General features: G+C 41.2%; 1 protein-coding gene across 5 annotated transcripts; it reads left to right on the top strand.

Moving 5' to 3' along the window:
- Positions 1–32279: 32279 nt before the first annotated feature.
- NDRG2 (NDRG family member 2) lies at positions 32280–58866 on the top strand. 5 transcript variants are annotated; one of them, XM_075829245.1, is made up of 17 exons: positions 32283–32412; positions 43784–43854; positions 43942–43983; positions 46668–46773; positions 48047–48167; positions 48462–48524; positions 48621–48681; positions 50162–50248; positions 50364–50420; positions 50508–50611; positions 52549–52593; positions 52680–52731; positions 52816–52863; positions 53949–53984; positions 55079–55130; positions 57982–58015; positions 58606–58866. In XM_075829245.1, exons 1-17 carry the CDS (start codon positions 32409–32411, stop codon positions 58775–58777), a joined length of 1155 nt encoding a protein of 384 aa, XP_075685360.1. In that variant the 5' UTR covers positions 32283–32408; the 3' UTR covers positions 58778–58866. The 5 variants fall into 5 exon arrangements, with proteins under 5 accessions (XP_075685351.1, XP_075685380.1, XP_075685360.1 ...); XM_075829255.1 differs by lacking the exon at positions 57982–58015 and having other exon boundaries at positions 32290–32412; XM_075829236.1 differs by lacking the exon at positions 57982–58015 and having other exon boundaries at positions 32280–32412; positions 52680–52863.
- Positions 58867–72089: the final 13223 nt, after the last annotated feature.

Here is a 72089-nt window from a genome sequence, read left to right on the forward strand (position 1 = left end):
ACATACATCATTACACGTCATGGTTTATTTCAATACTACATAAAATGCAGACTTTCAATGTTACTAAAACTGCAAGACATAACACTTGTTTAAAATTACAGTTAGATTGTCTGGATTTTTACCAAACATCTTATACTGTACTGTTGTAGCTTTACTGAATATATTTAAAAAAATTATGCTATGCCCAATAAAATGGAATTTTATTCATTGTACATATAGTCATATGTTTTCTTTTCACATTAAATTGATCAAATTATGGCGTATCCACAGGATATGACATAAGGATCTGATAGGATCAGACTTGCATACCGCAAAAAGTCCATTAAACGTAGTCCAATGGACTTGGTCGTGTAGTGGCCTTGTGGTTTAGTGGCCTGCCAGGCAGCAGCTGGGGTAACGTCTTAATAGAAATGAGGGACCCAAAGGGAGTCCCAGTAGTGTGGGAGATAACAATCATTTCAGCAATGTATAAAAATCTGTTAAACATATGATATATAAGAGGAAGGAAGGAATGGAAGAAGGGTAGTGTAAGATAGAGTTGTAGAGTGGGGGTGAGGGAGGGTATTGTATCAACATCGGGTATTGGAGGGGTGAAAAAAGTATAATCCGAGTTTAAACCCTTTGGTGCATCATATTTAGGCAGCGCAGTTTTTGCTTACGTTTTCTGTCTGCTGATAATCCCAAACAGCCTTGATGAACAGTGCTCCTTGCTCTTCAGTGGTATGGCAAAAGATTTGTCATTAAATTATTCACATGGCAGTTTTACGACACTGTACAACCTCTGAGTTGTAGTGAGCCATAATAGGGCACCCATGGACTTCTATGGGGCCCTAAAGTTCCTATATATGTCTCTGATTTTTTATTTTTTATTTTTTTGTATAAATCCGACAGACAAAAAAATTGTGGCATGCTCCATCAGATCTCGTATTACGGTAGTAATTTTCCCTAGAAGCATTGTTTCAAATTCTCAGGGAAAGTTCTAGAGGTGAAGTGTGCAATTTAGTTGGCTTCTTTCTCTGGGCAGAAGAGATAGACTTGATGTTTGAGCAGTTATAACGGAAGTTGCCCATGTGTAATACAGAGGAACCACTTTATGTATTTAAAGAAAGCTACTGTTTTGCTTGATAATTTTAATAGGAACTACTCTACTTTCAGCAATAAAATATCTATTTATTGCATATGACTGTAGGCACACATATATACAGCTGGAAAAGAATCTGCACATGACTGCATAGCAGCCTCAAGAATAAGTTACTTTAACCACTTTCACTAACCACTGGGCTTTGTACAGCGCAAACTTAAATTTACGTCCATTGTTTTGCTGGCAATTGGTTGCTACGAACAGCCTATGGTCCTAGTGGCATAATGGGTACTTGCTGGTCCAGGTCTCAATCACATGATTACCATGACAACCAATCATGGCATCCTCAGGAAAAGTTTATTGTAGCAACAAATTTTTCTATGGTTTGTGTTGTACAAAATCTTCTCTATTCTTCCGTCTCCTATCAGATGCTGTTTAACAGTACAGACATACAAAAAAGATTAGATTAGATACTAACCCTTTCCAACCCGCCCCGCGTAATGGTGCAGTCCCTGCCGTTTTACATGCTCTGAAGACAAACTTTCTTCAACAAACTAGACTTCTGTAACGTTTATGGCCGCGGCCCGTCGTTCTGACTTACCCTCTGATGGCCGCGGCCATGGACATGTGCGTTCCGGTGGCATCTCCCTCCTTGGAGACGCCGACACTCACTTCCTGCTTCAGAGACTATCTCCCGCAGGGCACGCGCGCCCGCGCATGCACGGCCTTAAAGGGTCAGTGCGCGCACCATTGCAGGTAATCTGCAATCAGTCCAGAATGCTGCTGGACTATAAAAAGGGCTCTGCCCTCTTGATCATTGCCTGAGCATTGTTGTATACTTAAATTTTGTCTTGCAAATGGTCTCCTAGTGTTTTCCAGTTCCCCGGTGTTACCCGTTCCTGCTGCCTGTACTCTGTCTGCCCGCTGCCGGAGCCTTATCTTAAGCCTGAATCACCGCTACTGTCTACATTGCCAAAGGTACCCTTTCTGGACTATAGACATTGTATTGTATCTGGTTGGCCAGCTGCCTATCCGCTACGCCCCAGTGGGTCCACACCCCGCACTGTGACAACTTCACTCATTTACTACAGTAATCCACACTTAAAATATAGGATAAAAAAAAGTCAGATACGAACGGGAGCTCAAATCCAGTGCAGATGATTTGCACCTAAATGGAAGGGGGTCCGCTGTGCTGGGGGAGAGAATTCTAGCTGGGGTGGCGGAGTATTTAAACTAGGGCTAAGGAGGGAGGTCAATGTAGAAAAAAAAGGGGAAGCCAGGTTAGAGAGGGGTCAGACTATATTGGTGGGGGGAGAAACAGAATGTGGGGAGAGGACTAGACAACAGGATAAGGAGATCCTTTTGTTACAGAACAGCAGTGTAAATAAAAATGCCCAAATAATGTCAAATCACATTTCTGATAATAAAAAGTGAAAAACTGAAAGGCAAGTTGAAGTGTATGTTCACAAATGCCAGAAGTCTAGCAAGCAAAATGGGGGAGCTGGAGGCCTTGGTACTGGAAGAAAATATAGATATAGTTGGTGTTGCTGAAACATGGCTGGACTCTTCACATGACTGGGCTGTAAATCTACAGGGTTTTACACTGTTTCGGAAAGACAGGACAAATAGGAAAGGTGGTGGTGTATGTCTGTATGTGAGAAGTGATATGAAGGCAAGTGTGAAAGAGATAATAGTGGGTTAAGATTGTGAGGAGGCTGAAACCTTGTGGGTGGAATTACAAAGGGAGGTAAACACTGAAAAAGTTACTTTTGGTGTAATCTATAGACCCCCCAATATAACTGAGGAGATGGAAGGTCAGCTATACAAACAGATGGAGCGGGCTGCACAGGCGGGTACTGTAGTGATAATGGGAGATTTTAATTTCCGGGATATTAATTGGTGTCATGGTTCGGCTTCAACTGCAAAGGGGAGACATTTCCTCAACCTGTTGCAGGAAAATTTTATGGGCCAGTTTGTGGAAGACCCAACTAGAGGTGAAGCTCTGTTGGATCTGGTCATTTCTAATAATGCAGAGCTTGTTGGGAACGTCAATGTTCGTGAAAACCTCGGTAACAGTGATCACAATATAGTTACATTTTACCTATACTGTAAAAAACAAAAACAGGCTGGGAGGGCAAAAACATTTAATTTTAAGAAAGCCAATTTCCCCAGGATGAAGGCTGCAATTCAGGATATAGACTGGGAAGAACTAATGTCAAATAATGGGACAAATGATAAATGGGAGATTTTCAAATCTACTTTGGGTTATTATAGTGCAAAATTTATTCCTATAGGTAACAAGTATAAACGACTAAAATTAAATCCCACATGGCTTACACCTTCTGTGAAAGGGGCAATACATGACAAAAAAAGGGCATTTAAAAATACAAATCTGAGGGTACATCTGCAGCCTTTGTAAAATATAAAGAGCTTAATAAAATCTGTAAAAATGTAATAAAATTAGCAAAAATACAAAATGAAAGGCAGGTGGCCAAGGATAGTAAAACAAATCCCAAAAAAATCTTCAAGTATATAAATGCTAAAAAGCCAAGGTCTGAACATGTAGGACCCCTAGATAGTGGTAATGGGGAGTTGGTCACAGGGGATCAAGAGAAGGCAGAGTTATTAAATGGGTTCTTTAGCTCTGTGTACACAACAGAAGAAAGAGCAGCTGATGTAGCCGGTGCCAGTGCTGTTAATATATCAGTTGATATAATGAATTGGATAAATGTAGATATGGTCCAAGCTAAATTAAATAAAATAAATGTGCACAAGGCCCCGGGACCAGATGGGTTACACCCTAGAGTTCTTAAAGAGCTTAGTTCAGTTATTTCTGTCCCCCTTTTCATAATATTTAGAGATTCTCTAGTGACTGGTATAGTGCCAAGAGACTGGCGCAGGGCAAATGTGGTGCCTATTTTCAAAAAGGGCTCTAGGTCTTCCCCGGGTAATTATAGACCAGTAAGCTTAACATCCATCGTGGGGAAAATGTTTGAGGGGCTATTGAGGGACTATATACAGGATTATGTGACAATAAATAGCATTATAAGTGACAGCCAGCACGGTTTTACTAAGGACAGAAGTTGTCAAACTAACCTAATCTGTTTTTATGAAGAGGTGAGCAGAAGCCTAGACAGAGGGGCCGCTGTGGATTTAGTGTTTTTGGACTTTGCAAAGGCATTTGACACTGTCCCTCATAGACGTCTAATGGGTAAATTAAGGACTATAGGTTTAGAAAATATAGTTTGTAATTGGATTGAGAATTGGCTCAAGGACCGTATCCAGAGAGTTGTGGTCAATGATTCCTACTCTGAATGGTCCCCGGTTATAAGTGGTGTATCCCAGGGTTCAGTGCTGGGACCACTATTATTCAACTTATTTATCAATGATATAGAGGATGGGATTAATAGCACTATTTCTATTTTTGCAGATGACACCAAGCTATGTAATATAGTTTAGTCTATGGAAGATGTTCATGAATTGCAAACAGATTTAAACAAACTAAGTGTTTGGGCATCCACTTGGCAGATGAAGTTTAATGTAGATAAATGTAAAGTTATGCACCTGGGTACGAACAACCTGCATGCATCATATGTCCTAGGGGGAGCTACACTGGGGGAGTCACTTGTTGAGAAGGATCTGGGTGTACTTGTAAATCATAAACTAAATAACAGCATGCAATGTCAAGCAGCTGCTTCAAAGGGCAGCAAGATATTGTCGTGTATTAAAAGAGGCATGGACTCGCGGGACAGGGATGTAATATTGCCACTTTACAAAGCATTAGTGAGGCCTCATCTAGAATATGCAGTTCAGTTCTGGGCTCCAGTTCATAGAAAGGATGCCCTGGAGTTGGAAAAAATACAAAGAAGAGCAACAAAGCTAATAAGGGGAATGGAGAATTTAAGTTATGAGGAAAGATTAAAATAATTAAACCTATTTAGCCTTGAAAAAAGACGACTAAGGGGGGACATGATTAATTTATATAAATATATTAATGGCACATACAAAAAATATGGTGAAATCCTGTTCCATGTAAAACCCCCTCAAAAAACAAGGGGGCACTCCCTCCGTCTGGAGAAAAAAAGGTTCAACCTGCAGAGGCGACAAGCCTTCTTTACTGTGAGAACTGTGAATCTATGGAATAGCCTACCGCAGGAGCTGGTCACAGCAGGGACAGTAGATGGCTTTAAAAAAGGGTTAGATAATTTCCTAGAACAAAAAAGTATTAGCTCCTATGTGTAGTAATTTTTTACTTCCCTTTTCCTGTCCCACTTCCCCTTTCCCATCCCTTGGTTGAACTTGATGGACATGTGTCTTTTTTCAGCCATACTAACTATGTAACTATGTAACTGCTAACATGTCCCTAGATATAGCTCACCCTATAAAGCACAAGTGAAGAAACTGGCCTTACAAGGGCACCCTCGGACTGAAGCCTAGCCCTAAACCAAAATCTCTAAAGCACGACTACATCATTTTTTACAGGGTGCCATTTTCACAAAAATGTGCCATACCATACATACTGGCACACTCAAATATCAGCCATTGAGGTTGAGGATCATGCAAAGCTTTGAAATAAACATTTCAGCAAAAGACAGGAGTATTTGTACATTTTGTCTCTAGTGCAAAATACGCCTAAGTATATTTAGTTTAGTGCATAATAATAGAAATTTAGCAACTGTCACAAAATATCACGTTTTCCACCCTTTAGAAAAACACTTCTACAATGTACCCCTGGTGTTGGTTGACGGACAGATGATAGAAGTAGAACACCTTGCTTTAGAAATGTAGTGCATGTGATAAATTAAACCCCAAATGACAACTGTCAGCGACAATGAGAACTTGCAAAAACATGCTAATATATAAGTGCACCATTTTTTATTTATTTCCTCATAATATTCTTTTAAAACATTAGAATCCAATGGGATATTGCTGTTAAGAAGAACCTTAGAGCCTAGCGGAATTAGAAGTCTTGTCAGGCACATGGCAGCTCACTGCAAGCCTATGTTCATTCACCAAGGTCAGCGTAGACGTATCGATAATAACAATGTCACTTGCAATTCCAGCAATGGGACATCATAAAGACATGTATGCCACAGATTCATTGCAAGAAAGCAAGTGACATTCTGTTTACATTGTGACCCTGGATTCATCTGTTTAGAAAATAAAGTGCAGAGGCTCTACTGCTATCAATATATATATATATATGTATATCCCAGCTCTGTGTATTTAGGTACTAAATGTCCTTAGAGTCACCTCTATTACGAGAGACAGCCTAAAGGTTTTTCCCAGTCGCCAGGATTAACCATTTCCTGTCTAGGAGTATTAAATATAAATTAGGCTTCGTTCACATCTGCGTCAGGGCTCTGTTCCGATGTCCCGTCGGAATGAAGCCCTGACTGACACAAACGGAAACCATAGATTTCAATGGTGACGGATCCGGTGCCAATGGTTTCCATTTGTCTCAGTTGTGCAAGGCTTCCGTCATTTTGACGGAATGAATACTGTAGTCGACTACGGTATTGATTGTTAAGGGCTGATATTACGGTATTGATTGTCAGTCAGGGCTCCGTTCCCACGGAAAGCTCAGACGGAACAACGGAACAGAGCCCTGACGCAGATGTGAACATAGACTTATATGTTTATAACTTATGTTTTCATAACATAACCATTTATGCGTCACACTATTTTTTACTGTTTTTTATTGTTTGCTTTATTTTACCATGATAAAAGTTTCTACTTTTATGTATCATTGCACTTGCAGGAACAAAAGTACATATAGAAAAGCAAGATTACAAACACACGGAAAAATGCACAATATGTAATGACCGGTGTTGTATATTCTGAAAACTCCAACTCCTTCATATCGGCTTCCTGAGTAGCAATTTTAATTCTAAAGGATTTATTCCCAAAAATAAATATGAGTTCATTATAACATTATTTGCACAGATCAACCACAAATGAACATTTCGGAGCTGAGCTTGTCATTTTACACAACTCAGATGTGATGTCTGCGGGTTTACACAGAACTGCAGGCAAACTTACTGATTTCTATTAAGTCAGAGCATATCAGGATGCATAAACGGTACAGCTCCAAAGAGTTAAATTTGATAACTTCGGCTCTGCTACATCTGCAGCGTTTGCACAGTGGCTTGCATAGACACCCAGGCACACATTCCAGGACTCAATAACACACAGTACCAAGGCTATGCACAGTAGCGCACATCCAGACACACCGATGTGCTTGAACACACTGTTCTGCGGGGGGTGAGGATGTTGTTTGTCTCTCTGCAGTAGTTCTCTCTTCTCTCCCCATCTGCCCCTCCCTTTTCACCCCTCCCTCTTGTCTCCCTCCCCTTCCCTTTTATGCCCTCACCTAACTGACCCCCCTCACACCCTCCTCTTCTGTCCTAGATTTAAGAGTTCTGGCTCTATTCCCTGTATTACTTGTTGTGAAAGTCAAGAGAGAGACCATGGAGAGAGGCAGGAATTGTGAGAGACTGTAAGAGGCCCATAGACTGCAACAAATAACTGCAAGAGACAGACACCGTGGAAATAAAATGTAATAGACCACCATAAACAGACGGGTACAATGCCAGTCTTCGAACTATATTCTCAGCCAAAATGGTTCAATATTGAGTGATTGTAAGTCTTCTAGACTGCAGGATAGTCATGTGAAGGAGACTTTAATACGTCAGATGATTTTTTTAAATCAGACATTTTATTAACCCATCCTAGAGTAAGGCCTTGTTCACACAGTGCAGTTTTCATGCAGCTGTTGCTTTATTTTTTTCAAGCAAAACAAGAATCAGATACAAAAAAAAGGATCAGTATAAGGGTAAGGCCACACAGAGCGGCCCTGACACGGCCCATAGAAATGAATGAGTTCACAATTCATCCGCATTTTTGCGGATGAATTGCGGACGCAAAAACATGGTTGTGTGCATGAGGCCTTAGATAGATCTTTCAAGAACTGTGACACTTTTAACATTTTGTTCCAAATTTTGCTGAAACTAGGGTGTCTTCACCCTATGTATGGGAGATCCGCTCTACGGTACGTTTCTCATCAAAAGTGGGAATAGATCCTAGTACAAAGAAGAGAAAGGAAATGTTTGGGAATGTTTCCGTTCTTCTTTGTACTAGAGTCCATTCGTATTTTTGAGATAAATCATACAGGACAGTGGATCTCCTGAATGAAGTTTAAAGGCAGTCTGAACTAAAGTTGTCGATCCAATGTATATGGGGGTACCCTGAGAGTTCCCAGATGTTTGTAGTTTAGAAGGATCAGGCATGTTTGATTTCAACATGCTCGATCATAAGTGCTGCCAGAGGGGTTTGGCAGTGGCTTAGTACCCTCTCCCTAATGAAATAAACATGCATGTTCGGCTGATCTGAGCATGCATGTTTATGGGGAAGTGGGGAGAGAGTTGGGACAAATAACTGTTGACTGTGTAAGTTCACAGGTTGCAAATTTGTTGCAGATTTTAATGCAGATTTTAGCCTTTGTAATGCAAAAGGGTGAGATGCGTGACAAATCTGCATGTAAACTTAGGCTTAGTGTTCGACCAACAGCTATCACCATGTGTATGGCTGGATGTAGTCACTGGGCTCCTTAAAGGTACAAAGAAAACCAATTGCCTGCTGTACTGACTTCCCTCCTGCTCGAGTCATTGCAAATATGTGTTCACAAAATTATAAAACTATGTCACAGATATCTCCACTTTCAGCAGAATCGAAAAAAATGACGAATTATGGTTTTGTCTTCTTCAGTCAATCCTGGTCACCAATAATCTGCTGTCTCTGAATCAGCAACTGCTAGTTGGTCTCTCTCTGTACGTCACTCTATGTCCCTGACACAAATCAGGGTCCTATTGGAAATCCATAACCAGAATCCCCTGTGGCAACAACAGCCCCATTTACTCATAGAACTGTGCTGTTCCCTATGTCCGCTATGCCCCACTCTTTGTTACCTCATATCACTAGAAGATGTTCATGAGAGTGATTCTAATACTCCGTCCACGATTCTTAGTATTTGTTTTCTGGAAAATGGACACTGGAAACATTGACATTGAGTTTGCAGTGATGATGTGAAGTTCTCTAAGTGAAAAATACACCTAAATTTAATGCAAGACAGTAAAAGTTGAAGAAAAGAAGAATCTGATCGCAGGTAAAAGAATAACTATAAGTAGATACATCTGGAACCAACTTCCAGGTGGACAAGCTGAGAGAAGACCATTGCAGACCTGTTCTACAAGGTGAGACATTCTAGAAAATGTTCCTGTCTCTCTCTGTAACCCTTTCTCTTTGTGTCTCTTCCCCTTCCTTCCAAACTGTCTATTTCATGATGAAAGCCAAGATCTCACAGTTGGAAAATAACAAGATGGAAACCAGCCAAAAATGAGAAAGGGAGAAATAGAGAACCTGTTTATACTGAGGAGGGTGCTCACAATGAATATGAAATCTTTTGGGGGTAATTATGGGGGTAACTATGGGTTAACATTAAGGCCTCCTGCACACGGCCGTAACGGTGTTCACCGTCCGTGATTACGGCACGGACGGGACGCGGAGTGTCATTCCGCAATTGCGGGTAGTATACGCCCGCAAAGCTACGGTCGTGTGCATGACGCCTAGCACCTTGGAACATAGCTGAGGGTACCAAACCAAAAAACCGATGTGTCAATGATCCAAACGATAGCTTTAGAGTATATTGGCATGAAGAGATACCTAGTATGTGATGAGCATGGTTACTACATTTAGTACATAACCAATGTATTCCCAGGATTTCAAGTGTGTGTGGGGGGGGGGAGGTGGGATTGTCTATCTGTCTAAAAACATGTATCTTTTACGAAGGCTGCTATATAGTGAAGAAATAGTGAAGGTGCATTGTTCTGTGAGAACTCTCCGTGACACTTGTTCATGTGACACACCCGCAAACCCACGGAGGCAAACTACAGGTGCGGTCTCGTTGAGACGGGCTGTAACCACTATCATCTCTCATTCCCCAGTTGATAGCCCTAGGGAAGGAGCACAAGCCAAATTAAACAAGAAGAGGAAGAAATGCAGCATTACCACACACCACCTAACACAGATCAACTACTCATATACTGACTGACAAAAGTTTACCTAAGTTATTACCTCCACTTTTCCATGATCATAACAAATGTGGGGGGAGCATTACATGTACACCGGTCACACAGCTATATTTCTTTAATGGAGTATTTCTCTGACTTTTTATGAATGGGTGCTTACCTTTTCTGACCATTGACTTCTATTATGACTATATTATTTATTTTTCTATGTACTGCAAATAAAATCTATTGCAGAAAAAGCTATAGTCATTATAACCAGGTCCTGTTAGACATTTCCTAACATTGTTGTTTAGGAAATGAATTCCTTCATGAATGCGAGAGATCGAATAATAGAGAAGAGAATCCCTACTGAATTCAGATTAGTCAGAACATCTACTACTGTTCACATTTGCTTGTATTCTGCTGACAGACCTGCAAGGCAACAAAGAGGATCTGTAGTTTTCCTTCTTTATTATCAGATCACTTCTGATCACAAAAGAGACAATTTCAATAACTCAACTAAATTATCTGACCTCACAAATGCTCTTTGGGATGAATGGGCAAAAATTCCCACAGACACACACCAAAATATTGTAGAAAGCCTTCCCAAAAGAGTGGAAGGTGTTTCAGCTGCAAAAGTGGGACCAACTCCATATAGATGCCTATGGATTCAGAATGAGATGTCATAAAAGCTCCTGTTGGTGTCCCAATACATTTGTCCATATAGTGTATGTCCTGGAATGAGGAAAATTTAATGTGAAGGTTCACCGTTAGACATCTGTAGCCCGAATTTTCCCATTCACTTCAATTGGACTGTATGACTGCAAGACCCCCGAAGGGGCATTGCATTCAGAGGAGAGCTGATACTCCTTTCTTTCAAGCAATTCATGCACAGACCCCACACCAATGACATTTTGAGATATGTCAGAAAAACATTTAAATGGTGAACCTTCACTTAAAGAGGCTCTGTCACCAGATTTTGCAGCCCCTATCTGCTATCGCAGCAGATCGGCGCTGCAATGTAGATTACAGTAACGTTTTTATTTTTAAAAAACGAGCATTTTTGGCCAAGTTATGACCATTTTCGTATTTATGCAAATGAGGCTTGCAAAAGTACAACTGGGCGTGTTGAAAAGTAAAAGTACAACTGGGCGTGTATTATGTGCGTACATCAGGGCGTGTTTACTACTTTTACTAGCTGGGCGTTCTGATGAGAAGTATCATCCACTTCTCTTCACAACGCCCAGCTTCTGGCAGTGCAGATCTGTGACGTCACTCACAGGTCCTGCATCGTGTCGGCCACATCGGCACCAGAGGCTACAGTTGATTCTGCAGCAGCATCGGCGTTTGCAGGTAAGTAGCTACATCGATTTACCTGCAAACGCCGATGCTGCTGCAGAATCATCTGTAGCCTCTGGTGCCGACACGACGCAGGACCTGTGAGTGACGTCACAGCGTGAGCTCTGGAGAACACGGCTGTGTCTGCACTGCCAGAAGCTGGGCGTTGTGAAGAGAAGTGGATGACACTTCTATACACAACGCCCAGCTAGTAAAAGTAGTAAACACGCCCCGATGTACGCACATAATACACGCCCAGTTGTACTTTTACTTTTCAACACGCCCAGTTGTACTTTTGCAAGCCTCATTTGCATAAATACGAAAATGGTCATAACTTGGCCAAAAATGCTCGTTTTTTAAAAATAAAAACGTTACTGTAATCTACATTGCAGCGCCTATCTGCTGCGATAGCAGATAGGGGCTGCAAAATCTGGTGACAGAGCCTCTTTAAATGGAAGGTGTCATGAATTATTTTTTTCTATCATATTGCTTTTAATATATTAACATACATTTTATTTATTTGTGTTCTCATGTTCTACTTTTTACTGTGTTCTTACATTTACGTCTCTATGGGGGCTGCCATTTTTTTTTTAAATCTCTGTATGTGTCGATAAACGACACATACAGAGATGGAACACGGCACATACAACCCCGTAGAGAATGCGAACGGGAGCCGTTCCATTCTCAGAAGCGTACGCCGTCTCCCACACAGACCAAAACGAAGCTCGTTCACAGAACGAAATCCAGCGCCATTTTCATGTGGACCGGAAGCCACTGTCAGATGACGACTTCCGGCTGCGCTTCCGGCCATATGTTCAGGCGCAAGGAATAGGAGCGTAGACCAGCGGAGGCGGCAGGTAATTTATGTTCGTGTATGTGATGTGTGTATTATGTTCGTGTGAAACTGTCTGCTGAGCCCTGTATCTAATCCTCCTAGCACTGTGCAGTCGCTCAGAAAACGGCGGCACACAGTGTAGAAGGTTTGAAGACTCAAACCCTTCCTTCTCCTGGCACTAGCCAGAAGAAGGGAGGGGGGATTGTGTGAGGACACTAGAGAGAGTGTGTCCACCCCAAATTTGCAGCATACGTCAATGAGGTTGCTTTACCCCATTGACCATGCTGCAATTTTGGGAACTGCTCCCTCTAGTGCCCAGCACATGGAAATGTTATAAATTAGAATCTAATTTTTATTATTTCCTGACTTGTGAAAAAATTAAAAAAATTAAAACAATGTGTAATCACTTAAATAATAATTGTTTAACTGAAAAAAATAATAATTCTAGCGACACATTCCCTTTAAAGGGTTATTTTAAGGTACAACCATGGAATGCAAAACTGTGGGACTCAATGCATTCTTCTAAATCATGACAGTCCAAATGAGCCTAAAGGCGGCCAAGCTTGCATGTTTATTTTGATAGGAAGTGGGGTATAAGCCCGCCGCAAGAAACCTCTGAAATCACACATGCCTGATGCTTCCCCCCCCCCCCACATCTGCCATCGGAGGAGAGTCTGGAGACCCTTGTACACTTTAGATCATCAGCTAATTCCAACGTAATTCGAGGGTTAGGCCAAGCACTGTCCAATGCGTATGAGCACCTTAAAAGTAGAAGTTGTAAGAAGGCAGTCTAGAGTGAGTGTGCTCCTATCAGTAGACCTTTATGGAATGCTCAATACGTCAGTACTTCTGTGTGAAACTTTCCCATCGTGATCAGAGATAAAGACCCCTAGACTGACCTGTTCTCAGAAGCAGGCACACCTGCTATTGAGATATACAAGCTTAGTAAGTAAGAGACCTGAGAAACAACACACTCTCATTGAGTATGCTAATGGCATGCTCTGTATTAAGAAAAAGACATGAGGTAAGGTGGAGACCTCCAGGAGACGGCTCCACACAGACATATCTTTGTCCCAGCTCACTCTGTCACTTTCACAGATTCCTTGGCAGAAAGATCACTGTGTTCTGCCAATGTATCCACTAATAAACATACAGTGCTGGTCTTTCCCGGCACTCTGCAATTCCATGTAACTGACAAGCTCGCTGTTCTTTAATGTAATGTCAAAATGCAGAAAATTCTGACCCTATTCCTATAATAAAATGCATTTCATAACTGCCTGGACTCCCGGTTGTTTGGAATTATTTTCTTGTGTCCCATTTTGAACATTGGGAAACATAATGCAGACATAAGACTGTGGTAAATGTGTATATGGCTGCCCCTATTCTTCTTCTCCTCCACTAAGGGTATGTTCACACTTACGATAGGGCTTTCTGATGTTTTTATTATTTACCTACTACCAGTGCTTTCCACAAAACTGTACAAAGAATGTCTCGCTCTCACCAGTCCCTGCCTCCAGAGGGACTCCCAATATCATTTCTATATCACACACACCAGGGACAATGTCATAGGATGGCAATTAACATTAAGCAGGAGGTTTACCCAGGACTTATGGCATGCATAGTTTATTATCCGAGTTGATCCCCCCACTTCCTCCTGCTGACCGAAAACTTTCATTTTTTATGTTTGGAGCCTAGGGCTGGAATCACACATGCAGATTTTGTGACAGTTTTTTTTTTAGCCAAAGCCAGGAGTAAATCCAAAAACAAGAAACTAAATAAATTAGAAAAGAGACACGGCGCCACAAATGAGGGTCTGATAAATTATCAGAAAATTGGTGGATGCGATGATTGCGCTCACCTCGGGTGGTGGACACCTTAGGGTGTCAGTCGGGCTTGAAAAAGCTGCAGCCAGGTCCACATCACAGTCAAAACAAGTTTGCTGTCAAATTGTATTGCGATTGGATTTGGGGGAAAAAAGGGGAACCAACGGCGCTGCTTGAATAGAGATCATCCACGACCATTCCAGTGGGTAAAGTATTAAAAGGATTTATTGTCAACAGGCTACGCGTTTCGACGCCGCACTGGCCTGAGGAAGACGCCGGTGCGGCGTCGAAACGCGTAGCCTGTTGACAATAAATCCTTTTAATACTTTACCCACTGGAATGGTCGTGGATGATCTCTATTCAAGCAGCGCCGTTGGTTCCCCTTTTTTTCCCCAAATCCAATCGCAAAAACAAGAAACGACAGATATGTCTTCTCCCTTTTGTATTCAATTTATGTTTGGCTCAAAAAACTGCCACCAAAACGGCAAGTGTGAATCCAGCCTTAGGAATACAACAGATTGAATTTGGGACACCTTAGTTTTGGACTAAAGGACTTTTATTGTACTAGTTTCAATGACTCATTGGCAAGTAGGGTGACCAGAAAACGACTTTCATTTGTGTAAAGCTGGCTATAATTAATCCCTTTGAATTTGGCAGTTTTAATAATCTAATGTTTATGGGAGCTATCAAACAATGCCCTGTCATTGAGGGAAACAAGGAACCTACAAGTTGGATTTTTCCCTTTCTATAAACCACTTGTATTCTTCTGTATTGAGGTAACATGAACATTCAGTAAACAGTAAGGGTCCTCTTACACGGTCCAACATGGGCCACGTAAACGAGCGCCGATCAACGAGACGGCTCATTGATCGGCGCTCGTTTGCACCTTTCACAAGGAGCGATGTTTGGGGATGAGCGCTCGTTACTAGGATCGCTTGTCCCCATACATTACCATCATGTCAGCAGCACATCTCCCTGTTTACACGGGGAGACGTGCTTCCGACAACGATAATATTTTCTGCTGCATAAACGATACAATCAGCTGAAGAACAAGCGTTTTCTCATTTATAGGCTGATCGTTGCCATTATTACACAGGGAAATAATAAGGAATGAGTGTTTACATGAATGCTTGTTTGCCCAAAAATTGGCCTGTGTAAAAGGGCCTTAAGGCAGGGCTGATGCCAAGTGTGTATGATCTGTCAGCCAACAACTATCTAAAGGCCCATTTACAGGGGACAATAATTGGCCGAATGTGCATTCTTTCAAACCCTCCTTGCTGATTATTGGATAAACCTACAAATCCAGAGAGGAAATCTTCCCTAATAATACAAAATATAAATTCAGATGCCCACACTAGAATATATATACCAATAGGGGGTATCAACAAATTGCCGAAACAGTATTTTAATCAAAATACAAAAAAAATCTTTATTATAAATAGATGCGGCTGTAATGCCCACAATAAAAAGACAGATACACATGACATGGATAAAATATAACCCAAAGAGGTGGGTAGGACATAGTATACAACCTTTGTAATCACTTGATAGAATTCACAAAAAGTACTGGACTGTATATCCTGTACACACAGACATAGCTGTTTAAAACGGTTATTTTTCCACCAACATATAAGGGCAGAAGGAGTTCGTACTCAAAAATACAATATTAACCCTTTCAGGACCAAGGTCATTTTGGCCCTTGAGGACCAGCCCCATTTTTTCAAATCTGACATGTGTCACTTTATGTGGTAATAATTCTGGAATGCTTTTACCTATCCAAGCGATTCAGAGACTGTTTTCTCGTGACATATTGTACTTTATGTCAGTGGAAAAATGTAGTCAAAAAATTCATAGCTCATTTGTGAAAAACACCAAAATGTAAAGAAAATTTGCAAAAATTATACATTTTTCTAATTTTTAATGTATCTACTTGTAAAACAGATAGTAATATCACACCAAATTGTTGCTAATTAACATCCCCCATATGTCTACTTTATATTTGCATTGTTTTTTGAACATTATTTTATTTTTCTAGGACGTTACAAGGCTTAGAACTTTAGCAGCAATTTCTCACATTTTCAAGAAAATTTCAAAAGGCTATTTTTTAAGGACCAGTTCCGTTCTGAAGTGGCTTTGAGGGCCTTATGTGCTAGATAGACCCCATAAATCACCCCATTTTAAAAACTGCACCCCTCAAAGTATTCAAAACAGCATTCAGAAAGTTTATTAACCCTTTAGGCGTTTCACAGGAATTAAAGCAGAGTAGAGGTGAAACTTACAAATTTCATTTTTTTTGCCGAAATTCATTTGTAATAAAAAAAAAAATTCTGTAACACAGAAGGTTTCCCCCAAGAAATGCAACTTAATATTTATTGCCCAGATTCTGCAGTTTTAGAAATATCCCACATGTGGCTCTAGTGTGGTAATGGACTGAATCACCGGCCTCAGAAGCAAAGGAGCACCTAGAGGATTTTGGGGTCTCCTTTTTTTAGAATATATTTTAGGCACCATGTCAGGTTTGAAGAGGTCTTGTGGTGCCAAAACAGTGGAAACTCCCCAAAAGTGGTTTTGGAAACTACACACCTCAAGGAATTTATCTAGGGGTATAGTTAGCATCTTGACCCGACAGGTCTTTTGCTATATTTATTGGAGTTTGTCTGTGAATATGAAAATCTACTTTTTTTCTAAAAAAATATTTTTTTTTTGCAAGGAATAAAGAATAAAAAGCACCCCAAAACTTGTAAAGCTATTTCTCCTGATTACAGAAATACCCCATATGTGGTAATAAACTGCTGTTTGGACCGACAACAGAGCTCAGAAGGGAAGGAGCGCCATTTGGCTTTTGGAGCGCAGATTTTGCTTGGTAATAGTTCTGTTTAGGGTTTTGCTGGTATTTCAGTTTATAATGTGGGGGTATATGTAAGCTGGGCAGAGTACATCAGAGGTATAATAAGAGGGTATAATAATGGGGTAAATAAATAATAATTCATAGATATGTAGCCGGTGTCGCACTGATAAATGGTGCCCAATCTTATCCGCTTTTGGAACGCTCTGCACAATTTCTGTCGCTTTATTCTGAGCGCCAGAACTTTTTTATTTTTTCTAGTGTTCATCGTGCGCTATAAATGAAATTTTACTTTATTCTGCAGGTCGGTACGATTACGGCGATACCATATGTATATAGTTTTTTTATGTTTTGTCGCATTTGCGCAATAAAATCACTTTTCGATAAAATTATTTATTTTTTGTGTCTCCATATTCTTACATAGTTACATAGTTACATAGTTACATAGTTAGTACGGCTGAAAAAAGACACATGTCCATCAAGTTCAACCAAGGGAAGGGAAAAGGGAAGGAAAAATTTCTACACATAGGAGCTAATATTTTTTTGTTCTAGGAAATTATCTAACCCTTTTTTAAAGCCATCTACTGTCCCTGCTGTGACCAGCTCCTGCGGTAGGCTATTCCATAAATTCACAGTTCTCACTGTAAAGAAGCCTTGTCGCCTCTGCAGCTTGAACCTTTTTTTCTCCAGACGGAGGGAGTGCCCCCTTGTTTTTTGAGGGGGTTTTACAAGGAACAGGATTTCACCATATTTTTTGTATGTGCCATTAATATATTTATATAAGTTAATCATGTCCCCCCTTAGTCTTCTTTTTTCAAGGCTAAATAGGTTTAATTCTTTCAATCTTTCCTCATAACTTAAATTCTCCATGCCCCTTATTAGCTTCGTTGCTCTTCTTTGTATTTTTTCCAACTCCAGGGCATCCTTTCTATGAACTGGAGCCCAGAACTGAACTGCATATTCTAGATGAGGCCTCACTAATGCTTTGTAAAGTGGCATTATTACATCCCTGTCCCGCGAGTCCATGCCTCTTTTAATACACGACAATATCCTGCTGGCCTTTGAAGCAGCTGATTGACACTGCATGCTGTTATTGAGTTTATGATTTACAAGTACACCCAGATCCTTCTCAACAAGTGAATCCGCCAGTGTAGCGCCCCCTAGGACATATGATGCATGCAGGTTGTTGGTACCAAGATGCATAACTTTACATTTATCTACATTAAACTTCATTTGCCAAGTGGACGCCCAAACACTTAGTTTGTTTAAATCTGCCTGTAATTCATGAACATCTTCCATAGTCTGAACTATATTACATAGCTTGGTGTCATCTGCAAAAATAGAAATAGTGCTATTAATCCCTTCCTCTATATCATTAATAAATAAGTTGAATAATAGTGGTCCCAGCACTGAACCCTGGGGTACACCACTTATAACCGGGGACCATTCAGAGAAGGAATCATTGACCACAACCCTCTGGATACGGTCCTTGAGCCAATTCTCAATCCAATTACAAACTATATTTTCTAAACCTATAGTCCTTAATTTACCCATTAGGCGTCTATGGGGGACAGTGTCAAATGCCTTTGCAAAGTCCAAAAACACTAAATCCACAGCGGCCCCTCTGTCTAGACTTCTGCTCACCTCTTCATAAAAACAGATTAGGTTAGTTTGACAACTTCTGTCCTTAGTAAAACCGTGCTGGCTGTCACTTATAATGCTATTTATTGTCACATAATCCTGTATATAGTCCCTCAATAGCCCCTCAAACATTTTCCCCACGATGGATGTTAAGCTTACTGGTCTATAATTACCCGGGGAAGACCTAGAGCCCTTTTTGAAAATAGGCACCACATTTGCCCTGCGCCAGTCCCTTGGCACTATACCAGTCACTAGAGATTCTCTGAATATTATGAAAAGGGGGACAGAAATAACTGAACTAAGCTCTTTAAGAATTCTAGGGTGTAACCCATCTGGTCCCGGAGCCTTGTGCACATTTATTTTATTGAATTTAGCTTGGACCATCTCTACATTCATCCAATTCAGTATATCAACTGATATATTAACAGCACTGGCACCGGCTACATCAGCTGCTCTTTCTTCTGTTGTATATACAGAGCTAAAGAACTCATTTAGTAACTCTGCCTTCTCTTGATCCCCTGTGATCAACTCCCCATTACCATTATCTAGGGGTCCTACATGTTCAGACCTTGGCTTTTTTGCATTTATATGCTTGAAGAATTTTTTAGGATTTGTTTTACTATCCTTGGCCACCTGCCTTTCATTTTGTATTTTTGCTAATTTTATTACATTTTTACAGATTTTATTAAGCTCTTTATATTTTACAAAGGCTACAGCTGTACCCTCAGATTTGTATTTTTTAAATGCCCTTTTTTTGTCATGTATTGCCCCTTTCACAGAAGGTGTAAGCCATGTGGGGTTTAATTTGAGTCGTTTATACTTATTACCTGTAGGAATAAATTTTGCACTATAATAACTCAAAGTAGATTTGAAAATCTCCCATTTATCATTTGTTCCATTATTTGACATTAGTTCTTCCCAGTCTATATCCTGAATTGCAGCCCTCATCCTGGGGAAATTGGCTTTCTTAAAATTAAATGTTTTTGCCCTCCCAGCCTGCGTTTGTTTTTTACAGTATAGGTAAAATGTAACTATATTATGATCACTGTTACCGAGGTTTTCACGAACATTGACATTCCCAACAAGATCTGCATTATTAGAAATGACCAGATCCAACAGAGCTTCACCTCTAGTCGGGTCTTCCACAAACTGGCCCATAAAATTTTCCTGCAACAGGTTGAGGAAATGTCTCCCCTTTGCAGTTGAAGCCGAACCATGACACCAATTAATATCCCGGAAATTAAAATCTCCCATTATCACTACAGTACCCGCCTGTGCAGCCCGCTCCATCTGTTTATATAGCTGACCTTCCATCTCCTCAGTTATATTGGGGGGTCTATAGATTACACCAAAAGTAATTTTTTCAGTGTTTACCTCCCTTTCTAGTTCCACCCACAAGGTTTCAACCTCCTCACAGTCTTCACCCACTATTGTCTCTTTCACACTCGCCTTCATATCACTTCTCACATACAGACATACACCACCACCTTTCCTATTTGTCCTGTCTTTACGAAAAAGTGTAAAACCCTGTAGATTTACAGCCCAGTCATGTGAAGAGTCCAGCCATGTTTCAGCAACACCAACTATATCTATATTTTCTTCCAGTATCAAGGCCTCCAGCTCCCCCATTTTGCTTGCTAGACTTCTGGCATTTGTGAACATACACTTTAACTTGCCTGTCAGTTTTTCACTTTTATTATCAGAAATGTGATTTGACATTAATCGGTCCTTTTTATTTACACTGATGTTTTGTAACGAAAGGATCTCCTTATCTTGTTGTCTAGTCCTCTCCCCACATTCTGTTTCTCCCCCCACCAATATAGTCTGACCCCTCTCTAACCTGGCTACCCCTTTTTTTTCTACATTGACCTCCCTCCTCAGCCCTAGTTTAAATACTCCGCCACCCCAGCTAGAATTCTCTCCCCCAGCACAGCGGACCCCCTTCCATTTAGGTGCAAATCATCTGCAGAATACAGTTTGTACCCCAATGAAAAGTCAGCCCAGTGCTCTAGGAACCCAAATCCTTCTCCTCTACACCAAGACTTCAGCCATGCATTTAACTCCCTAAGCTCCCGCTGTCTTTCCTGTGATGCGCATGGCACAGGCAGTATTCCTGAGAATACAACCTTGGAGGTCCTTCCCTTCAGCTTGTAGCCTAGTTCTTTAAAATTATTCTTAAGGCTCCTCCACCTACCATTTATTCTGTCGTTGGTACCGACATGGACCACGACAGCTGGATCATCACCAGCCCCTCCCAGCAATTTGTCCACCCGTTCCACCACATGCCGAACCCTGGCACCAGGGAGACAGCAAACCATTCGGTTGAGGCGGTCTTGGCGACAAATTATTCTATCCGTCTTCCTGATTATAGAATCCCCTACAACTATCAATTGTCTTGGCTTACCTGCATTACCATCCCGCCGACTACTAGCTGGGCTGTTCTCCCGGCTGTTAGGGAGATCAGTATCCACTAGGGCTGCCTTTTCTGAGACTGACACCCTCGCATCATCACCCAACCTGGCAATTTTGCTTGGAATGCCAGAAACCGGATCGGCCTTCCTTGTCTTTGACCCCTTTCTACTGCCCCTAACTACATTAACCCAGCTACTTACCTGATCCTGCTCACCCATGTCTTCACCCTCCAGTTCTAACCCACTAACTGCATGCTCTGTGAGCAGCAAGCTCCGCTCAAAATTGTCTATCCTCCTCAGTGTTGCATTTTGCGCCTCCAGATCTCTAATGCGAGCTTCCAGGTGAACAACATGCTCACATCTGCCACAGAGATATTCACCCTGGAACTCCGGCTCCAGTCGTGTATACATATGACAAACTGTGCACTGAAGAAAACCTCCAATCTTGCTATCCATTATCCAAGTTACACCAAAACAGCGAACAATTGTCAAAGAAAAAGAAGAGTACTTACTGGGGCTTCAACTCCTCTTTTCAACTCCGGTTTTAGAACTCCACTTAGTTCTGACAGCCATTATTTTTTTATTTTTCAGTCAAAAAAGCTGTGTAAGGGCTTGTTTTTTGTGGTACGGGTTGTAGTTTTTATTGGTATTATTTTGGGGTACATGCAAATTTTTGATCACTTTTTATTCTATATTTTGGGAGGGCATTGTATTTTAATTATTTTTTGCGGTGTTCACCGTGCGGGAAAAATAATATTAATGTTTTATAGCTTGGGTCGTTACGAACGCGGTGATACCAAATGTGTGTACTTTTTGTTAATGTTTTCATTTTTGTCCTATAATAAAAGACTTCTTATAGGAAAAAAGCATTTTTTGTTTTTGTAACTTATAACTTGTTTTTACAGTTTATAAAACATTTTTATGACTTTTTTATTTTGACTTTTTTTACTTGAAGACCTGCAGCACTGATGGCTGCTATAATATATTACACTACCTAGGTAGTGTAACGTATTATAAACGGTCAGTGTGACGTTGACAGTCACACTGACAGGAAGCCTATGAGGATCAGCTGGTCCTCATAGGCTTCCGTGAATGGCAGACCCGGAGGCCATTGTATGGCCTCCGGTTTTGCCATGCAACCGATGGCAGCACCCCGCAAACGGTCCTCGGGAAAGTTTGTTGTAGCAACAAACTCTCCAGTTTGTTGCTACAACAAACTTTCCCTGCAATCACATGATCGGGACCTGAGCCAATCAGGTCCCGATCATGTCTCCGGGACCAGAGGCAGGGGTTGACAGCACGATCCCGGTGTCACCGCTACTCTGAGACACCCGGATCGTGCTTTTAACACCCACTGTGAATTCACGTCGGCGCTGCACAGAGCCCAGCAGGTGCCGACGTGAATTTACTGTGGGAAGTCAGGAAGCGGTTAATAACGGTGATCATATTCTCTGTAGCCGAACCAATCGGTTCGGCTATCAGAGAACAGGTTGCTAGGGAGCCGGGGACACTGACACCGCCGGCGTCAGAGCGATCTCCCCAGCGCTATGCCAGCAGAAGAGGTCTGGAGAATCACGTCCTCGCTGCACGGGGAATATGCGGATAGGACGTGAATCTACAGATTGTCGGCGTGAAAGGGTTAAATGACAAGATGTAGTAGAACCACTTACTGACCCATGGCATGTATAGTTGTTCTGTGTAGGTGAAGTCCTCCCACCTCACCCTCCAATGCAAGTTTCGCGTTAGCTTCTTTCAGGAGTGGTGAATGGTGGGATAACGGAAGGGACTTTAAAAACTGGAACTAGACCAATCAAATGTGAGATTAGTATGTAGTCATAGATAGGCGCCATACCTATCGGGCGTGTGTGTCCCGCCACATCCACATACCCACACCGCTGGAACCCATCCAACACGTCAATGAAGTGCACTCACCATATTTTATCCATGTCTTGCGTATCTGTCTTTTTATTGTGGGCATTACAGCCGCATCTATTTATAATAAAGATTTTTTTGTATTTTATATCAAATACTGTTTTTGCAATTTGTTGATACCCCCCTATTGGTATATGTACTTCCTGATTATTGGCCTGAGTAAACAGGGCAGCGGTCAACCGAAAAATGAGCAAACGTTGATCACATAGTTTGTACAGCCTATTTATTCATTTTTGTCGGCAGCACATCTCCCCGTGTGTACAGGGCATGTGCTGCCGGAAACTATGCAAGCGATTAATTATCATTTGTCCCCATGCAGTAAAGCATCGACCCGTGTAAAAGGGTCTGTAAATGAGCGCCAATTGACTTGCTGATTTGTTATATCGTTGATAGTTGCTTGCTATGAGCAGAAACCTGCCCATGTAAACCAGCCTGAAAGGGGTTGTCCCAGATTTAACGACTTTGTGTTAATGCTTGTAATTTATAAATGTAAATACATTTGTAATATACTTACATTTTCCAAAGTGGACCCATTTCGAGATCCTGCCGTGGGGAACTTGACAGGTGACGTCACTCTCTGCACTGGCTCTGCCGCTTTGTTGATCTTGAATTCTTTGCCGGGTATACGACACGTCACTTGTGACGTGCCGTGTATGGGCTGTTCTGCTTCACAGCCCGTAACGTGCATGCGCTGTCACTGCTGTTCTCGCGGTCCCTGCTGTTCTCGAGAACTGTATGCAAAAAACCTGATGCCTAGAGGATTCAGTGAACCCTGTTGTAACATTCATGCTGCGAAATCCCAACTAAGCACAAGAATATGTATGAAGCTATATAGTTACAAACACACACAAGGAGGTTTGTTTAATTCGCCTTTTTCTGCTTTTTGGCTATACATTGCCTTTAGTGACTTGTCATATTGCAGCAGTACTTGATGCCGTCATGCAGCTATGACAACTTGCCCACTAATTTAGCTGGTCCCAGTTGCAACTACCGTATTTTTCGGACTATAAGACGCAGTTTTTAGCAAGAATAAAGCTTGCAAAAAAGTCCCTGCGTCTTATAGTCGACAGTGAAGGGACCTGGCTGCGCCAGGCCCCCTGACCACTTCCTTACTTAACCCCTTCCCGACCCATGATGTGCTGGCACTTCATGCAGCGGGGAGGAGATGATGTTTGGAGCGGAGCAGGTTCACACGCTGAGCCTGCTCCATACACTGCAGGTGTCAGCTGTGTTTTACAGCTGACATTCTGCTCTAACGCCCAGTTAGATCACACTGTTCCTGGCCATTTAACTAGTTACCTGCCACAGTCAATAGCGACTGTGGCATTTATAAGGTTTTCCCATGAAGGACATTTATGACATATCCACAGTATAGGTCATAAATGTCAGATAGATGCTGGTCCCACCTCTGGGACCCGCACCCATCTATAGAACGGGGCCCCCAAAACCCCGTTCTATCTTACTCGCTCCGCTGTCTCCTGGCCACTTCCTGGTTAGGTGGTCAGGAGTTACGGAAACAGCCGAGTGCTCGCTGAGCTACGCTGTTTCCGTAACTCCCATAGAAGTAAATGGGCATTACAGAAACAGCGTAGCACTGCGGGCTACGCTGTTTCGGGAACTCAGTAGCTACGAAAACAGCGTATATTGTCGAGTTACGGAAACTGTGTAACTCGCTGAGCTGCGCTGTTTCTGTAACTTCCATAGAACTGAATACTAGTTACGGAAACAGCGTAGCTGTGAAAAAAAAAAAAAAAAAGAAGGTCGATCCATTTTCAGGAGTGTAAAAAAATCTTAAAAATTAAAAAAACAAAAACCCTTTTCCCATTTTTCCCCAAGCACAATGTAAACATTTTTACAAAAAAATTTGGTATCGCTGCGTCCGTGAAAGTCTGAACTATTACAATATAGCATTGTTTGACCCGCACGGTGAACGGCGTAAAGAAATAAAAAAAGTAAAACCCCAGAATCGTTGTTTTTGTCACCTTAACACTAAATATAAGCCCTCACACCGCTCAATGAAAAAATATAAAAGTTATGGATATTACATTTTTTTCCTATTTTCTTTTGTCTAAAACCTGGGTGCGTCTTATAGTTCGAAAAATACGGTATGTAGAAAAATTCAGCAAATTGAAAAATTTGTCAAATGTTTGGTAGTTTTGTGCCATTGTTAAAGGGGTTGTACTGTACTGGAAAAGCATAGCTGATTACTCACAAAAACAGTAACCCATCTGACATACATTTTATATATGGACAGTGAAGTCAGGGGCTAACTCTAGGAGCGGAATCTCCGGCCATAGCGTCTGCAACGCTCTGGCCAGGGATTCTGGTCCAGGTGGAGCCCCGCGGACCGCAGATGACAGGAGGAGTCCGTGGGACACTTGTTTGAGACCCCTGACCTATCCTGTGGGCAGGTCATCAGTATGAAAAACAGCCCCGAGCCTGGACAACCACTTTAATTCTATTCACATCTGACAAATCCGCACGCGTTCCCCAGCACAACGCAGCGGAAAAAAACTGCAAAACTGACCTGTTTTACAGCGGAGTACAGCATGAACATAACTTGATTCTGAAATATCAATCATTGATCTTTACTAGTCAGTATTTCACAAAACAAACGAGCAAACTTGTTGTATATTTTTGACAGACCCAGCAACCTGGGGCACAAGTCGCCAGTCTCCTGTGTGTGGGTCCAAGAGGTGATGGCAAGCATGCTTAAAGGCATACGCCTAAAAAAACAACAATTGCGCATCACCTGGCAATAAGCAACACTGACTTTTCCTCATGGGGCCCCAAATGTGCTATATGTACCTAGATTTGATAGACATCCCTGATAGAAAAGATGCATTAGTTGAAGAATAGAGAGAATTACTTATCCAACATCTATGCAATCTTTTAAGAATAAAAAATAGATAGATATGATTATTAAATACTAACATCGGAAAAAACTAATAGGGTTGTGTCTAATGCACTGTTGCATGTCATCACAAAGATAATAATATATGGGATGTGGGCTATAATGTCAAACTTTCCTTAGTAATACTGATAGGTAATGCCTGCTACAATGTAGGACTAATTTCCTTCCCAAGGACATACAATTCCCATAAAGCAGACGATTAATCAATGATTAACCAATGAAGGCAAACAATGGGAAAATAAGTGTTCTCTCCATTTTTCATACAAATAGACTAAACAGTGACCAAGCGGGTTGTTTTTTTTTTTGGACAATGGTTATTTTATAAAAAAGTTCACTTACAATAGGATCCATTTGTACTGTGCCTCACATTTGTGGTCATTACTTGGAGAATTATAGTTCATGACCGAAGGATTTGCCCAGTTGTAAAGGACTAATATGTTGCTATGCACACGAAGACTCTGGTCTTATACAACAACATTGACATGACAGTAAATAGTTTGTTTTCCTCCAGACACTTCTCAGTTATGACATGTTACTTGGGGCTCTCTCAGAGGGAACATTTATTATACATAGAGTAGGGATGAAAAAAACATGGCATGGCACCAAGCTTCAGAAGCCTTTCTTTGTAAATTTGGCCATAAATATTAGCTAAATCGCCAGGATCCACTGACGATACAATATGTATTTGGGCAGCCCAATTTTCCCCAGTTGCTTATTTCTCTCTGTACTGTAATAAAACATGGACCCTTGGCAGATCCGAACACATTTATTAGGAAGTTGGGGCATAAATCTATTGCACAGCTATCTAAAGTATATGGTCACCTTAACACACAAATCAAGGTCTTCAATTTCCCAGTCATTAAATTGCGGTCTACAATCTAATGTTTGAGGGCTGTAAAACTCATTTGGACATTTGCATATGGAAAAAATATGATCAAGTTTGATATGATTCTTACGGTCTTATTTGATTCCTCTTAGCCACACCAGATAGGCGGTAAGAGAGGACACTCCTCCTACCACCGCTGGGATCAAAGAGGTTGTCTCATCTAGACAATCCCAACTCAAAAAGCCATCCCAGTGGTCATCTGTGATCTTCATGGGTCCAGTTCTTAAAACATCAGTGATCAGCTGCTATCGGGGAAGCTGCAGCCACACATTTAGTTGACTGGGCAACCATGTGATGTCAAGTGCTCCAGTTTGACAGCCGCTGGAGAACTTGACATCACAGCATACAGAATAATTTACGGAGTTACTCATACATGTTGATGGAGGGATCAGTGCCAATGATCTAATGAGAGACCAAAGTAACTCTCTTATCCATTCTGCATGACCTCAGGATATTTGAGGAGGAAATCGGTAGGGGGATTCCCAGCCAAAAACGTGTTTTTTTTTTACTTTACTTGGGGAGTTAAGAGTGAGGCATCCCCTCTTTATGAACCAGAATGAAGAACGGCTCCTGGGGGACTGAAGTCTTCCATTTATTATATGGACAACCATTCATTAGAATGGCCGCCATGCCTGGATGGTTGCGGTTTCCTCTGGCAAAATCAGCTGTTTGCCTGGGATGTCTGGAGCCGACTAACATATGATAGGTATTGTCCGTGGTGAGTTGTGTATAAGGTAATTCCCTTGTAATGGCTCCCTTTCAGATATGAGAGCAGGACAGTGTGATGATCACTGCTGCAGCACTGAGAGTATCAGAACACAGGCCACTTTCTGTGGAAGTCTGTATTCTGCCTAGGGCGTAGCATACACAGAATATCGTAAAACTGTCTATGTCTGACGATGGGCTGCTGGCAAACTACAGCTTATGTGACCTCTCTATGGCTCCCTTGCTGTATTATTGATTGCTCTCCATCATAGAGGCAGTAATTCCAATAACATAGGTTTATTTTGGGGATTTGCTTTATATGTGATTCCCCAATATATTAACCAAGATTCAAATGCTTTAAGAGGTGTAACACTGGGGCAGATTTACTAAGGAGTCTGCATCTAGAATGTGATGAGAAATAAGTCCACAATTTGGCTGAAGAGGGGTGAGGCTTAACAAAAAGGGCCGCCAAAATGCACCAAAATGTGCCAAAGATCTGGCTTAAAATTCTGCCACAAATTAAGCCAAATCGAAGGTGGTATAAGGAGGAGAAAAGTGTCTAGCTAGAAGCACCAAATTTATCATACAGCATGTGCCCCTGTGATACATTTGACTGCCTGGTCGAAGTTTACACTGTCTAAATGTTAGTAAATCTGCCCCATTATGCCCGTTTCTGGGCAAAGTAGAGAACTCTTCAACAGAACCCTCTCAAGAACTTTTCCCACAGCCAAGCACCTTTAGGCCTTGTTCAGATGGCGTGTATTAAGACGCATTTTACACGCCAAAAAACGCGTTAAAACCGCTTGCTTTAAGCCTCCCATTGACATTAATGGGAAAACGCATTGTCGTGCATACGACGCGTTTTTAAAAAACGCTTTGTGCAAAAAAAACATTAGGTCAATTCTTCGCGCGTAAAACGCGCTGAAATCGTGCCTAATTCCCATAGTCAATGGGAGTCCTAATTACGCGCTCGAAAACGCATAAAAAAAACATCACTGCCTGCACTTTAAAAAGTGCTTTGCAAAAACGTTACCATTTTTGACACGTTTACACCCCGGTTTTTTTTGAGGGCCGTGTGAACAAGGCCTTACTGCATTCTATATAAGAAATGGGCAGGGAGACTTGTTTATTTAAGAAGGGGTTTTCCACAAGTCAAGAACAGCTGTAACAAGTTAAGTTTTACTGGTTTCCCTTACCACATGAAAAGTTAGAATATACTTGGATGGTAACTGTATCCTATCTTCAAGGTGATATCTAATCGAAACTTTTAGAGGTCACCAATAACGGTCTTGCACATTAGAACACATTGAGTAACCCCTCAACGGAAAGGCAAACGGAAACCTTAGCTTCCGTTTGCATCACCATTGATCACCACCTTTGCTAATGGTTTCCGTTTGTCACCGTTGTGAACGGGCTCCGTTGCTTTGACGGAATCAATAGCGCAGTCGACAGCCCCTTAGAAATTCTTTATTTGAAGAAACCAGTTTACTCAAAGCCTTGTGCACGCTGGGGAGTATCTGTATCTTCTGCTGCTTGTTGGCAGAACGCATGCTTGTCAAAGATTTAGAGTTTTGTCTTTAACCTGACGGAAACCTCAGACGGAACCCCTTAATGGAAGGGCAACGCTGATGTGAACAGGGCCTAAGACAATAGTAGAATTGCACAAACCAGAGCAGAACATTAGTGGCGTGGGCATAAACAGCATGACCGGTGCGCATCACCTTTTTATTACGATTCTTTGTTTAAAGGTTGTGTTTTTTGTTTGCAAATACGTACGATTGATTGTGACTTTAAAGGCACAATGTTGAAGGGTCGGAAAAAAAGGTTCAGGTCTCAGAAAATATGTTATTAAACCTGATTCCGGAAAACGAAACATGCCCAACTGAGTTGTCTCTCTTCCGCATCATTGATAAAAATTACCATTAGAAAATATAATAGTTGGATTAGAGGCAGATTTTGGCCAAATTTTGGACTAATTAGAGACCAATATCAATCTAACTCGGTGTGTGTGTCTGAAAGGCCTATTGATCTGACTAAAATTTGTCTCGTCTGCCGGAAAATGTATCCGACCGAATGAAAAACTTGGGTCTGACACTCACCATTAGGACTACAATTATAGCATGTAAACAGCGATCTGAAGAGATCTGAAAGACATGACCATTACGGAGGATTTTATTTTTCTAAAATGACAAAAGATGGGAACCAATTGTCATTTAAAAATCTATTTGATATAATAAAATAGATGTGTGAATAAATAGCCAGCTCAGACCGAATGTCTAGATATGAAATCTGGGTTGTCCCACAGAAAATAATTTATAACCTATCCACAAGAAAGGTGATAAATGTGCGATTGTTGCGGGTCCGACCGCTGGGACCCCTAGAGATCAGGAGGGTCTTAAATGGAGTGGTGATCACATGGGCGCGCTACCTCTCTATTCATTTTCTATGGGACTGATGGAGATAGCTGAGCGATCTACTCGGCTGTTTCATAGAGAACGAATGGAGTGGTGGTGCAAACGCGTGTCCACTGCTCCATTCAAACAGATCACACGATACATCTGTTCTTGTGATCGCTGGGATTCCCAGCGGTCGGACCCACAGCAATCATACATTTATCACTTATCCACATAAACTATTTTTGTGGGACAACCACTTTAAGGTGGCATACACTATAAATAACCGTCATCCAACATCCAGCTATTGCTCCTGACTACCACATAAACATTCACACGCAGCTTGGCTGAGTCTTCATATTTATTTCAATGGAGGAGAGAAAGGAGCCATTGCCAGAGCAGTTTATATCCCTTGGATCAGGCATATTAAGAGTTTACCATATGTAGTACATCGGCGGGTTCGGCTGAGTTTTGTATAACGCATTTCGGCACCTTAAGGCTGCATTCAAACATAGCGCATTTGTTTAGGATTTGGAGTCAGGATGCGCAGACATTAAATCCGCACCAGAATAGCTAACATCAAAGTGAACAAATCTCATCCACGCGCTGCAGACATGTTCCGTGCAGAAATTGACTTGCGGTGTATATTTTGTAAAGTGCACTGATTTTCTTCCTTTTCATGATTTGTGCACAGATTTTCCACATTGCAATCAAATTCTATTGTTGCAGATTTTTGTCCTATTGTTGCAGGTTTTCTGTGGATCTGCAGCAACTTCCGCAAGTCCAAAAAAATTAAAACAAGTTTAAAATAAAAAAAAAAAACCACTATTCTCACCTCCCCTGGCAATGCTTTCTTTGGTCTCTGCACGCCCGGCCTCCAGCGACGACGTGTTGTGTCAACGAGTGACTGCTGCAGCCAATCACAGGCTCCCAAAATTGTTATAAAAATAAGACGGACCTTTACATCATTCCACGGGCTGATTACAAATGTACGTTCCATTGCACTAGTACCGCAGCTCAATAGGAAGAGTCAAGGTGCGCCATTTACTATTCTACATTTGACAAACCGTAATGAGAATTTTTAGGTCTGATTTTCAGCAACAATACGTTCATAGTTTTGCACGGCTGGGAAATTATTGTTATGATCACTCGGAACTGTTCATATTGTAACAAAATCTGCCACATGTAAAGGGTCTTTAGCTCGATCTGTTTCTGGAAAAGCTGAACAACAACAAATTGTTCACTGCCATTACAGCGCAGACCAATCAGCTTTCCTAGATGTCAGGAAAGCCAAACCGGACGTGTTATAGGAGGGGAATGTATTCGGGGGCGCTCATACGTGGCGTATTAGCATTGTATTGCATAAGGATAAGCTGCGGAAACTACAATGAATATATATGGGAAAAATATTCAGCAACAGACAGATCCCTCTAGTTCTTGCATTGGAACTACCATAGGCATACATTGTGTAGGTTTCCGCTGTGGAAATACAATACAAGTCCATATGTAAAAACTCCACTGAATGCCATTCACTAAGAGTCCTATACAAGCGAAAAGAAAAATGAGTAAAAACGAGCGCCGATCGGCAATATAGCGAGTCAGTATAATTAAAAAGGCGCATTTATATGGAATAATAACGGTATGTATTTTTGCTTATCTTTCCTCCTGTCTCGTCTGCGAAGGGCGAGCATAAGACCGTTTACACGAGAAGATAAACCGTCAAACTAACATTTTTCACTGCACGTTTACACTGACCAACGATTGCGAACTTTTACTCAAAATTATTTTCTTTTTTTACGATATTCGCCCCGTATAAAATGCCACATTGCAGACGTTACTGTGGAGATAAAATACTACATGCGAAGTGAACCTGAAAGACAACCCCTGTGGAAACTGGAGAGGCGGCCATATTGGTTGTCCCTAGGAGACCTCTATATATAATAAACAACCTGACAGAAGAAAACAGCAGCTCATCCATTACTGCTACATTTTCTATGTAAGTGCAGGTATCTGGCGCTGGAGCGATCCGTCACTCATGATGATGGGCGTATTAATAGCATGTCTCCATCCTCCCTAGTCACCCATACATGTTTTACGTGATACACCCTGGACACCTCTCTGAGGGGCGGCAGGTTAGCGGGACATGAGCCATTTCTGCAGCCCCTCATTTGTAATGGTGCAGGCTGGCAGACATTGGTAAGGGTAGTCTCCCAGGAAAGCTGCCTACTGCTGGAGGGATCTCAGCCACACACTTCCCCGGCAGCTCTGGCTAGTAATATATGTACGCAGCTCTTGTATGTCTCGGTAATCTACCAGCAGCCTGTCTCTCAACACATCTATGTATCCAGCTCCCTCTCAGGGCAGTCTCTCCGCGGACCGCCCCCTCAGCCCCTCCCGTTGCCGTCTCTTTCCCTGGGAGTGTCTATGTGCCTTTGTCTGGGTGTCTCTCACAGATCTCTCAGACAGCTGCACAGAGAAGACCCAAGAGACAGTTGAGAGTGAGGCCAGACCCCAGATCACAGTGAGTGTCCTCAGGCTGATGTGTGAGTGACTGTCCTTGTTGCAGCGCGGTACCGTCAGGCCTCGTGTTTCTTCTCTTCATGTATGTTGTGTGGCGGAATTGTCAGTGTGTTGCCTGTCATATGAGCGGGGACTAGTCATTGTGCTGATATTCGTATTTCATGTGACGGATGGCCGGTGTGTGTCTTCACATGCAGCAGATGCTCCGTGTGTGTGTGTGTGTGTGTGTGTGTACATGGCGTTATCATGTGCACGCCATGTCCTTGTGTGCAATGTCACAGCGGTGTATTGTGTCTCAGCGCTGGCGCCTTATCAGAGAGCAGTGTATCTATAGATATGTATACCAGATGCCGTGCCACTACAACTCCCAGCATGCTGGAGGACATATCGCTCACATACGCTTCATATACGCTACACATAGCGCTGCACAGTACAATAAACATAGCTCCTTTCTAGAAGCAGAAAGCCACACCTACCTCTGCTACCGTCCATCCTCGCGTAGCCCCGCCCATATTACTGTAGCCACACCCACAAACAACCAGACACGTCCTGTAACTCCTCCCACCCGTGCATTGTCCCCACGTGTAACAACAACAACACGCAGCTGACTGGAGGGGCTCTGTCCTCTGTGTACGGTGCATGGCTGAAGTCGTGAGGGGCTTCTCCTGTCCATAAGACCAGAAAATAGCAAGCTCCACCTCATGATATAGAAAAGTTCAACTTCTCTGAGGTCATGGGTGTGGAGTGGAGTGGCAGCATCTGTCTGAAGGGATCCATACATTGCTCCATGTATAAACTTCTATGGCCAGTCCAAAATATATATATATATATATATAACATCCCTGTTAGGTCGCAGTCACACATCCTGCTTGCGGAGCTGAACATTTGCCACCTGCGCTTTTTTTTTTTTCTTCCAAAACCGGGATCCGATCCAACTAGGAAGAAGATTTATTCCTTTATTCTCTGTTGGGTCACATCCCAGTTTAGGCAGCGGAAAAAAAAACACTGGTGGCAAACAAGCTTCATCGCAACGGTTGCTGTTCCACAAGGCATCTGGGTCTTTCTATACACTCCCTGAGTCATCTATAGGATAGTTAGACCTTAACGTGGGAAAACGACACTCCGCTGTGACAGCTCCCATCTCCTATTGAGGGTCTCCAGTGGTGAAGCTGAACACAGGGGATCTTGGTGCTGTAAAAGCATTGCAAATTCCTATTCTTCCTACATCGGATGCACAATCACTGGTCCCCCTCTACTACCGGTAGCTATACCTGCCCTATGTGTGCCACCTGTACCGAAAAGAGTGAATCCTAATTACAAATAAAAGGTTAGTAAAAATATACACAAAAATAAGAAAAATAGAACAAGGTATTTACCCATATGACCCAGTGTTATTTTGCTCCTAAAAGCAGATACGGGACAGCTATCAATGACCATAGAAACGTTAAACGTAAAAAAATGGTGTCCATTAGTCACAGCAGAGTATAGTATATTGAATGCTAACATGCTTAGTATAGGAGGTTCTAACAGGCGTATCGTTATAATTGATCATGTTTACAATGCAAACCATTGATTGGATTGTGCCTGTTATTTGTATAAGGGTGCAGTCACACGTTGCCTTGTATTTCTGCAGTGTAAAAATAGGCTGCGGAAAACCGTACAATGTAATCCGATAGGATAAATATTCCGTAACTCAGACAGATGTCGCAATTCATTGCGAATTGTAGATTTCCCATAGTCTTACACTGTAACGTTTTTACGCTGCGGAAATACAAGGAAAATACACCACGTGTGACTACGCCATAAGTTCGTTCACATATTTTTTGACGAGTTTTCTGCGACAAAATCTCGTTCCATTCATCTGAATGGAACTTGCAGAAATCCATACACCTGCTGCAGAAACATCCCTATTGACGAATGGAACGGATTGTCAGTCGCAGAAATTTCCACATCAAAATGTGAAGCGTCTAACTGCACCCAAATTGGCGTGGAGGGGGGAGATATTAAAAGTAGGTACTGTTACCTAGTCTGTGAGAGTTTAAGGCTATGTGCACACACACTAATTACGTCCGTAATTGACGGACGTATTTCGGCCGCAAGTCCCGGACCGAACACAGTGTAAGGAGCCGGGCTCCTAGCATCATGCTAGGAGTCCCTGCCTCGCTGCAGGACAACTGTCCCGTACTGTAAACATGATTATACTACGGGAAAGTTGTCCTGCAGCAAGGCACGGACTCCTAGCGTCGTACATAAGTATGATGCTAGGAGCCCGGCTCCTTGCACTGTGTTCGGTCCGGGACTTGCGGCAGAAATACGTCCGTCAAATACGGACGTAATTAGTGTGTGTGCACATACCGTAACAATTAACCATTTCAGTGGTTTAATGGGAAAATGCAATTTTAGTAAATATTTGTATTCCCCATAAAATCACATTTCTGGAGCATCTTATCTTAGAACTCTACATTGTGTAAGAACGCCTGTGACTGCAAATATACAGCAGACAAAAAATGGCGACAGCACACTGCGACACTAATGCCACCTAAACCACTAAATATAAATAAATATGCATTACATGCTAAATCTACTTACAATAGGGAGGTCCTTAGCGCACATTTTGATCAAATTGTAGTGGTTCCTACCATGGAGGATGCCTTGTCGTGGCAGGTGGGCTCGCACAATTTGATCAAAATGTGCGCTAAGAACCTCCCTATTGTAAGTAGATTTAGCAGTAATGCATATTTATTTATATTTAGTGGTTTAGGTGACATTAGTGTCGCAGTGTGCTGTCGCCATTTTTTTGTGTGTTGAAGGAAAACGAGACACCTTTTAGGGTAGTTTTAGGGTAGTTAAGGCGAATTTTTCCTTTTTTTACCACAATCTTGTGTACCGACATTTGTGAAGAGAAATGGCGTTCCCATGTATGCCAGCTTAACACCATTTGAGGTGCCTTCACGGTGGTTTGTGTTCTTCTCTTCTGAATGCTGCGCTATAAATAACACATCTGAGTGATCTCTGACTGAATATCTGGGGTGAAGTAGATAATTGTTCCTGCTCTAGGTTCACATATATATCTGGCTAGGACTAGTACTGGCTGGAAGGGTCACGTACCACGATCATTCTTGCTGCACTTGTCACACCTCATTCAGAAAGCAAATTGTCATCATTTCAGATTACTTCACAGAGAAAGTTCTGTGAGAACCATGCGCTTTACGGTCTCCAGACAACTCCATCTTGTTTAGGAAAGGCACAGGCTTGGCACCTCCAAGTGTGTGAGTCGTAAATGTACCTTAGCAATGTTGTCTTCCTGTTGTATAGGACTGTAATACATAATGGGTTTTGTACGTAGTCCGCTGACTACTTAAAGCTTCTACTGAAATCTCACTATTTTTTTTAACAATATTCGCCAGTCAGGAAGAAGCGGGAGGGGAACAGTCCAGCAGACACTTCTCTCCGAGCCGGGCACCTAATATAACTGTCTTCTCTGGTTCAGTGTAGTCAGGGTACCTGTCGCTATTTCATGCTGCCAGTCGTTCTGCCATCCTGTTCCCTTCAATCATTTGTTTCATTAACTACTGGACTCCATTTTAGTCAGGCTCAATCTATTCATGACTCAAAAATTGCGTAAACAGATTAGAAACAATGCACCATATATATCAATGTTTTCCACCATTTTTCACCTCAATAACGACCGCTCCAGAGGTTTCTTGTTTCCCCTAGTAAGGGTTGTACAGACAGCAAATTGCACATAACGTATATATTGTATTAATACTTCAGTTATTTGCGCCATAAAATGGCGTGCATCGGACATGTGGTTATATGCTGTTTTTTTGCTGCATCCCTACCGCTATGTATGAAGTACTCTGCTATTTTCATTCATGGCCATATTATGTAAGCTACCGGGCACAAATAATTAATGTGGGTATATATTATATTTGATTCTATCGTACTTATTATACGTATTTAGTTATATTTACCTAGAGACTGATTAGTATACTGTGTGTGAGTTCAAGTACAAACATAAACTTTGAAGGTAATGGAAATATAATGGGATTGTTATCCAGGAACCCTGCATGGCAGCATTTATCAGTGGTTGTAATATTTTTGTATGTGAAAGCGTTTTAGTACGTAACTGTACCCAGATGTGGATTTATAGAAGCGTTAATTGATTTGCTTTGGTAATATAATTTTCCTTAATGACCAGCTCAGTGATTCGGGACATATAAAAAGAACAGATTGCAATTAAAATGAACGTTCAAGCTGTATAGTAAAAATGGAAGCTACAAGCAGAATCCTATGTGATGTTTCTATTTTCCATGCTTGGCATATTGTATCTGATAGGAACCGATCTGTATATTTTGTGATTTATTATTCTGCGTTTCGACAGATGTGCAATTTTGCCTAATGATATGTATTCGTGTGTGCATACTGTACGTGCTACCAGCCTGTGGTTGTTTTTTGGTCTGTCATGGGTCTGATCTTGTGACCTTCAAGATTTGAAGGACAGAAGCTGCGTAACTCCTGGGAGACTTGCCATAGCTCCAGCCCATGCTGCCTGGGACATACCATTATTTAAAGGGGAGTTCATGTAATAGGTTATTTGTGATAAAAGGGAGAAATGATATCATTGTCTTGTATATTGTTTTTATTCTGCCGAATGATATGGGGAAGGGCTGGGAAGAAGTGTGTTTTATAGTCCGGTACCATAAGCACATAAAATAAGACTGATATACGGTATATTCTCAGTTTAGGTGTGTCATGCTTATTTTATATCTACTGATTGAATGATAAGAGGCTTGTATCACCTTGTTTATCTGGTTTTACGGCTTGTTTGGTACCTGCGAGCCATTCTGTTGTGTATGGGTTCACACTGTGTGCGTTTTTGTTGCTTTCTTTTAGCGTGTGTTTTTTTTATTTTATTTTTTTAGTAGATAAACTCCTATTTTTATTAATGGGAGTTCATCAACAAAAAAGGCATGTTAAATGCGCAACAGATTTGTCTCCGGTCAGACTAGCTCTTTGTTATTCTTGTATAGCACAACATTGCTTATTGCCACAACACTAAAATCTTGTTCGCCCACAACTGGAATTCTTAGGCTGGGTTCACACAGAGTTTTTTTGCAGCCAGAAAATCTGCCTCAAAATTCCGTCTGGGATTCCCGTGTCAAAAAACGTGTAAACAAACTCTAGAACGCTTGGAAAAATGTGTGCTAGGAAAAAGCGCCATATTTATGATGCAGTTATTGCACTGACACTTTTATATTTTGTCATTAGAAGGGGGACATGGTTATATAACTTCCTGTGACGCTGAGTATTTATCTAAGTAAGGTCCCGTTTCTTTACGCTAAGCAAATTGAGCTCCGCAACAACATATTGCTTCACGCATGAGACGGTTTCATTCTCCTCTAGGAAAACTTGCGTAGACAATCCGGTCTCTGAACTGGTTGCACTGGATCTGGTTTGTATGTGGCCCAGTATGCGATTTCTTCTGTGTTGTGCAACGCATTGATAAAGCTATAAACCAACAATGGAAAAAGCAGTTCAGTCTAGGCTCCATTCACACCACATCTGTGATGCACATTTGGCTTTTATGCCAGGAAAATCTCCCAATTTATATGCGCATGTAGCTGTCGACTTTAATAGCCAAAAGGGTGTTCTTTTGGCATTCGTTTGTCCGGTAAACGCCGGTATACTAAACCCTTAATTGTTATTGAAAAGCACACTTTTGAATCAAACTGTATACAAGCCAAAAGTACAATGAATACCGAAGAATATACTGATCTATACGCATGTCAATGGTAGACGTCTGCAACTGTATAGGCGTAATAGTTGGATACATATGGGAATGCGGTCAGCGGCCTGTTTGCCGAGGTCCCGTCCAACATACCGCCATCGATCACAATGTGAATCCATACATTCTCATATTGTGCAGGCATGCTGCTTGTCGCAGTGGCCTCCTATGAAGGTGAGCAATAGAAGCCAGTGTTGATGCATGAGGCCCTGTAGGTAATAAATATGTGCTGCACATGACACCAATTATGAATCCCTACAAATTTGCATTACGACTTTATTTATAATGCAACGTTACTTTCCATGAAACAATTGGTTAATCAAAACTAAAAGAAATTGCAGTGACGGGAAACTGTGACTATGAGATCATTTATTCAGCTGGGAAATATACATAATTGATGCTAAGATTTGATTACGAGTCTTCCTGTGGCCAATGTGAAAAACATTGATGTGTACTGTTATGTAAGAAGAAGGAGGAGGAAGGGGGTAGGTTTAAAATACTGAGCTGTTCCGCACTTGCTCTTTAGCAACAAACTGCTACGTTTTTAACGATGCCAATTTCTAGTCTGTTGCTAAGGAGGTAGTAGGGGGCAACCGACAGGATTTTATATAGTATGAAGGAATCCGACAGACTGAACATATGCTTTTAAAGAAAATCTGTTACTAAGCAGACCCATTTAAAGGGGTTGTCCTAGAATTTATAAAAAAAAAAAAAGGAAATCAAACGTAATATAGTGCATGATCATCTGTTTCTAACAGCTAGAACCAGCCCTGTATCTCACATGGATCCAGAGATCTCCCCATTCATTGCTCCAATTGCTTTGCTGTATTTTCTTCAATCTGGCAGCTCAGGGGACGTGTCCTTTCTGCGGCAGCTCCTCTCACTCCCTGTCATAGCTTGTATAGGCAGATCGTACTGTTTCACTGCCTCCTCCCTTGGAGTAGCTTTTCAATTACCCCCCCCCCTACACTACATGTATCTTTAGAGGAAGTGCTCAGCCCTATATAACTCAAGAAGAGGGAGAGCCTACAGCTTACACACAGTGAGAGGATGAGCAGGAGAGGGGAGAGCTCCACGCTGTATGTAAGCAGTACTGTATGCAGGCTCTCTCTCAATCTAAGCAAACTGGTGGCTCTCCTGTGTGTTTTTTACTGTGTGAGTCTCCCTCCACACTACAAGTTGTGCTTCTAAATAGCACCTGCATTGCTGTATCCTTTACAACCTCTAACAGATTCTGTCTGTCCTGATGACAGGTTGTGAGCTCAAAAATGATGTATGTCACCTTTAGGTGATACTTATTCTCCTTAGTGCTTGCTGCTTTTTTATCTGAGCTCTATTAGGGCATAGCTGTGATCTGTGACTAGCTTAGTTGCAGTGCTGACAGGTAGTCTGAGACACACCTCCTGTCTCATGATTGGTCCTGTCTGCTCTCTTCCTCCTGACTGAAAAAACGGAAGCAGAACGCCTACAAACATCTGTCCATTGATTGCAATGGAAAATACGGCGTTCTGTTCCGAAGGGGCGTTTTTTTATGCCTCGTTTTCCAAAAACTGCACGTAAAAAGATGCCCGCGAAAAAGAAGTGCATGTTACTTCTTGGGACGTTTTTGGAGCCGTTTTTCGTTGACTCTATAAAAAAACAGCTCGAAAAACGTCCGTAAAAAAACGCAGCGAAAATCGGGAATGGCTTAAAAAACGTCTGAACAGCTCTGTATTTTCAGACGTTTTTGGTTAATCGTGTGAACATACCCTAAGGCAGCATAAAATATTATCGTTGTCGGCAGCACATCTCCCTGTTTCAACCGGGAGATGTGCTACCGACATTATGGAAATGTATGGGAACAAGCGATCGTAGTAACGATCGCTCGTCCCCAAACATAGCTCCTTGTGAAAGGAGCAAATGAGTGCCGATCAACGAGCCGTCTCGTTAATCACACTAATTTTTACGGCCTATATTGGCTGGTTTAAAAGGACCCTAAGTAGATTTAACTTCCCAGGACTTGTGTTTAAAAAGTAGGAGAGGGAAGAAACCAGAAGAGAGTTAAGCCGACGACTATCAAATCTGTTAGACTGGCCTAAAGAGGGCAATACACATAAGAGAAATCTCGTCTAACTCAAATTTGGTAGGATCGTCCGACAATCTCGTGTATGGAGGCCTCCCAACTCTCCCTCAATGGCAAATGTTGGGGAAAGGGGGATTGGGCATGTTAGATTTTTAATTTACAACCCTTGGTTCCTACAGGAAGATAAACTGCTGTCCGAGACATTTCACAGCAGCTTCGTCTCCCCGCATTGAAATAAACAAGTATGCTCAGCTGAGCCAAGCATGCATGCTTATGGTCGATTCAGGAGGAATAGCGGTCAGCTATTCCTCTCGACTCCATGTTTATAGTCCGATTTAGAGAGGGCAACCTATTAGGGTATGTTCACACACAAACTCAAAAATGTTTGAAAATACGGAGCTGTTTTCAAGGGAAAACAGCTCCTGATTTTCAGAAGTTTTTTTTAAGCCACTCGCGATTTTCGTGGTGTTTTTTACGGCCGTTTTTGGAGCTTTTTTTCAAGAGTCTATGAAAAAACAGCTCCAAAAACGTCCCAAGAAGTGTCCTGCACTACTTTTACGCGGCCGATTTGAAAAACGGCTGCGTAAAAAAACGGCCCTTCGGCACAGAATGCTGTTTTTCCTACTGATTTCAATGGGCAGATGTTTGGAGGCGCGAAAAAAGGCTGAAAATAGGCCATGTGAACATACCCTGACAAGTTATTTTTCCTGTGCATTGTCTCTCTTTGGCTAGTTGTTAAACTTTTCACACTAATTCGTCCACCTTTACTTCGACAACCCTAAATATTCTAATATTCCACCCTACGGACCACTTTATGGACGTTGAAGGCCAGTTTGTCTGGAGTTACCTTACAATAAAAAGGCATATGACGTTTCTTGATCGCTGAAGAATATATGGTTCATTCAGGACAGGGTTCCTATTTCATATTCTACACCACCTCTCCCACAGCTCTATTTGTACCAAGTGAGTGTTTAAATGCCAGCCTGGGAGGAAGAAAACAATCGTGTCAGAAAACGTGTTTTGTAGTCCTTGGTAGAACTGATCTTTGGATGAGCAAAGCTGGAACTTGACTGTTTTCTATGGTATGATATCGTTGCTCTTTTTGCATCAGGCTTGATCCTGTACAATAACAAATCAACATGGTGATGTCAAATGTGTCCTCTTACGCAATTTTATTCCCTTACCAAGTATTTTTCCATTACATACAGCAAAACTTGACCTTGAAACTAATGTCAAGTATATACTTGGGAGTACAACCTACACCTTACGGTCCCAACATAATGAACAATGCTATAAAAAGTTAGATTATATCACTAAAGGGTTCATTGCCGCATTGTTTATTGTTTTTACGAAGAAATGGACGTCCACAAATAAACACGTTACCATTAGGCCTCAACAGTTCAGTGAACCTCTCCGCTTGAAGCATATCCTCAGTTATTTCTTTGAAACCTCATGTGGTGATTTCCCTCACAATACTGTATGAAAACACTATGGTTTTGTTATAAACACTACTGTCTTGATGGATGGTTTTTCACTCCTAGGCTGCCATAGATTAGACACTGAATTGAATCCAGGGGATACACTAACCAGAAAAGTCGCAGAGAGGGGAGTAGGAAGAGCAAGGGCCAATCAAATGTATGGACCCTGTTTGACTATGTGACTAAATGATAGCCCCATAGCTGCTAAAAATGGCTGCTTTAAATTGTCTGTTTCCACAGTTCACCTACAAAATGAAAAAAAAAAACGAGACCCATATCTGGCTGAACACCATGATAGACCAAAAAGGTTTCTCGATACAACTAGTTTTTGACTTTTCACAGTAAATCTGCTGTAAGGTCTAGTAACAAGTCACCACAATAATGTGAATAAGTACATGTACAGTGTAGCACTACAAATTCAAGCTTGTCTCATTGGGCATTGTAGTGAAGGAGACTACAGGGAGACCTCAAAACATGTAAAAACTTTAATCTGTTAATGGATCTTCAGGGCTGGACCCATTATAAGTCAATGTAGGGGGAAAAAAACATAATGGATCTGGCTGAAAATGTATTGAAGCAAAGCATTATTTTAACCGCTGTCCATTTTACTTTTGCACACACTTTACATTTTATTTTTGCAGTGTATTTAAAAAACAAATAAACCTGAACTGGTTGCTACGGACAGGGAGGCACCTTTTTTGGAGCTTTGTCTAGAATTTACTGTGATTAGGACAAAGGGAGATGCAACAAAACAGTGTCGCCCACTCTGCTAAGTAGTTCTAGTAGAAGTGTTCTTCAGGGGCTGACCCTACGCTTTCTTCCTGCTCATAGGAGCCAACTCGCCTGTACATTCTCTCCTCTGTATTACTGTTCGTTGTATTTTCTGTTCTGCTCATTGGCTGGCTGCCGTTTATATTGTTAGTTGAGTCTCATTTGTGTATGGTTGGATACCCCACAAGATATAGGAACCTTGGGCACTTCAGTTGTATGTTGACTGTCATGATATTGTAGTCCCTTAGTGGGTTATGAATTGCTATTTTTAGGTCTTATAGTAAACTGTATGAACTTTATATAATAAAATTCTACTTTATTCAGTATGTCAGTGGCGTAGCTGGGAGGTGGGGCTGGCGGAGCATGTACCGTACACTTAACAAGCCACTCTTCCACTGAATGCTTGTATACTTAGATTTTCAGTTGGGAGGGGGCACTAGGGGTAAGGTACGTGACCGGCTCTAACAAATAAGCAACCACAGGAAAGTAATTAAAGGGCTTTAAAAAGGAAAAGTATATCTGACAAAATGGACAACTCTCACTTGCTAAATCCCCCTCCAATCCAGTGTTGATGCTCCCAAGGTACCCTGCCGGTCAGGACTGGGCGATGGTGACCTAAATCAAAATCACTGCTCCATTGAATTAATAGTTGAGCCTGCTGTATACTACTGTATATAATATACACCTTGACACTGTCCCCATAGTTTATTGCCCCAAAGCAGCCCCCCACACAGTATAATACCCCTACAACTGCCCTCCACACCATATAATGCCCCCATAGCTGCCCTCCACACAGTATATTGTCCCCATAACTCCTCCACACAGTATAATGCTCCCCCATAACTGCCCTCCACACTGTATAATGCCCCCACACAAAATAATACCCCCATAGCTGCCCTTCACACTTCCAAAATAGTGCCTAATAAAATACATACCCGCCTAACCCCGTTCCAACGACTAGTGGAGGAGATCCCTCTGCTCCTCCGGTCTGTGTGGTTCGGTGCAGACAGGTGCGATGACAACACTGCCTTGCGCCTGTCAGCACGGAGCCATGAGCGTCTGGCCATACATAGTGAATGGTAGAGCAGGGACTTTACGGCTCCCTGCTGTAAGGTCCTGTATCTGAGGACGCAGATACAGTTGAAATCGGGAGAAAAGATAAATAAAAATTAAAGAAACCGAAATTCGCAAGATGGCGTCGATTTAATTGCGCTGAATTTTGGTTTTCTTTTTTGATTAATTGCCCAGCCGTATTTCTTGTCTATGTATATCTAAACTATTTGTGTGTGTTTTAGATCTGGAAATGTCGGAGTTACAAGAAGTTCAGATCACGGAGGACAATGCTATTATGCAGGACCCGTTAAAGGTAAGATTATGGCTCTGAATATGTGTTTTTACTTTGTACCCACCTCATCCTACATATGTATCACAGACCTCTTCCTTCTTTACTCAGGCAGCTGAGCTAGCAGCAAAACTACTTCAAGTGCAAGAGCAGGTAAGCCTGTCTATTATTGGCTTTATGATGGAAGGTCATTCGTTTCTAGATATTAGTTCATCATTGTCTGGCTTCAGGTTAAGCACAGTGCGTGCGTGCGTGCGTTATATGTAAGAATGTCACTCAATAAGAAAGTAAAGAGAAATCATATATAAATTATAATGTGTTTTGTGTACAGTGGAATTCATATTATTCAGGCTTTTTCTTGGGTATCTTTGTCCATTCCTCTCCTCTGTAAGGGGTGGCAACTTTATGCCAGTATTTCTATTAAATGGTCTGTATTGCTCTTCCCCAACACCCATTGCATAAATCTCACGTGGTGTGCTGCTATGCATGTATTCGGTATCCTAATATGCCATTATTTGGATGTCCATGAATTATTGAGACAGGCTGTTCACACAAGTCCTAGTTAATAGTACATTATACACATATGGTTTAGGGTATGTTCACACGGCCTATTTTCAGAGTTCTGTTCCGACGGGCCGTTTTTTTATACAGCCGCTTTGAAAAACGGACGCGAAAAAGAAGTGCAGGACATTTTTTGAGCTGTTTTTCATAGACTCTATTGAAAAAAGCTCCAAAAACGGCCGTAAAAAACGCTGCGAAAATCGCAAGTGGCTTAAAAAACGTCTGAAAATCAGGAGCTGTTTTTCTTTGAAAACAGCTCTGTATTTTCAGAAGTTTTTGACTCTGCGTGTGAACATACCCTTATAGGTGGAGCTTCTCTTTAAAAGCTATGTACACCTTTTAAAGAGTATATATATATATATATATGTGTGTGTGTGTGTGTGTGTGTGTGTGTGTGTGTATACGGGTGTATGTTTTATGTGATTTTGAATTTACTTTTATTAAACAAAATGCTTTTATTTTTTTGGTTTTAACTGTATTTTTATTAAAAATTTTACAAAATGTATACAGAACAATAGATCATAAGTCCAAATTGCACAAAAAACTTACAAGAACAATACAAATATATAAATGGAAGGCAAGTATATTGATCCAAGTCCCATATGGGAGATAAGACTAGACAGGACAAAACAGGGGGGATAGAACAATAGGAAAGAGAGGGAAACTCAGGGCTGGGATTGGGAGTAGATCCCTACACAGGAATAGTCTAAGGTTTATCCAGAGGACAGAGTAATCCAGTAGAAGTCACATGGGTCCCAAATAACGAGGAATTGTCTAGCGAAGCAGTCATAAATTCCTTAGTGCAAATTTCTCTAATTCTACTCTGTAAATCCCTGTCAGTGGGGGGTAAGGTCTGTTCCCATTTCCACACAATCAGGGATTTAGCCGCCGTGAGGAAGTGCTGAAACAGACGGGCAAGATGTTTCCATATTGACTGAGGAGGGATGTTTAGCAAGTAATGTAGGGGGTATGTTTTGCTTCTTAAGATACAACTTCTATGCATACAGGATAAAAATAAGCAGTATTTTAAAAAAGCTTTTTTTTTTTTTTTATAAAAGTCAATTTAAAATTTGTTTAAGAACACATAACATCGATTTAATTTAAAAAAAATAATATTTTTTTTAAGTTATTCTGTCAATACATAGCTTTGGTCTTAATTTATCTATATTTCACCATAGTTAAAGCGGTTGTCCAGTTTTGGGGCTGTTTTTATACTGATGATCTATCCACAGAATCGGTCATCAGTATATGATCGATGGTGGTCTGACACCAGGACTGCGCAGTGATCAGCTGTTGCGGCTGCCTCCAGGCACCGGAAGCTATGCAGGGGTCGGGTCGGTGGCGGAAGCAGAAGACTCGAACCACTATATAGCGGCCGGCGCTAGATTAATGCAGCTCCTCCACTTGAATAGGAGCAGAGCTGCGGCACAGTGGATAGGTCATCAGTATGAAAGTACAGCCCCCAAACTGGACAACCCCTTTAACAATATGAAGTGATTGTGAGCATTTATTACCGGTTAGTGCGCATCGGTTTGGATGTCACAGCTCCTCATTGTATATAGTAATGAAATGCAGTGTCCAATTGTATACAGTGCTGTGTACCATTGTGTATTTTCGTACAGTGCATGGTAATTTCAACTATTATGCTGTCCTGTGGTGTTTTTATGTACTTGTTATTTTATTGAATAATACATTATGAATTCATTTAATTACTGAGATCCTATCAGAGGCCCTTACAATGTTTACCTACTTTTTGGTCCTTTTTGTATTGGCTTATCGAATGGAGTTGACATGCTTGTTTGGGAGACCTCATCAATATTGCATTGCTGCTCATTGGATTATCTATATTATTACGACTCATTGGATTATCTATATTACGTATATAAGTTCTATAAATACAATTTGAATTTATTTAAACAAAAATACTTCTCCTCTCTAATATAAACTCAATGTAAGTACACTCCTGTCATTCGAAGCCCATCAAATCACATTCTAGATGGACTGAATACTTACTATACATACAGAATGTGCCACTCCACTAAAAACGCTCCACTAAAAACACCCATTACAGTTTTGTCATTCAAAATCTTACGCTGGCAGAAACCACTATTTTCTTATGTTCAAGCTATATACATTTACTGTATCTGCACAGAAGTAAGGAGTACATTGGTAAATGAGATTTAATGGAGTGTGCGTCTTATCGAGCTAATTATCTTTCCAGCATTCTAGTATATGCTTCTATCACAGTCTCACCCTTTCTGTATCTCATGGTATAGAAACATTCTATCGAAACTCCCTATGGGATGGTGACAGTCACAATTCAGGGCTCCCCCAAACCCAAGAGGCCAGCGATTGTAACATTCCATGATGTGGGGATGGACCGTGAGTATGAGGGCTGTCTGTGTTCATTGTTGAGTGTTGTGTACGTCTGTCTTGGCTGTTTCTTGTGGTTCTTCTGTTTGTCTGTCCAGGGCATGTGGGGGCTTTTCTGTATTTGTGTGGTGTTATTTGAGTCCAAATGGCAGTTATATCTAAAAAGCTCGTACTCTCGTAGTTTTTTCTCTCTCTGTCTAAATTGCCCTTTCGTAGTTTCTTTATCTGGTTTATTAGTTGCTATTGGCTTACCTTAAGGTAGCCATACACATGAGATTAATATCGGCAGAACCTACCGATCTTGGCAGTATCGGCCAACCATCTAATGTGTATGGGGGTCTTCTGACTCTCCCCCTGACGACCGATGCTGGAAGAGAGAAAGGTGTCTGGCAGCAGCTTACTTCCTTCACCCCATTCAGAATACATGCACGCTTGGCCAAGCTGAGCATGCGTTTGTAGGGGGGAATTGGAAGGAATAGCTTTTGGCCAAACAAGCCCGACCGCTATCTAATGTATGGTCAGCCTTCGTGATTGAGGCTGTCCTAACGTGAGCAGTAAATAAGAAAGTGCTGTTGGTTTACAAAAAAGAAACCCAGCACCATTTTGGATAATTTTGTAGTCTTAATGAAAAGCTTTAAAACCATAATCTAGACATGCCTTCAGCATTAGAAATAGTGGTTCACCTCCCAGGATACTTAAAAGGCTATTCACACATTTTGGGCTCTTTTTATTTTTTTATTTTTCTTCTTATCGGAATACATTGGTTTAGTGATAAACATCACTTTTGTAATGTTTTATTTAAACAGTTTTACTTGTGCACCTTCTATGTGTCACCGTACATAGAATCCGCTGCACTGACTACTCCGCTGACAGTGGCTCCTGAGTGATTTACTAAGCTCCGCTTTGATCAAGTCAAAGTGGATCCACCAGTGCAGCTCACTGTTGGTTTCGGCTCAGAACGGCTTTCTGCAGCTTCTATGTACTGTGATGCATAGAAGCTGCAGAGTGAAACAAATTTATTTTGCATTAATATTTTTTTTTAAAGAACTGTACATTACAAATGTGATTTTAATCCTAAATAAGTGTTTTTCAATAAAAGAAATTACAGATGTACGTAGCCTTTAAGAAGTTTAGCTTCTGAGTTTCTACCTTTGATCAAGGTAATAAGTCTATTTACTTTTCTCTCTAGTCTCTGCCTGATTTTAACTTTTTTATTAGCTATACCCTCATATAAATGTTTGTTTCTTTTTTCTATCTTGTTTTGTTCCTTTTTTCCTCTCAGATAAAATGTGCTTTAAAATGCTCTTTGAAAACGAGGACATGTATGAGATTGTGAAGAATTTTGTTGTTTGCCACATCGATGCTCCAGGACAAGAGGAGGGGGCAGCTATCTATCCTGCTGGGTAAGGTTTCTGTGAAATGTGGGGTAAAAAGTATTTTTTAAACATAGACCTTGAATACTGCCTAAATGTAGCTATAAACATGAGATAACCTTAAGATTGTTTTCGATACCCCAAAAATTGGCATGGTTTGTTTTACAATAATCTCTCTGCAAAGCTTATAGTTTGTGCCTTCTATTTTACTACTTTCTTGAATCCCATCCATTGATAATATGTAATGGAAGGTGCATTACCACCTTTTTATCTACTGAATTTTTTTATATTTTTTATATTCCCCCTTCTACATCCCTAATTTAGGTACCAATACCCGTCACTTGATCAACTGGCTGAAACTATCCCATGTGTGCTGCAATACCTGAAGTGAGTAATTGTATAGATGTAAAGCTGATGCTTCAAGTAACGGACACCTTCCAGAGTTGTATGTAACTATTCTTATGTCTTTTTTTTTTACTACAGTTTCCCTAGTATTATTGGTATTGGTGTTGGTGCTGGTGCATACGTCTTTGCCAGATACACGGTAAATTACATTAATTATGTCTTATAGTCTGGAATCTATAGCTTAGCAAAGAAAACTTGACAGACACAGATAATCAGTTTGTTCTTTCTCTGTTTTCTTCCCACAGTGTAGGACTTACCAATACCAACCAACTAAATTTTAGTTCTTATTTTCTTAAGGCCCTTTGGAAAATAAGAACTTTAAAGGGTAACTAAACGTTCAACAAACTTCTGACCTGTCCGGGCACTGAGACCCCCACCAATCTCTAAAACGAAGCAGCAGAAGCACTCGTGTGAGCGCTTATCCACTTCGTTTCTGTTCGATGTATACGGTCTCATAGACATTCTATTGAGTCTGTACAGCTCTACATCGATTTCCAGAAAAAGCCGAACAGATACGAAGCGGCTGAGCACTCACACAAGCAATTTTGACGCTTCGTTTGAGCGATTGGAGGGAGTCTACGTGGTCAGACCCCCACCAATGAAAACTTCTGACATGTGACTATGACGTATCAGAAGTTTGAATGTTTAGTTACACTTTAAAGGGGTTTTCCCACGAGGGACATTTATGACATATCCACAGGATTTGTCATACATGTTCGTCTTGATAAATTTGATAAATTTACAACAAATACTACTACTTCAGCCCTTATCATAATCTTCTATAGACTTTTCTACCAGCCCCATCACTGCAAAGTTTTTTCTGATTTGTTTTAGCCGTTTTCTCACATTTTACATATTGATTTTGCTTACCTGTGACGGGCCAGTTTTGAAGCATATATGCTGTACCAAGAATATCTCCTAAATACATATTCTCATTTTCAGATCTGCCTGTGATACCTTATTATAAATTGCTTCCATTAATTGTAGATGTATTGTCTTGCATTACATAGGACTATCTTACAGACCTTCCACTAACAGCATATTTACATTGAAAAAACATCCGCCAGTGAATTGTCTGGAAACTACTTTTGGTTTTAAGTGTTTTACATGTTAATTGTCTTGTATTAGACATCTTAGACCTCAAGACAATGTAACTTGCCCCATCACAAATAAGGGCCCTTTTCTAAGATCCCTACCAGCATCATGCAATGTTAGGGCCCCATGCTCGTCATTTCATTGATCGTGTGGACTGACACCATCACAGTCCATTGCACTCCAGTTGAAATCTATTTAATTTTTATGCAATTTGTCCAGTCTGACTGCAAGTCAGTATATTTCATTGTTGGTCTACAATCTCTTAATACAGAATTTACAATGCATGGCTTCATCTGCGGTCTTCTCCACTGAGATTTTCTAAGGCCACGCGGCTGCCAGTGACCATTAAAGGGGCTTGTGGTCAGGACTGCATAGGGAACCTTTGTGTACGAATGGGGAGATTCTTAGTAACTTTGTATCGAAAGTTAGGCTTTTGACTAAAATCTTACTTTTTGTAACTATGATGTTATTGGTGCATCTATTATTGAAAACGTATTCTCATGCCTTTCTCCATCTCCTCACAGCTTTCACATCCTAACACTGTGGAAGGTCTAGTTCTTCTTAATATTGATCCAAATGCCAAAGGCTGGATGGACTGGGCAGCACATAAGGTAATACAAGACTCTGTGTGACTGCAATGATTTTTACTTAAATGCAGATGAAACTGATCAAATGGCTTTGCATTTTCCCTCGTAGCCTTGTATTATGTGACTTTCTCTTCTCCAGCTTACAGGTCTCACTTCATCCATCCCAGAAATGATTCTGTCACATCTCTTCAGTGCAGTAAGTCAATACCCTGCAGATAATGTAAGATTAATAGTGAAGTGAATGAATTACTTACTAGTGCACTCACTGGATATGTTTCCGCAGGAGGAGATTTCTGGGAACTCCGATATTGTGCGTCAGTACAAAACCACCATTTTAAACTCTCCTATTCTCAGCAACAACCACCTGTACTGGAACAGCTACAACAGGTGAGCAGAACATGGACATTTGTATTTCTGAATGGTGATGGTCATTTATCTTACAACTATTTTGAAACTCGCTGTGTTTCCACAATAACGTAATGTAAAAATGATGGCAACTCTTCCGTGACTTGTAGACGAGACTAGGAGTTTATCTTAACCTTGCATTGGTTTCACCGCAACCCCCTTTGCAATTAAACAAAGTTCTTCTTGTCCACATGCACTGGGTACCCATCATATTGTGCCTTCCGTCAGCTAACGTGGTGGTAGTTTCTAAGTTGCATGGGAACATGGAGAAGCTATTTCTAGCAGTCTCTGAAAGAGTAACCCAGTGTTCTGTAAATTTTCTATCCTGGGAAAAGATCTTTAAAACTGTCATTGAAGTCTTTCTTTTACTTGGAGGATACAGGCAAAAAACAGCCCCCATTATCTTCTGTTTGCAAAATAATTTTTCTATATAAGTATCTATAGGTTCTTACTAGCCTGACTGAATAAGTGTTACATTTGAACCTTTCACCTGCTCATACATGTGCAGCTGTGTACACCATGTATTAGTCAGTGCCACACAAACCCTGTCTCACTTTTAAAAAAAAAAAAAAATTCTAGCCTCCTCCGTTATTTAGATATTGGTGCCGATATATTTGGCGCCCGATATGTAAATAACCCCCTGAACTCTCAATGGGGCGTGTTACTTTCGCTGTGATACTGTCCAATCAGCTACGGACAGTCTCACAGCGGCTTATTCTGTGTGATCTCTCTCGTGAGACCACGTAGTCTAGTCATCCTTGTCTGCCGAGAGCTGAAGAGAGTGCGCGCACACAGCTCAGACGCTGCGGTCGACGATACTCCCCGCCGCCACGGAACAGAAGAAGAAGAATTCGTATTCTTCTTCTCCTCTTCTGTTCCATGGCGGCGGCGGAGCTGTGCGTGCGCGCACGCTTTCCTTTCTCCAGCTCCTGTCAGACAGTGAAGGAAAGACTGATCTCGCGAGAGAGATCACACAGCACAAGCCGTTGTGACACTGTCCATGCCTGATAGGACAGTGTCAGAGACCCATGCCATTTACACGCCCCATTGACCGTTCAGGGGGTTATTTACATATTGGGCGCCAAATATAACAGCACTGATATCTAAATAACGGAGGAGGCTAGAATAATTTTTTTTAAAGTGAGACAGGTTTTGTGCAGCACTGCGTAATACATGGTGTACACAGCTGCATATGTATGGGCAGGTGAAAAGTTCTCTTTAAAGAGTAACTACACTGTCATCAAACTTTTGATATGTCATAGTCATATCAAAACTTTGGATCGGTGGGGGTCCGGATGCTGAGACCCCCACCATTGCTGAAACAAAGGTACAGAAGTGCTCCGCTCCTTCGGCTGTGATCGGCGCTCCCGGTCAGGCTGAAGACTGCTCCCACGGATGCTCTATGTAAATTGTCTTCAGCCTGAGGATGAGTGCTGGTCACAGTCTAAGTAGCGGAGCACTTCTGTACCTTTGTTTCAGCAATGGTGGGAGTCTCAGCACCCGGACCATCACCGATCCAAACTTCTGATGTCTCTATGACATATCTAAAGTTTGACAGTGTAGTTTCTATTTAAAAGGTTTATCTGGGCTTTATAAAAAGTTAACTTTTACCTGCATAAGGCCAAATTTTGTGAAAAAAAGCTCCTAGCACCACTGGTCCACGATCCCCCCCCACCAGTCTTTTTACTTTGGCTAGAGCCACGACCATCATTGGCTGCAGCAGTCGTGTGCTGTACTTGTTGAGATCACCACTTTGGTACAGCACGTCACAGCTCCAACCAATTTAACCTGAGACCAAGATTACAAGGTGAGTATGAGCTTTTTTCATTCTATCATGCCAAATGCAGGTGAAAGTAAATATAAAGGCCTCTGCTTCATTTGTGTGAGCATTCAAAGTTTTGTTATCTCTTTCCCTTCAGTCGCCGAGATTTGAACCTGGAACGTGGAGGGGACGTCACTTTAAAGTAAGGATCTCTGATTTCATATTGTTTATCAGTTCACGCTGCTTTAGCTAGCCGTATACTGACTTGCCTACTACTTATAATTGTAGATGCCCTGTGATGCTAGTAGTTGGTGATCAAGCTCCTCATGAGGATGCAGTGGTAAGGATGAATGCACTTACGCTACGTGTTCGATTTTCTTTTGTGTGTGAATTTTCTGTCGTGAAACATGTTGTGCCCTTACAGGTGGAATGCAACTCAAAACTGGATCCAACACAGACTTCATTCTTGAAGGTGAGTTAGACGATAAGTTACGTATCCTAGCGCGCTGGTGCTTTAATAGAATTAGCAGTGCAGCCTAGTGCAATACATGGCTGATGGTGGAACCTGCTCATGTAATAGGTTTCACTGTGTTATTTTAGGTTGTTCTAAACTGCAAGCTAGCGGATACTCCACAAGTAGCTTTAAAGAAGGAGAATCAATTACTTTCCACTCTACTCTGGAAACTGGGACAAGGGTGATTTCTATCTTATGAACAGTAAAGAATTGAATGTAGAATAAGTTTATTTAAAACCTGGTATGTTGTGGACTAAATACTAGAAAAGGAGGACAGCATTTGTGTGTTAGAAAGCATTCTAGTTTAGTGTCAGTATAACAAGATAGACTCAGCCGCCATACGAATGCGCCATCCATACAGGATCTTACATTGACTAAGTGCCTGAGGAAGGTCATGGTATTGACCGAAACGTCGCACTACACTGTCATTGGCTATGAATATAATAAATTATTTATCTGCAAAAGAATTTCCACTTTGGTGTGCATAGTTCTTTTTCTCTATAACAAGATAGAAGCATTATGCTGTGATGTCCGTGTCCTGACTATGTAAAACTCACATGCTGGTGAAACAAACTTACTTGAAAAATGGTAGCAATTGATAAAGGATTTACATATAGATCGGAGCGTTTGTGGATGAGAGGGGTTGGATTGTGCTAAAACCCTGAGAGGACAGGCAGTAAGATTGTCAATAATTCTCGAGTACGTGTTTAGCCTTTATCTTTTTAGTGTAAAGTGTTTGGGCTGTGCACAATAATTTTTAGATACACTTTAGGATACACTTTTATTCTGTATAGTCTCCAAATGACATAACTCCTCTGGCTTTTCTACTTGGTCAGCTTTCGCAGCTCATGAGGCTATATTTAGGTACTGTAGGTGTGGGGAGGCCCTCTTGGCAGATAGGAGTACTCAAGCTGCCAATAATAAATACAGAAGTAGAGTTTTGGGATGGTTGGTAAGTTGTATATTCAGACGCTTAGAGAGGCACAGATATATGGATTAAGAGGCCTGAACTTCTTTTACTTTAACCTTTTTTTTTTTTCTAGATGGCCGACTCTGGTGGACAGCCACAGATAACACAGGTAAAATTCAAGAATATAACATAAACTGCTACAAACAAAACCCTTAACTAGTTGGGATAATTCATTAAGGTATAGCATAAACAATAATTCCTTAACTTTATAGCAATGGCTCCCATTTGCTAAAGGAGCATTCTAATAATATTGTGCAAAATGTAACTGCCCTTATGCTGCACACCCATAGGAGGAATATGGTAGCCTATTTTCTATTAAGCCTGTCTTAAAGGGGTTGTCTGCTTTGGACAGCCTGATGTCTAGCATCTACTTTCCCAACAATGAGCTTATTGCCGGCCTATTACTATTTAATTCCTTTGCGTTAGTGAGAACGGCTGTCCACTCTATCCCTCTGTATTACCTCCATATTCCTCTATTATATCATTCTATTTCATATGCCCTTAGTGGACAAACCCCTTAAAAGCCCTAGTGGTTACTGACCTGTCTGCTGGGAAATTTGTAATTCCTGGAAGCACTTCCTGATGTTATTATAGGAGTCTTCCTACAGGTAAAGGGAGTGATGGCAATGTAGCCATCAAAATAAAATTGTTGCTCCATATGCTCTCTAAAGGCATTTGGATGTCATGAAATGGGGGTCCCCCATGCATCACAAGTCTTTTATGGGCCAAAGTGAAGAGCCACAAGAAAGAGCTGCTACCACTCCGGCGAATACAGCACGATCATGTACTACATGGTCACCCATTAATTTGAATGGGCACCATGTAATACTACAACACCCTGTACCTGCCGCAACAGGAGAAACGAGTTGCCATTCACAGCTTCTCCTGGCAATCAGCTGAGTATTCAGACTCGCAGCCATCAGCTGATCCCCCTATTTTGTACCCGTTGATATATTAACTTTGTAATGAAAGTTTATTGTACATTATAGATTGTATATTGAATGTCCTTTTACTCATTTAATGCGACTAGAGTTATATATATATATATATATATATATATATATATACATATATATATATATACACTAAATAGTCATCACCATAACGATACAAAATTGTCTTAACGAAAACTCTACAGTCTAATTTACTAATATTTGATAATAAAATGTTCTAACTTTGAATTATTTTTCCATGCTATTATAGCCTGGAAAACTCGCTGAAGCTTTCAAGTACTTTGTACAGGGAATGGGCTACAGTAAGTATTGACCTTTCTATTTTCAATACCGTCCTCATATTTTTTGTCATCTTAAGTAGGCCGAACCTCACAGCTGTCCTTCTAAAATGGTGGCTTTACAAGCAATTGTGCGCCCTGAAGACTTAAATGCTAAGCTCTGTTGCAAGACAGATGTTGGTCTATTTCAGCTTTAGTTACGTTTTAAAGACTGTGTAAACCTTTACAGACTTTTTTTTTTTTCTAATGACATGTATGTCTTAAAGGCTATGTAAACCTTTTTTTTGATGGGTATATTTTTTTTTTAATAAACAGGTCAGTCAGTGTGTTTAGTGTAACTTTTTAATTCGTTTTTATTCAAAATTTGTTTTACTTTTTTAAATACAGCTGCTCTTTATTCTCTATACAGAGCAGCCGTATGTAGCGCTAAATCCGGTTTCCATCAGGTCAGTGGGACTGACGGGTTCAGTGACATCAGGTCATGCACCTGTTATCTATCACATCTAAGTCCATAACCAGTCAGGTTCGCGGGATTGACTGATTCAGGTTGAAACGAAAGATACAGCTAATCTGTATAGAGAAAACAGAGCAGCTGTATCTCCAAAAGTAAAACAAATTATTAATAAAGACTGGCTGACTTGTTTAAAAAAAAAAAAAAAGCCCCTCAAAAGCCTTTTAAGTGTTTTTAAAATGGACTTTTCTTAAAAATGTGATTTACTTTTTGCGATGCAGCTTCTATGTATGCACTATACAAAGAAGCTGCATAGTGCTGCTGTAAGCCAAATACTTCAATCTACTGGATAACACTAAGTTCATGAACAATGGCTGAAATCACCCCCTATTGATTTCAATAGGAGGCAGAGACGTTTTTTCTACCCAGACTCGGAGCCGCCGTAGGGGAAAAAAAGCGGTATATCCTTTCTTGTTGCGGTTTCTGCTTCTTACCTCCCATTGAAATCGATGGGAGGCTGAAAAACCCATGGCGCTCGTTTCTGAGCGTTTTTCGTGGCGTGTTTTTTTTTGCCTGCAGTCCTTGCATTAGCTTTAATAGCCGCAGATGAAAACCGCAGCAAAAAAGCGCAGGCAGGTCAAAATCTGCCTCAAAATTCCTGAAGGAATTCTGAGGCAGATTTTGTCCTGTGTGCTAGAGGCATGCAGGAGCCACTGCCAGCTGAGCCATCAGTCCAGCAGACTAAGGGATTCAGCTTACAGCAACGCTATAAAGTTTCTTTGTATATCTCAAAAAGTAAATACAATTTTTAATAAAAGCCAATTTGAAAATTGATTAAAAACCATGAGACCTACGTTTCAATTTTAGAAAAGGCTACAAAAGTTTACATAACCGTTAATTATTTATACATCTAAATGGCTGGCTCAAATACAAGATAATGCTTGGCTGCAGTCTTCTGGCTGGAATATACAGTAAGTGTTTAGATCCTGAACCAATGAACAGCATAGGTAAAGTGTTTGGTGGAGAAAATGAATGTATGAGTCTTGTAAGACCATAAAGGCAAACTCCAGGCTAATAGCAATTTTGGTAGGTTTTACAGCATGACGTTTCTGCTGTCTCTCAACAGACGAACATGGATCATTGTTCCTTGCGGCAAATCCTGCGTTAGTCAAAGACAAAAAATCGATAGATTTATTATTAATTTGTTAACTAATCAAAATAAACCCTTCCATTATGTACTTATGCCAGTACTGGTATAATGGTACTTCTGTTTTGAAGCTGCACAGACCAATATATTCTTACTAGTATAATTCCCATTGGTTGCTGTTGTTGCCTGTTGACATAGCACAGACCACAGTTTGTTTGTTTTTTTACCTGTAGTGTGCCGGCTACAGGTTGACAGCTGGCTGCACAGACATTTAGAAAGTCCGAACTATTTAAGCTCAGGCGCTTCCAAACCATACATACTTTTTAAGGGCTCTAATGTTCATGAGCCTTGATCTAAAGCTGCTAAGCCTATGAATGATTTCCATCAGTAAAGGGATACCGTGTTCCTTCATATCCAAGACCGGAGAATGAAAAGGCACCTTGGGGAAGATTTTTCAATGTACTTATGCCATACATTAAAAAAATATAACGTTCAGGGACATGCACAATTTATATGAACCCCCTGCACCACTTTTTCCGATACCTACGTATGTAACAGAAAAAGTGGTGGTGTTTTTAGCCTGGCGAATGCTGCACGAGCAACATATACTGGGGCACTGCTGACACAACTCGCCACTATTATTAAATCTCCCTCATTGTGTTCGTATGCTCCAATCTCTAAAGTTCCCAAAAGTCAGATTTTCGCAGTTAAAAAAGGAAGTAAACAACTAGGTATTGTGCTTGTGTAGATTTTCATTCATCCAAAAAAATCAAAGTATATTTGTTAGTGCCTGGTCAAAATAAACTTTTTAGAAATCTTGGAAGCCAAACATCTTAAAGTCCAGTGGATTTTGACTCTCCACTAATACATAATTAAGTATAGTATTTAGCGCTATCCAAATGTTGTTTTATAGACCACCTTCTCCTTTTTGAGATCCTTTATCAATACTTATTTAAAAAGTTTCTTCGGTAGTGTGTACCAGTTTATTGTACATAAGATCAACACGATGAGTATGGAGACTGGTTTTCATCTTGAAGCTATAGGCGTTTTTAGGCCTCTCCACGTGGAAATTCTATACTATAAGTATCTAACATTTCACTGGGCTTCCTGAAAGACATGTCCGATTCATTTTTACATAAGGTTGGATGTTTTAACCTAAAGTTGATTGAGCGTAAGGACCCTATTGATGCCTGTCCCGCTCCATACAGGCCCAGTCCTTACTGATGTTCTCAGTTTCACCAGTCGTTTTCATTTGTCTTGCTATTTCTTCTCCCCAGTCCCCCACATCCTGGATAAGAAGCGCAGTATGGGGTGAAGTATCTTTGAAGAATTTATCAATTCCCCATCCTCCTTCACTGCTCTTGGTCCTTGCACCCTTGCTGCCTCTTTTCACCCAGTTTCTGTCAAGGTGCTTGGGCATGAGACACTCACCTCACCTTTTGTGTGCTTCTAGTGTACATTTATATATAGTGTGAGTTTACACCTTAAAACCTAGCAACGATACCTTTTGTGTCAGACGAGGTGCAACTTGTTTGTACAATAGAGAAAAAGTTGTAATTTAGTGGCCGATGACCCTTTTGTCCTTTCACCTATTACCTAAGCATGGCTAGCCTACTTTAGACTGCTAACCTGTAGTCTTACAAGATCCTACAGCTACACCACACCTCATGTTAATTTTGTCACTGTGATGTCACTTATTTTTTAAAATGTTTTATCTGTTATAAAACCACAGTATCCACTTAAAAATAGCCTTACTTTTTGCAAAATTGTGCCCATGTATTTATTTAGAAAAAATTTATGAAGTGGTGGTCAAGTGCTCTGGATGAACCTCAAGTAAAGATCCTAATTTCTTCTGTCCATTCCTTCTCTCATTCTTTTCTTTTTTTTTTTTCTCATTGCAGTGGCGTCCTCCTGCATGACTCGTCTGTCACGCTCCCGCACCGCCTCTCTGTCCAGCGAGGGGAATCGCTCACGCTCTCGTACCCTGTCACAGAGCAGCGAGTCGGGGGGAGGAGCACCAGGAACATTCACGGAGGTGACCTGCTGAGAAGCCGTGACGCTGGAGACATGTGATCACCCCCACTCTATTTGAGGGGAAGGCATTTTAGCAGAGCTAATTCTGCTACTTAGAAAACTAAACACAAACCCAGACTTCACATGAGAGATAAGGGCATGACCACACATGGCGGAATTCCTCCGCAACTGTCCGCATCGATGCCGCACAGAATCTGCGTTGCAGATTCTGCAGCGGATCTGCACAAAATGTGCAGTACATTGATGCGGACTAGCTGCTGCAGACTGCGGGAAAAGTGCTTCCCTTCTCCCTATCAGTGCAGGATAGAGAGAAGGGACAGCACTTTCCCTAGTGAAAGTAAACGATTTTCATACTTACCGGCCGTTGTCTTGGTGACGCGTCCCTCTTTCGGCATCCAGCCCGACCTCCCTGGATGACGCGCCAGTCCATGTGACCGCTGCAGCCTGTGCTTGGCCTGTGATTGGCTGCAGCCGTCACTTACACTGAAACGTCATCCTGGGAGGCCGGACTGGAGACAGACGAAGGGAGTTCTCGGTAAGTATGAACTTATATGTTTTTTTACAGATACATGTATATTGGGATCGGTAGTCACTGTCCCGGGTGCAGAAACAGTTACTGCCGATCGCTTAACTCTTTCAGCACCCTGGACAGTGACTATTTACAGACGTCTCCTAGCAACGCTCCCGTCATTACGGGAGCCCCATTGACTTCCTCAGTCTGGCTGTAGACCTAGAAATACCTAGGTCCAGCCAGAATGAAGAAATGTCAAGTTAAAAAAGCAAGACGCATCCGCAGCACACATGACATGTGCATGACAGCTGCGGACTTCATTGCGGAACTTAGAATCTCCATTGAAGTCAATGGAGAAATTCCGCCATGAGTCCGCCACTGCTCCGCAACAGACAGAGCATGCTGCGGACACCAAATTCCGCTCCGCAGCCTATGCTCCGCAGCGGAATTGTACGCATCGTGTAAACGAACACTGCTAAATTAAAGTGAAAGTCAATGGAGAAACGGCTCCGCTGCGGATTAACGCTGCGGAGTGTCCGCAGCGGAATTTAAGTGGAATTCCGCCATGTGTGAACCCGCCCTAACAAGATGTCTGTACCTGTCTTTCTTTCTCTCCTATCAAGATTTGTATTACCCTTTTATTCTGATCACTTTGCCTTTCTTATTTTATACTTACAGTACATATACTTGTGGAAAAGAGATTTGCAGTTTGCTTAACTTGGAGTAGGATACAACTGAATAGACTAACCTGAGATCACAAGGGATATTTAGTCATCTGATGTTTTCTTCAGTCTATTCTTTCTGTATTTTTTTTTTTTCTCTTTCCATTGCTCTTCCCTATTTTGATAACTAAAGCCAAGCAGACTACAAAACAGGTTCACCTCCATGTAGCTCTAACTCATTGCATTACCCTAACAAGCCCTCCCTGGCACATAAGTTGTAATGTGGGGTAACTTCACCTCCTAACATTATGCCCAAGAGAAATTGAGGGGGAGGGGAACTTGCGGGAAAAAGTTCTCAAAGGTCCAACCACTGGAATACGTATCCTTTTTTAGATCACTGTAAAGATTACAGCACAATGGAGAACAGCGCTAAAATCGAAGATCTTTCATGCTACTAAAAGCTGCTGCCTTTTAGAGAAACTCTGCTTCCCTCACATGCTTTACCTTACCTTGCAATAGTAGTATTTGATGCCTTTTTTTTTTTATACTTTGCCATAACTCTTCCCCCGCTGCCACTTGCTCAGGGTTGCTTCACTGAGTCTTAGGGGGAGATTTTACAAGTATTTGCTTCTCAGTTGTAAAAACATGTAGATAAAGCACAGGGTAGATGCATTTTTTTGTAATTTTTTTTTAAATGACGGTGTAGATTGGTTGGGGACATGTATAATTGTAAGAAGTGTCAAGTACTTTCATCCTAGTTCAAAATGTCATCCTACCAGTAATGGCCCCATTTTAGATACAAGCTAGTGATGTCACGATCTATAATAATAATGCTTAGATGTACTCAATGAAACATAGGTGCAATTGTTTGAATCGGATAGAAGATTAATACTGGGGACATTCATGATTTAGCCAGTTATCAGCTCTTCTCCTCTGCAGTATGCATTTAATATCTTTACTCCATTAAAGGGTACAGTGGATTTTTAGATTTTATAATTTTGGTATGCTAAATTATGCCTTTAACACCATGAACAGCTCAGAATCACTAGTGCCAACTGCAAAACATGACTTTAAGAAAACAATCAGTATTGTAATATGATCATTGTGCCAACCATAGACTTTCACTACTTCGCCTTGACTGTTTCTCACATACACGTAAAAATATGTATGTATACACATTTTAAGACTTTTCAGAAACATTATGTATATGCTTTCATTAAAAGGCTGAAGCTACTTTATGAATATTTATACTTTAAAAATGAGATCCTTTTCATTGATCTTTGCCTATAAATTAAGACGACTTGCAGAGCAAAGAGTGAGAATGGAAAAGCTTTGCTTCTCTTACTGTTACTTAATGCTGAATTTTAACCATACCAAATGACTGTTTCACACATCCAACTTACTAATGCAGGCACTGTATATGCTGGGTTCCCTACTTATAGTGGGTCCTATGATCTAATGTGAAAGACCTCTGGTGGTAACATTGCCTACAAACAGCAGGGGTACCCAGGCTCTGTGTCCAGCCAGTGTGCCAGGTTCTTGATATGTCTGTCTTAAGCTGGCCATACACAGTAGATAATTGTCAGTGGATCGACAGACAATCTTTTATGCTTGACTGGCTGTCCCCCAACACTTGCATTTGGGGAAAACATGAGGTATGTTGGATTTCAACATGTCTGATCTTTTGTTGCCCTGGGAGATAAAGTTGGGCCCTGGGCAGCACGTGTGTCTGGCAGTTGATTATCCGCTCTCCTTATGATCATAAACCTGTGTTTTTAGCCGATCTGAGCATGCATGTTTATGGGGGAGGTAGCCGACAGCTATTCGAAAGTGTATGGCCAGCTTAACCCGTCTCTTGACGGTAAAATCACACTAGCTGAAGACCAGCAACACGTCTGATTGAACCTGTGAATCTACATAGACTTAGGCGTCGAGCCTGTTTGAATGCTGCAGTAGTCTTCCACATACAGGCATACCCGAATTTGTCTGCCATATGGAAGAAAGGAAAAACCCAGTTTTAGATGCTGCCCTTATACACACAAATATATAACTTGGGGTTGACATTTTGTGACTCTGACCCTACTAAAAGGTTTCTACATCTCAAAAAGTTAACTTTTTCAGGTTTGTATAGTGAAAGGTGCTACATCACGTATTCAGTCCGGATGTTCTGAAGGGTTGATGTATAGAAGGGGGCGTTCTGTATAGGATTCATTTTGTTGTACTCTTATATTTTTCTGTTAGTTTTTTTTCCCTCACACTGTAAAATAAAATATTAGAAGAAATGCAATGTGTCATTATTTTGTAATATTTAATGAAAAACAATTATTAATAGCTGCAGCATGTTTGGGAACTGTTTGTATTTTCCCTTTCTTTTTACATTCTGAGGAAATCTGCATTGGATTTGAACCTCATTTGGACCATACATTGTAATAATAGACAGATAGACTTGTCCTAGCTTAAAAATGACCTCTTTAAAACCTGAACTGGCTAGAGATACAAGTAGTTTTCCTCAGAGTGATGGTCCAGCCAATCCACAAGCTCTGAAAAGATATTTACCACCGTAAAATAAAAAATGTGGTCCTTTAGGTACACCTAACTTACTCTTGTGCTGAGATACGATCGCTTTTATTTACAGGTCCAAAAGTCTGCGGCGGCACTATAAAGCGATTCTGATGTCCGCATTTCCTAGTCTGTCAGGTGCAGGATTGTAATGGAGGCCTAAATTGAATAGAAGCGAATGTGTGTGTATGAACATTAATGTGGATGGGGATTTGAATCCTCACATAGGCTTCATGGCTACACTGCACCTGAAAGATATCAAAAGGGGACATGTTATAAGAACCATGTTCAAGTACCACATGTCCCATTCATTACATGTTAAAACCATTTACCAAAGTTGTTGATGTGTTCAAAGAATGGGTACAAGCATACAGGAGAGCGTAAAAGATACTGAAATCACAACATGCACTCCTTAACATTGAAATTGCAACACCAAGAAAGGCATGCCGTAACGTTATGCAAATTCAGGAAGTAGTAGATCTGCAAATAATCACATTTTCAAGCACCGAGCTCCAATATGTGGCATGTGGTAATGGCTCAAAAGCCAGATTGAAAGCAAAGTTTTTTTCATGAAACCTCGAAAAATCGAATCAAGTGGCGTGGGATGATTGTGTGATGCCTCCTGTTCATCAACGTGCCAGTTATCGCCACTTGTCACAAACTGGGAGGAACAGAATCCTTGAACTGAGAGACCTTGGTTTGTCACTCCAGCATATCGCTAGGTGTGCTGGTCGCCAATGTCCAGTTGCTCTTCATTGAAATGAATGGTAGTAAGTACAGATTGTTAATGTTACACAAGGGTTTTTTTCCCCCCTTCTTTGATATGGCTGTAAAACAGTGGAGCAGATTTCATATTGTATCTGGGTCTAGAAAGTGTATAAAATTGCACCAAATTTTTACGCAGTTTGTCGCAATTTTGATGTTTGCAGCTCACTAGACGCTTTTCAAAAGTGTTCTGAAAACGGTGCGCGGGAATGAGGCGTGACATGCAAGAAAGGGCGTGGCTTGAAATGCATCAATGTGTACCAAAAAACGATCACACAATTCTAGCGCAAAATAGGCCAAATCAAAAGTGGCATAAAGAAAAGTGTCTTAACAGGTCATGCAAGATAAGCCAAAATGATCATGCAGCATTCACCACTGATAAATTTGGCATGTGGGCTAGTATCTTTAAATTTTAAAGGATTGGTGAAAATTGGCTGATAACTGGGGCCACACCATTGGGACCTCCACTAATCGCGAACTTGCAGTGGTCGAGCATGCACCTGACATTCTTTCGATGTCAATGGGCCAACATTTTCCTAGACGTATGCTTGACCACCACTCCATTCAATGTCCTCATTGTTGTCGAGCAGTGAGGGGGGAACAGGGTTCAGGACCCCTGGTCTTGTGATTAGTGGGGCCTCAAGTCCAAGTGATAATTTATCACTGATCCTGTGCATAGGTGATAATTGTTGGTTCTAGTAAAACCCCTTTAACTTACCTAATATATAATATTCCGTGGGTTTCTGTGTAAGCTCACAGTGCTCCCACATGGTACTTGCCTCTCTCTCTCTCACACACACACACACACACACACACACACACACACACACACACACACACACACACTTATTAAGATGCTTTTCATACGCCAATCATAAAGGGGTTATGTTGGGAGCGAAAAGTATTAGCAGTGTACACACTGCAGTATGTGAGTACACTCGCTAATATACATTCCGGTCCCCCGTTGCACTGATTAAGAGATTTTAATAGATGCGCTTGTGGGGGAACGGAAGTCTAGTTGCACAGTCAGTAGTTACTGCTTGTGCATAGATTACAGCGGGGCTGGTCACCTGATGAAGAGTTGCGTCATCATGAACAAAGACTGTGCCAATAGACGTCCGGTCCCCCGCCAGCTCTATAAAAATCTATTAAAATCTCATAATCATTGTGACGGGACAAGAATGTATATTAGCGAGTGTACTCACATGCTGACACTGCTAATACTTTTCGCTCCCCACATAACTTTAATAGAATTAAAATTTGGAGTAAACGGAATGCATGGATTTCTACATATTCTATACAAATTAATGGAACTGATTTTCAGTCGCAGAAATTTCTGCGAAAAAAATCTGCCGTGTGTGACTGCACCCTTCTCTGTCAGGTCAGCGGGACTGACGGGTTCAGTGTCAGCAGGTCCTGCATGTCTCTGACACGCAGGATCAAGCTATTACCGATCACATCTAAGTTCATAACTTACTTGTGATCGATTACAGGTGGATCCTGCTAACATGACAGATACAGGTTTCAGGGCTAGATACAGCTGTTCTGTATAGAGGATACACAGCAGCTGTATCTCAAAGTAAAGATAATTTTTAATAAAAACGAATTAGATGGACTTCCGGAATCTCTGCTGTCGAAAGACCTGCGCCATCTTTGCGAACTCGACTTACCTGCAGACCTGGAGAATTCACCATCCTTGCAGAGTAGAACGAGCTCATATATCTGGTCCCGACTTACGTCCATCTACGATGGACAATTGCAACGACACTACACCAGCCAGAGACCGCCTGAGTCAGGTTATTTTTAAATACGTGGATTATTCTGACAGGATGTCTTCATTAAAAGCCTTCAAAAACAGAAACAACTGCATGGATTATAAAGGACACTGTATTTTAATATTTGGAGACTTAAAAGTGCCATGTGAAATTTGCTTTACTATACCCTGCGGTTCTCAAGATTTTCCACGCAGATGGCTCCTCTGAATTGCTCCAGGCTCCGGAGGATGCTGCCGCCGTCCTGATATGATCGTCTCATTCTCGCTCATTTGCAACTCCTAGCCCATCTACTTCTGGAGTACAGCGACAGAAAGAGGGCGATTCTCAAGAATCTACTTCACTCCTTTCATCTGCACTTCAGGAACAATGTATTCGAAACCTTTCCCAAACTTCTACTTGACTTTTCAATATACTACGCAATGGGTAACTCATCGTTTAATTACTGTTCTCTTCTACGTGTTTAAATGTTAGCTACTTCCCTGATTCAGGAGAGACTTATGTACATTGCCTAGCTTACCTCATAGAGGTTTTATCTTATGTTATGCTTTGAAACTGCAATATCAGTACGGACATTTTTGTACCCTCCATATTTTCTGCTTCCCAGACTCAAACAGGTGGGGCGGAAAGATGGGTGTTGCTGTCTGATTTGTTGTGCTGTGCTCTATGCACATAACTAAAGTACTATATCCCTATGTGTCGGAAACAAGTGAAGTCATATTTTACCTTCACATGGTTCATAAGGGGGTGGATGATAATACACGTGGTGCGATAAATCTGCTGTTTAGTTGTAACGTTAGTCTTATTTTTCCTATTAAAAGTTGAGGGGGGAATTACGCTCAGGGACACTGGAATATAACACATTTACTTTGTCACACTATGAGAATTGTATCGTGGAATGTTAAAGGACTCAGGTGGCCACATAAACGCATGATAATACTGCGCCATCTGAAATGTCTGAATACTGACATAGCGCTCTTGCAGGAAACACACCTGCTTGAAGCAGATTTTTCAAGGATGCAGAAGCTATGGGTTGGCCAGGTGTAGGGGTCTCCTGCTATGGAGTCTAAGGGTATGTGCACACACAAAACAAAAATGTCTGAAAATACGGAGCTGTTTTCAAGGGAAAACAGCTCCTGATTTTCAGACGTTTTTTAATCAAAGTTGCGGTTTTTTACGCGGCCATTTTGAAAAACGGTCGTGTAAAAAACGCCTCGTCGGAACAGAACACTGTTTTTCCCATTGAAATCAATGGGCAGATGTTTGGAGGCGTTCTGCTTCCAATTTTTCAGCCGTTTTTCCGGACGCTGAAAACACGCTTTCTAAAAAACGTCTGAAAATACATGGCTGTTTTCAAGGGAAAACCGCTCCTGATTTTCAGCCGTTTTTTTAGCAACTCGCGTTTTTCACCGCTTTTTTTAAGCTGTTTTTCTATAGAGTCAATGAAAAACGGCTCCAAAAACATCTCAAGAAGTGACATGCACTTTTCTTTATGGGGCGTCTTTTTATGCGCCATTTTTTCGAACAGCCGCATAAAAAACGCCCCGTCGGAACAGAACGCCGTTTTTCCCATTGTAATCAATGGATAGATGTTTGGAGGCGTTCTGCTTCCGATATTTCAACCGTTTTTGGGCCGTTTACGGACCAAAAAACGGCCGAAATAAGGCTGTGTGAGCATACCCTTATGCAGGTGTCCTTATTCTTTTACATAAAAACCTCTTATGCAGTATCACAAATCTCTACAGACTCTGAGGGTTGATGGATAAATCTGTTACTTACCGGTTCCACAGAAAATATTAGTCCATACACTGTATACAGCCCGAATACACGTAGTCCACCTTTTTTCCATAACCTGAGTAATGTCATTGGAGCAGACTTCACCCAGAATAAAATTTTAGGAGTTGAATTGAACACTGTTCTACACCCACAGGAGGATAAAACTAACCCACATAAGATGAGCTCTACTTCCTTGTCCTCAGGTGAGACTCCTTTAAAAACGTTTCTCACAGAAATAGATCTTCAGGACTCCTGGCTCTTACATAATCCAGAGGGTAGAGAGTATTCTTACTACTGTCACTCACACCGGTCTTGGTCGCGTATCGGCTACACTTTGATATCCCCCTCTCTTATGCAATGGGTGCATCACTGAGAGATAGAGAAAATGATCATTTCGGATTACTCTCATAGAATTGCATGATTGTCTTCCCCGTGGCACAGACTTTTTATGGCGATTCCCATCAAATTTAGCTTCAGATAAATATTTCCAAAGCCGACTCAAAGGCTGGGGCAGGAATACGACTCTACGAATGGGGATCAAGCACATAATCCCCAACTTTACTGGGACATGGCGAAGGCAGTCATGCACGGTCATTTAATGGCATACGTTTCTAACTTTAAAGAGGCTCTGTCGCCACATTATAAGTGCCCTATCTCCTACATAAGGAGATCGGCGCTGTAATGTAGGTGACAGTAATGCTTTTTATTTAAAAAAACGATCTTTTTTCACAACGTTAGGAGCGATTTTGGTTTATGCTAATGAGCTTTCTTAATGCCCAAGTGGGCGTATTTTTACTTTCAACCAAGTGGGCGTTGTATAGAGGAGTGTATGACGCTGACCAATCGGCATCATGCACTCCTCTCCATTCATTTACACTGCACTAGCGATATAGTTATATCACTATGTGCAGCCTCATACACAAACCCTAACATTACTACAGTGTCCTGATAATGAATACACATGACCATCCAGCCTGGACGTCATGTGTACTCAGAATCCTGACACTTCTGAATCTTTTCTGTGAGATTTACAGCAACGGATACGAAATCTCGTTTACCTCGTAATCTCGCGAGATTTCGTATCCGTTGCTGGAATCTCACAGAAAAGATTCAGAAGTGTCAGGATTCTGAGTACACATGACGTCCAGGCTGGATGGTCATGTGTATTCATTATCAGGACACTGTAGTAATGTTAGGGTTTGTGTATGTGGCTGCACATAGCGATATAACTATATCGCTAGTGCAGTGTAAATGAATGGAGAGGAGTGCATGATGCCGATTGGTCAGCGTCATACACTCCTCTGTACAACGCCCACTTGGTCGAAAGTAAAAATACGCCCACTTGGGCATTAAGAAAGCTCATTAGCATAAACCAAAATCGCTCCTAACGTTGTGAAAATAGATTGTTTTGTTAAATAAAAAGCATTACTGTCACCTACATTACAGCGCCGATCTCCTTATATAGGAGAGAGGGCACTTATAATGTGGTGACAGAGCCTCTTTAAGAAAGCCACTATACAAAAAATTCACAATCTTAGTTCCACTCTTAGACAAAAATACGCCCATTCAGAGTCATCCTACTCCACTTAACAAGGAGTCATGGCAAAAGGCTAAGGGTGATTATGACGGATAATATACGAAGAGTCCAAGTGGTTTCTCAGGTGGGTGTAGCTGGGGGGGAGAGATTGGCTTTGGCTTCGCTTTGTGCTGCCAAAGCCTTTGATCTGGGGGAGTGACGTGTTGGAGATATTGAGTCGCTTTAGCTTAGGTCCCAGGTTTATTCAATGGGTGCCTATACTAAATAAGAAGCCTAGGGCTAATATTCTACTGAACGGTCAATGCTCAAGCTTCTTTGCCTTGGGAAGGGCCACCTGTCAGGCGTGTCCATTACCGCCCCTTTTATTCGCTATAGCAATCGAACCTTTGGCCCTTGTATCAGACAAGACCCCATATACCGAGGTATCTCATTGGGAAGCAGGGAGGACCGAGTGGGATTATATGCAGATGACCTAGTGCTATTTATGGCAAATCCTGACGTATCATTGCCACGGGCTATACATATACTGGATGATTTTGGATTACTCTCAGGCCTCCAAATTAATTGTGGCAAATCAGCTCTCATGCCATTATGGGATGCCAGATGTGTACCATAATCTGACTGTGGTTTCAGAATTCAAGTATCTGGACATCATCATTACTAAAATAGTTACTCAGACCCACGGGAAAAATATCTATCGCTTTCTTAAATATGTAGACTCTAAATGCAAGGTGTGGGGTACTCTCCCTTGGTCGGTGGCAGGCCGCATTAACTTAGTTAGAATGATCTTGCTCCCCAAGGGCTTGTACCTATTTGAACATGCTGCTGAACGCATCCCTAAATCTTTCTTCACTAAGCTACAATCGTCTCTTACCTCTTTCGTATGGGGAAGCTCTAGACACAAACTCAGAATAGCCACTTTGCAGGAACCTAAACTCCAGGGGAAAATGGCCCTTCCAGACTTTCACCTATATTTTTTGGCAGGGCAACTTCGCTACTTACAAACCTGGACACAAACCCCTATACCATCCTCTGTGGAATATTATCTAGCCTTCCATCTAGACACTAATACGCTGTGGCCAGCATTAGAAAAGCTAACCCACTTTCCATGTCAGATGCTCCCTTTACACAAGTTGGCAACTCAGGTATGGCATGCCATTAAAACTGTGGCTCGATATACTGCATTGCCATCCATGGTACTGTTCTGGCAGAACTCATTATTTCTCCACCTCCTTGAAATGGAGGATTTTACCTTTGGATATCACATAATGTTACAGTGGTACATGATGTGTATGTGGATGTTATTCTTGGATCTTTTACTCAGTGGCAAGAAGCCTTTCATTTTCCTCGCACATCTTATAGATATCGGCAGTTGCGCCACACACACCAGAGTCAATTTCCAAACAATTCATGCCCTATTTCAGAATACCCTTTAATTGGTATTTTTACCTCTCAGGGTCCACATGTTCTTATTTCTCCCTTGTATACCCACCTCCTTGGAACTAAACTCGAATCCACACAACTGGCAGTAGAAGCCAAATGGAAATCACAAATTCCTGGTCTATCTACAGATGACTGGAAAGAAGCCATAGAATCCCCGATACATGTTTCACCGTCAGTAAATAATCGTATGACACAGTTATATTTCGTTCACCAATGTTACCTTTCCCCGGTCCGTATACAAAAAATGGGATGACTTTCTCACGATAGATGTCATCATTGTGACAAATCGCATTCTAACTTCTGGCACATGGCATGGGAGTGTTCCTACATTCGCTCCTTCTGGTCTCAGGTGATCTCTTTATTGTCCAGTGTTCTTATGATCCCAGTACCACATACTCCTCAGGTATGCCTATTGGGTATCCTAGATAGATAAAACAAAGAAACAAACACGGCGCCACATAGTGTGAGTAAGCCCAATCAGACAGTCAGAGTATGACGAATGGATGCTTACCACAGCTGGATAGGTCAATCACTTCGAACAAGAGGTAGATCGTGAAGAGTGCTGCTGCCGAAATCCCAAACGGTCACACTAAGTGTAACCGTACAATATTGGCAATTTTGAGGTAGAAAAAAGAGGGATGTAACCACGGCGCTGCTACTCAATGAGGAGGCAGAAGTTTAATGATAGTATTTATTAGTAGGCTACGCGTTTCAATGGCGCACCGGCATCTTCCTCAGGCCATATGAAATGCAGTTAAAACAAGGCAGATTTATAAGCACCACGCGGATAAAAAAGCCGCCAATGTAATCAGGGTCAGGGGGCAACAATGACGTAATCAGTTACACAGATCTCCAGTTTAACAGAAAAAGGTGTCTAAGAATAACAAATGACATTAATGTTTAAACAAACACCAAAATTGACACATCATAATATTTACAAATTAGTTAAAATAAATGAATTGGTAAAAAAGTGAAAACATCGGGAAAGACAGCCCGCACATAGAAATTCCCGAAAAATGGCGCCCGCTACACGAAAAGACAATTACTATAATAGGGGCAGCTGAAAAAAGTCTAAAAATGCAATATAAAATACGTAATAATTAATCAATGGGATCTAAAGATGAAAATTACTTGTGTGTACATTTAGTTAGGTCAAAAACCTGTAAGTATATTGAATAATCAATGAATAAATTAGAATAAATATAATTGAAATTACAACTATCATAAACCTAAAAATGTGTGAAACATATATCTTCAATATTATAGAGAAAAAAGCAGCGCCCGTCAAAAGTCTTTTGACGGGCGCTGCTTTTTTCTCTATAATATTGAAGATATATGTTTCACACATTTTTAGGTTTATGATAGTTGTAATTTCAATTATATTTATTCTAATTTATTCATTGATTATTCAATATACTTACAGGTTTTCGACCTAACTAAATGTACACATAAGTAATTTTCTTTTCAACAAATTTTATTGAAAGGTTTTACAACAAGGTAAAGGGCATATTTCGAAAACACAAATAAATAACACTGAACAAAAAATAAATCTATACACTCAGCAAATTATATTGCAATTATAAAGACAAAGTGTCGAACATTCGTGGTTGCAGTAACAGTAAAAATGTAGGCTCGATATCATAAAAGAAACAGCATAAAGACAAGAGACGAAAAAGGGGGGAGTAGAAGGATTGGGAAGAGTTTAGCGGAAAGCTGGGAAAGGTAAGCGGGGTTGTCGGCCAGAAATCTGCTATGAAAGAAGTCGTTTGACTTTAATAAGCAGTAATTATAGTGGCAGGCAGGTGAGGGTATGCGTAGCTAATCCAGGGTAGCCAGAGTGACTCAAATCCGGCAACTCTATCTAATAAGATACTTGTAAGTTTTTCGTTCACAAATATCTGGTCTATTCTGGTTTTGACCTCTGCAAAAGTTACTGTACGTTTTTTCCAGGAGTGGGCGATAGTTATTTTTGCAGCCAATAGGATATAAGAGAATAGTCGAAATTGTGCATTCGTGAGTTCTGGAGGTTTGTAATGGAGAAGAGCTATCCTAGCGTCCCTACGTATAATTATGCCGAATAAACTTTGGGCGAGGCCAAACACCCTACTCCAGAATCGTATAAGCCTTGGGCAGGACCACCAGATGTGGAGCATGTCACCGGGAGTGTGGCAACCACGAAAGCATGAGTCGGGGTAGGTAGGAAAAGCGCGTGCAAGTCGGCTAGGAACCAGATACCACCGCATCATGACTTTATAGGCTGATTCTAAAATATTCATATTAATAGAGCAGTGCGACATTGTATTCCAGATACTTTGCCAATCTGCTG

The sequence above is a fragment of the Rhinoderma darwinii genome, chromosome 1, assembly GCF_050947455.1.
Source record: "Rhinoderma darwinii isolate aRhiDar2 chromosome 1, aRhiDar2.hap1, whole genome shotgun sequence".
NCBI lineage: Eukaryota > Metazoa > Chordata > Amphibia > Anura > Rhinodermatidae > Rhinoderma > Rhinoderma darwinii.

Excerpts from the sequence above, each read along its gene's own strand:
- NDRG2 (XM_075829236.1), top strand. Across the intron at positions 46,774-48,046 it reads CCATGATGTGGGGATGGACC|ATAAAATGTGCTTTAAAATG; the intron begins GTGAGTATGAGG and ends TTTTCCTCTCAG. Across the intron at positions 48,682-50,161 it reads ACGTCTTTGCCAGATACACG|CTTTCACATCCTAACACTGT; the intron begins GTAAATTACATT and ends ATCTCCTCACAG.